The sequence below is a fragment of the Triticum aestivum genome, chromosome 5A, assembly GCF_018294505.1.
Source record: "Triticum aestivum cultivar Chinese Spring chromosome 5A, IWGSC CS RefSeq v2.1, whole genome shotgun sequence".
Lineage (NCBI taxonomy): Eukaryota > Viridiplantae > Streptophyta > Magnoliopsida > Poales > Poaceae > Triticum > Triticum aestivum.
In genome coordinates this window covers 604,582,484-604,654,572 of record NC_057806.1, presented here as the reverse complement: position 1 = coordinate 604,654,572, position 72,089 = coordinate 604,582,484, and the positions used below count along the sequence as shown (strand labels likewise).

Genomic DNA, 72,089 nt, shown 5'->3' with positions numbered 1-72,089 from the left:
GGCGGCTCTACTCGGCGACCTTTGCTGTGATGAATCACAAGGCCGACCGGTATCTGAGTAAGTAGCCTCTTGAAAAGGACTCCTTCCTTGATTGTACACCCTAAACTGATTATATATTATTCTGAGCAGACATATACAGATATGAATTCATCAGCCGGTTCATTTTACATTTTATCCTGACGCACTGTTGAAGGAAAACAGCATCCATTGCCTCAGCTTCCACTTAGAAATTAAGCATATCTGAAGTTGGATTGCACTGCCTTTCACCACAACTTCTTTGTGTTCAATTTTTTAAACTGCTACCTTGTAAATGGATATTAAACTTTGGTAGTAATTCCTTGCAATTTTATTTTCTGCCCAGCTACAAGACTGGTTGGATCTATCACTTAATCCTGCTGTTGTGCCATCTTCTCTTCTCATACTTTCAAGGTAAATTTGGCTAGTGGCTAGAACAGCTCTGTTTTGGCTTGCGTGCTTACCCATCTTTGCTAATGCTGTCAGAGCTTTTACCCTGGCTGGGAGAACGAAACCCGTGGATGCTGTTGTAGCAACAGCGTCTTCTTTGCCAGATGAAGTTGTGGATACAATTGGGACAGTATTGCCATCTGAAGATTCAGTTTCTGAGAGGAGGAGAAAACTGAAATTCCTTGAGATGCAGGAAGAACTTATCAAGGTGTGTAACACGATCGTGTTGTTTTTTCATATATAGGTTATCCATACTGAAAATTTGCATACTACTTTACATCGTTTGTCAGTGCAACCATAATACTTGGCACAAGTACGAAACCTACACAGGCAGTACGTGTGAGAAGCTAACACATGAATGCTCTCTTTGAACCCGTGCTTCATATTTTGTTTTTAGCGGGCGGGCACGGACTGGCTCCTTATTTTATTAGTTTGTTTATCTCTTGTTAATTCAGAAACTCATTTATCTGATTTACTTTTTTTTCTGACACCCCATGGTAACATATGTGCCCTGCATTGCCTCAGAATTTGGAATGTGTCTAATATCCTGTCATGCCCTTCTCATAATTAAACCTCAAGTGTCTTGCCTATTCATGTCTTCCTTGTATGCAATATATGTATTAAGAAGCTATACATGGTTTATGCTATTCCATGGTAAAGCTAGAATATGTCTAGTGGAAAGGGCATATAACTAAAATGTCACGATGGCAGTAAATTTTTATCTGAACTCTTGATATGCCTTTATTTGTTACTTAAGGCCATGTAGTGTAGTGTCAACTGTCAACATATCATATGAACAACTTCTAGATGCACACCTTATGAGAAAATGCGTGTCCAGTTCTATTGGGCTGAGACTTGTCTGAAAGCAGTTGGGGTTTGGCTCTGCTGGAAAAGCTGTTATGGAGCTGTAGGGGCATTTGGCAAACTAGCAGTAAGAGCTGTGGCTGTGTGTGAGAATGTCTAGATGAACCTAAGGTTTTGAGAGCTGTTTATATGCTGATCTAATGTTGGTTGCGTAAGATCGTGATGATTCAAGTTCTACTGATTTAAAGAGAATCACTTAATTTCTGCTGATTAGTCTATAATTATGCTGTTGCCTTGGCGCAGCCGTAAAGCTGTTACCTTGTGACCATGAGGTCACGGGTTCGAGTCCTGGAAACAGCCTCTTGCAGAAATGTAGGGAAAGGTTGCGTACTATAGACCCAAGTGGTCGGACCCTTCCCCGGACCCTGCGCAAGCGGGATTGCTGCTAACACTCAGCTATTACCTGTTTATTTTAACTTAGCGTAATGCTGCTACTGAACATGTAATCAGTTATTTTAATGCTTTCAATGCAACTATTCAGGAGGAGAGAAGAAGAAAGAGAAAGAAGAGAAGGCAAAACAAAAGAAGGAAGAAAAGGCAATTCTCACAGAACAGGAGGCCGCTGAAGAAGATTTGGCTTTAAAGGAAATGATTGGGCCTACTGCTAGGGAAGAAGAAGAAATGATAGAAGCAAAACAACATGACCAACAGCAGCTCTGTAATGTCAGTCGGGCATTGGCTGTGCTGGCATCTGCATCGGTATGATCCTGGTCCATCTGTATTTTCTGTCAGTAAGTCGCGGACTCTTTAGTGATAGTGCCATTATTACTTACATTGCAGTCTGTTAGCAAGGAGCGTCAAGAGTTCCCGAGCCTTGTCAACAAGGAGGTACGATGTGAATTTTTTAAGTGGGGTCAGAGGGACAATTACCATACATCATTTTTTTGTTTGTTGCATGTATGAACTGTTTTACCGTGGAGTCTGAGTAGTACTTAATTGTTGAGGAATGCAGAAAAAACTATATAACTCCATGCTTGAAAGAGAAGACACAGAGGGGGCAGAAGAAGCTAAGAAGGCATATATGGCTGCTACAGAGGAGTCAGACGACCTCACCGAGGTTGCTTCAGAGGAAAAAGTCTTGTCAGCGCTGATTGACAAGGTATGCATTTCTTCCATGCATGAACACTCTCCTGGTTCTATTGGTACGCTATATATTTGCTCTGGTTCGCTGTTTAAGGGAATCATTTTTTTCCCTGACTTCGTCGGCTACTGATGACTAGCTTGAGAAGCTGAAACGGTTAAATTACTGGGGCACAATTTTGTCAGATAATGATTTACTTCTTTTTCTTCGTTTTTGGTCTAGTAGTTTACTAGACCTAGTTTCGTATCATTCCGTTGTTAGTTGGAGATACTACAACAACAACAACAACAAAGCCTTTAGTCCCAAACAAGTTGGGGTAGGCTAGAGGTGAAACCCATAAGATCTCGCAGCCAACTCATGGCTCTGGCACATGGATAGCAAGCTTCCACGCACCCCTGTCCATAGCTAGCTCTTTGGTGATACTCCAATCCTTCAGGTCTCTCTTAACGGACTCCTCCCATGTCAAATTCGGTCTACCCCGCCCTCTCTTGACATTCTCCGCACGCTTTAGCCGTCCGCTATGCACTGGAGCTTCTGGAGGCCTGCGCTGAATATGCCCAAACCATCTCAGACGATGTTGGACAAGCTTCTCCTCAATTGGTGCTACCCCAACTCTATCTCGTATATCATCATTCCGGACTCGATCCTTCCTCGTGTGGCCACACATCCATCTCAACATACGCATCTCTGCCACACCTAACTGTTGAACATGTCGCCTTTTAGTCGGCCAACACTCCGCGCCATACAACATTGCGGGTCGAACCGCCGTCCTGTAGAACTTGCCTTTTAGCTTTTGTGGCACTCTCTTGTCACAGAGAATGCCAGAAGCTTGGCGCCACTTCATCCATCCGGCTTTGATTCGATGGTTCACATCTTCATCAATACCCCCATCCTCCTGCAACATTGACCCCAAATACCGAAAGGTGTCCTTCCGAGGTACCACCTGGCCATCAAGGCTAACCTCCTCCTCCTCACACCTAGTAGTACTGAAACCACACATCATGTACTCGGTTTTAGTTCTACTAAGCCTAAACCCTTTCGATTCCAAGGTTTGTCTCCATAACTCTAACTTCCTATTTACCCCCGTCCGACTATCGTCAACTAGCACCACATCATCCGCAAAGAGCATACACCATGGGATATCTCCTTGTATATCCCTTGTGACCTCATCCATCACCAATGCAAAAAGATAAGGGCTCAAAGCTGACCCCTGATGCAGTCCTATCTTAATCGGGAAGTCATCGGTGTCGACATCACTTGTTCGAACACTTGTCACAACATTATCGTACATGTCCTTGATGAGGGTAATGTACTTTGCTGGGACTTTGTGTTTCTCCAAGGCCCACCACATGACATTCCGCGGTATCTTATCATAGGCCTTCTCCAAGTCAATGAACACCATATGCAAGTCCTTCTTTTGCTCCCTATATCTCTCCATAAGTTGTCGTACCAAGAAAATGGCTTCCATGGTCGACCTCCCAGGCATGAAACCAAACTGATTTTTGGTCACGCTTGTCATTCTTCTTAAGCGGTGCTCAATGACTCTCTCCCATAGCTTCATTGTATGGCTCATCAGCTTAATTCCACGGTAATTAGTACAACTCTGAACATCCCCCTTGTTCTTGAAGATTGGTACTAATATACTCCGTCTCCATTCTTTTGACATCTTGTTTGCCCGAAAAATGAGGTTGAAAAGCTTGGTTAGCCATACTATTGCTATGTCCCCTAGACCTTTCCACACCTCAATGGGGATACAATCAGGGCCCATTGCCTTGCCTCCTTTCATCCTTTTTAAAGCCTCCTTCACCTCAGACTCCTGGATTCGCCGCACAAAACGCATGCTGGTCTCATCAAAGGAGTCGTCTAGTTCAATGGTAGAACTCTCATTCTCCCCATTGAACAGCTTGTCGAAGTACTCCCGCCATCTATGCTTAATCTCCTCGTCCTTCACCAAGAGTTGGCCTGCTCCGTCCTTGATGCATTTGACTTGGCCAATGTCCCTCGTCTTCCTCTCTCGGATCTTGGCCATCTTATAGATGTCCATTTCACCTTCCTTCGTGCCTAACCGTTGGTAGAGGTCCTCATATGCCCGACCCCTTGCTTCACCAACAGCTCGCTTTGCGGCCTTCTTCGCCATCTTGTACTTCTCTATGTTGAGATACTAAACAGATGGAGATACTAAACAGAACAAATGGATTTCTTCATCATAAACCGTATCCTAAATTAGACTGTATGAATGGATCTCTTCATCATAAACTGCATCCTGAATTAGTCAACTTTCACTCGGTCCTGGCCTGCATATACTGTTGACACCTGCTTGATTGCATTTCCACCTTTATGTTACGTGTTCATTTGGAACAAAATGCTGAACTAGCATCAACAGAGTTATACTACAAGGGTTCTGTGTTAGTTTACATTGAAGTATACGTTTGAGAGTTGCTCACAAGTTAGCTCTAGGCACTTATGCTTGGTCGCTGGCACAAGCTCCTCCTTGCGTTATTTATGTCAAAATGATTGTGACAATTCTTTCTTAATGCAGCAAAGTCTTTCCCTAGCCTAAAAAATAGAACGATTGATGTATATCATGTCAGCATTAGAAGTATAAGGGTCTTGGTTGCTCTTGTTAACAAAGCTGCACCGTGTGGCTTTACCACTGATCTCTATGCCTACATTCGCCATCCCCCAATTCTGTTAGTTGGAGAGATTTCTTTGGTGGAGCTACTATTGATGTTGGTCATCTATACATACTATTGAATAATTTAACATACTATTGAATAATTTATGGGTTAGTTGTTGACATATATTTTTGCTCTGTTTTAGGTTGATGCTATGCTTGAATGCTTCAGGAATTAGAAAAGGAGATTGATGATGTGGATGCACAAATTGGAAACCGCTGGCAACTGCTTGATAGGTGCGTCAATTGCATGTGTATCAAAGTCGTTTCATATTGCATGCCAGTCAGCTATTGCATTGTGCTGCCGGTGAATTTCCTCTAGGAGTTGGACCTTCATTAGGGTTTGTTTAGGTAGGGAGGGCTAAGACCCAATCCGATCAAACCGGAAGCGATTGTTTCGGTAGTACTGAGTTTCCTGTCAATCTGTAGGAATTGAGTCGTATCAGTGATCACCACGTACCAACCTACCCCTAAGTGGTAGTTTACTTGTGCATCGCCATTCTTCGATATTGGTTCTTGTAATTTATGTGCTGCTCTGGTGCAGATATGTTTACTGATTCAGGGATTTACCTTTTCTCAGAAAAATGCTGATTTGGCAATATACAACTAACTACTTTTAAGCAATAACTAACAGAGGCAGATGTAGAATAATGGATGCTACTTCTCTCAGTAACTACTCCGTTAGTGTGACTGATAACAGAGACAAGTAGAAAACTGTCTCTACTCCCCACTGACGCTAATAGGTGGCTGTTCCTGAGGGTGTGAGAGGGGTGCGGCAGGAGAGGGCCTGCGCGGGGAAGGTTAACTTGCCCTTAAGTATCATTGCAACATTATTGTATTTTATTTTTGCGGAAGTATCGGTGCAACATTTATCTACCATGTTCGCACCAATGATTTTAACTCAGATATATTATTGCTGATACAGACATTTATAGTCTGTGTGGTAAGTCAGAGTTGTAGCATTGGTGAGCTAATTAATATGGCTCAACTTCTGGAAGATGTGTGAGAAATATTCCTATCTCAGATTCATTCTACAATTTTATTAATCGGATACCCCATGAGTTCCCTCAGGCTTGCTTATGTGACATGATAAAGGAAGATCGATATCCAATGCAGTATATAGTATTCTTTTATAGACCAAAATGTTTGGCTGTACTTGGAGCATGTTTCGTCAACATGCTGATATCGTTTGTACAATGTCTTTTGATCTTTTGTTGCATCATCCTTTATTGCTTGAATTGTAAACCATGTACTTCACTGGGTTTCACGGGTAGCATGAGTATGACTAGTTTCCATACATTTTTGTATGCTTGCTGTGATGAATCACAAGGACGGTATCTGAGTATGGTTGCTCTTGAAAAGGCCTCCTTCCTTGATTAACATCCTAAACTGATCATATATTCTGAGCAAGCATGCAAAAATCTGAATTGAACATGGATCCACAATGACCTTTCACGTGCATCCTTTCCTGCTTGAAGTGTAAACCATGTAACTTTGCTTTGTTCATGGGTTGCATAATATGACTACTTTTCTTACCTTTGTCGGTATCTGAGTAAGGTTAGCTCTTGAAAAAAGGCCCCCTTCTGTGATCATATATTCTGAGCAAATCCTTCCATGGTATCTGAGCAAGTTGGGTCTTGGAAAAGGCCACTTCCTTGATCATTAATCCTAAACTGATCGTACACTCCGAGCAAACATATTCAAATCTGAATCCAGTGAGTGGTAGGAAGTTTTGATTTTTGTCCTAGCAACACAATATATAGTAGTAACTCAAGATTGACTTTGGCAGGTTGGTGTACTAGTGTTTATCATTTTGTCGAAAGTTGTGGCCTGTTATTAAATGTTAGTGGTTTCCTTGATGGTCTTCCTATATTTATTTTTCACTTGTGGTGCAATGGAGCTGCTGCAAGTGTAGTAGCTATAGAGGGACAGAGTTTCTTTTAATTATATATACCCTTGTTTCAAGTGGTGCAACTGAGCTGCTAAAGCCGAAAAGTATTAGCAATGAGTTTGATCTTTCTTCAATCCTTGCTGTTGTGATCCTGAAGTCCGTGCTGCTTCATGTTGCAGGAGAACATACCCCTGGAGGAGGCATTCGAGAACCTGAGATGCAGCCACCGAACAGATGCACCAGCACCTCTAATCTTGGGCCCAAGCAAGCTCGAAGAGATGGTGGTAATGCTCCTAGTCTACATTTTATATCCTCTCTCTGCTGCTTCCTGTTAACTGCATTGGGGTTTCTCTTTCTTTGTTTTTCATGTGTGGGTTGCAGGAGAGCAACCAAACTAGCTAGGGTGGCCTGATGAGGTCCTTTATGAGGCTTTGCTTCTGATTCATATCATATTAGGTTTTGTATGATGCGTGTGTGGTTGATGCTCATGTACTAGCTAAGGTGGTTGTTTCAGTTTGTACCTCATTTAGCTCACTGTTATTACTTATTAGTAGCTAAAACTGCTACTGGATAGGCATTCATTGCTTGCTTAGTGTTCCGTTCTTGGTGGAATTAACTGGATGCACAAAATATTTCAACAACATATGCCAAAAGGTGCTGCTGCTGCCTTGCTGCTATGCAATTGTAGGTAGCAGACATATCCACAATTGTACAGAGGCTACAGCTGCTGAACATAGTTTAGTTCTTGCATGTTTATCTTAACTCCACCAAGCTCATATTTGCTTAAAGGACTAACTGTAAGTAATTTTTTTCAGGTCAGCGTACTCTGATGAGAACATGCCTCCTGAAGGATTGCTTGAGTTGTGGTTGCACTTGTCGAATTTATGGCCTAGTGTCGAACATGGTCTGCACTGACGAAGTGACGATGGTGAATCAGTTGCTGAAGCTGAGGTGTGGTAAATTACTGTGTCCCCCCATGTCCCAGTATCTTGTTGTAGTATGATAGTTGCAGGTTCTGATGAGTATTATATGTTTCAGGAAGATGGATCATTTCCAGATATGCATCTGCACGCCAAGGAGCTGGAGCTGGAGCTGTAGCTGTAGGTGCATCTGCACGCCAAGCAGCTGGTGAGTAGTGCTCGCCAAGGAGCTGTAGCTGTAGCTGCAGCTGCATCTGCACGCCAAGCAGCTGGTGAGTAGTGCTTGTTCTGCTAGCAATAGCATGGAGTATTATTGTTTCAGTTTTTGCTTCAGTTGATGGAGTGCATTTGTTAGGGTTTCAGTAATTCAGCACTCTTACTGTCATTCTGTGTTTGTTGCCTGACTAGTAACCAACATTTCTTGTTTAAATGGCTTTGATTGATCAGCGACGGCCTTGCACAAGAAGGTGCAGTCAGCGAGCAAATCTGTCAAGTTGAGAAGATTGCATTGCATGACCGGGTGATATGGTACGATACTCTACTCAATTTGATCCGGGCTGCAGGAGCCTACCCTACGCGTGTGTAGGCTTTTCAGGAACTCTGCTCGCGCGTGCCCTCTCCTCTCCTCTCCTCTCTGTGTACAGAGGGATGGGGCTCCGCGTGAAGACCACGCGGACCCCTCGGTATCCGTTGGATAATTAAATTTACCACGGGGCCGCGCGCGGTCAAAAATGAAGCCTCCCCTTTCATTTATTTACCCAACTTTCTTTACTGCTGCATGCAGGTGAAACGACGGCTACTCCCTCAGCCCCGAGGCGTCTCGCTCTCTCTCTCTCTCTCTCAGGGCATCCATGAATGGGCACAGGTATGTATGCGTGCACCCACCCACCCACCCCTCCTCTCAATGGCCATTATTGTTTTGCTCACTGCCTCACTCCCCTCCTCTTTCTTTCTTCTTCCTTACGCAGAGCCTTCCACACACAGCAACAGCCAAGCCAAGCCAAGGCTTGGACCGACGATGAACCAACCGAAACGGCCCAGCAAGATGCACCAGCAAAGGAAGGGCGCGGCGCCCCCAGGCCAAGGAGGGGGCGGCCCCACATCGCTCGAGCCCTCGCTCGATGACGCGTGGGCCCGCCTCCTCCAACTCCAACGGCCCCCATCGCGCCTCCTCCCGCCCGCCGCGGTACGAGGCAGGCTGACAGGTGGGGGCCGCCACGCCGCCGGTATATATACCGGTGTCGGTGTGCCCCCTCTGTCCATCCTCCTCCCACCGCCACATCTCCCCCATCTGCCACGGATCGCTCGCCGGAGACGCCCGCCGCCACAGATCGCCCGCAGGAGACGCCCACCGCCCCTGATCGCTCGCCGGAGGTGCCCACCGCCCCAGATCGCTCGCAGGAGACGCCCACCACCACCGGTTGGACCTCCTGGTTCGACTCTAATCCTGTTTCCCCTCCTTTTCTTCTAGGGTTTCCAGCATCTCTGCTCGCCAAGCTTACCTCATCCCCGCAGGTTATCCATGGCCGCCGTTCTCCGCGGTGCTCGCGCTGGCCGTGGCGGCCCTGGCCGCGCTCAGGGGAGGCAGAGGGGCGCCGCCGTGCAGCAGGCCCCGGCCCAGGCAGCAGCCCCCGTCCTCAACCCCAACCCCAACCCCAACAGGTGCTTCTCTCTGCTCGTGACGAACCCTACCTCGGTACATCTGGAGATGTGACATTCCCCTGGCTCATGTACTAGATGTTCAACCATCTCGTTAGATCTGCCCTATTCTCTCATATTGTTTGACCTGTCCTGTTCTGTCATCATTTAGATCTGTTAAAAATCTGCTCGAAACTGTGATACGTGTCCATGCGTGCTGTGATTTATGCTTGTCATGGTTCTGAAATGTACGTTGTCCTGCTCTGTTATCATTTAGATCTGTTATTAAAAATCTGCTCGAAACTGTGATACGTGCCCATGCGTGCTGTGATTTATGCTTGTCATGGTTCTGAAATGTACGTTGTCCTGCTCTGTTATCATTTAGATCTGTTTGGGTGCATGCAATGTTCATGTTTGGGTGCATGCAATGTTCCATGTTTCATGATATTTTTGGTCATTGTTTCATCATTAAATGGGTTATGCTTCAGCACATTCATGTGCTCTTTTGATTTAGATATGTTTAACCTGTCCTGTTCTGTACCAAAATAAGTAATCTCCTTCTGTTCATGTTCATGTGTTCATGTTCTCAATAAGTAATCACTGTTAAAAAGGACTTTTGCCAAATGGCGATTAATCTCCTTCTGGTTGTATCTAGTTGGTTGATACACTGTAAATCTATGCCCATCTAGTTACAACTGCCATGTTTCTGCTATCGTTTGTGCCAAAAGTGATTGTTATTCTGGATGCACATGTTTATATCAGTGCATAAGTTGTGATAGATCTATGCTCCTTTGAATTAAAGAGTGGCTATGAATGCTCCTGGTTCTATTGTGATGTTGAGGGTGATGAGTAGGTCTGCCTCTAGACTGAGGGCGATCCGCTGTAGTACTCATCGCCTCAGTCTATTGTGGCTATGAATGCACTAGTAAGGCAAATTTTTGTTGTACTTGATATATCAAGCGATCCGCTGTTCATTTTTTAAAGACGTTGAATTATTCAATCCTCTCATATATATCCATCGATGTTGTATTGATAACTGGTGTGTTTGTCTTTGTAATGCAGGTAGATCAGCATTTAGCACTTTTTTGGACAACGGTGATGGAGAACCTGAAAGATCAGGATCGGGAAGGCATCAAATTTTATGAATTCCTTCAAAAGTCCGCGTTAGTTGATCCCATGGTTTGTGCAAATAACTTGCCTGTTTCAGTTTTATCTGTGTTGAGAGTATTTAGGTGTTACTGGTTGTCACTAACGTATCTTTCATACAGGAGTTGATGAAGTTCGGTATTTCGGATGGTCTCGCTGCCCAGCGACCAGAGGAGGTTATCAAGCTCAGAAGCGTGACTGATGTGTTCAATAACATGATGCCAATCAGGCAAAGGTAGATACAAATTCCCCTCATTTTTGCTGAAATGTGAATAAATCTTTTAGACATTGTAAATAAACCTCTCATTACACCATAACCTTAGTCAGAAAGATTAATCTCATGATAGGTAATCCCTCCGTCCCATAATATAACAACGTTTTTCAAGCTATGTTAGCCTGAAAGACGTTCTTATATTATGGGACGGAGGGGGTATTTGTTAGTCATAAATCACAGTGCTAATCAACATGTAGCTCTTGTCTGGACCATTTGCTAGTCATTTTTGATTGTCATGTTATCAAGGTGACAGTTTCTCCACCGTGACTTTCGAACATTTCTGACCCCCTTTATTGTTTTTGAAGAATTCTCCTAGAGGTTCACCACTTATACTGTTCCTTTTGTGCTTTCTTATAAACTCAAATTGTGTGTGTGTGCTTCAAAATTGTTTTGTTAGCATTTGTTTAATGAATATTTTGATGGTTCAGGTACCTGTATAAATACATACATGGTGAGCGGGGTAGTGGAGAGATTACTAAGATGGAGAAACGTTTGAGGAAGGGAGTAGAACTATCTGATCAGAAAATACAGGATATCAGGGATGGGAACGCATTCTGCCCTCAACGGCCCAAGCTCTTCGACAACTACCCGAGGCCCCTTAAGAACTAATAAATGTAAGAAACTCCATGACATTGTGCTCGCTCAAAAAAACATAATTTTAGTTTTACCATAAATGTTATACAGAGTAACTGTTAATTGTCTTATGCTTAAGATGGTCTCTTATTTTGCACTCTTGCCGTGCTCCTACTGCATATTCCATACTACACCTAGCTCCTGATTCATACTAAATTCTTCTTGGTATCACCACTAGTGGTCCAGAGGTGAATTCATTTTCCTTGTTGTAACTATGAAACATGTCAACGGTATAATTATTTCAAATCTGACGTAATTGCCATGTTATTCATCCAAAGTATTAATTTGGATACATGTGAAACTGAACCAGTATGCGTCATAGCAAAGATAAACTTTGAATGATTCAATTTTGCTTGGGTTTTAGTGTGTTGTGTGCTGGTCAGTATCTCTTTCTAAATCATGTCTTCTGTTCATTTCATGCAGCTATAAATTTTATTCTTCACTGTAGCGTCCAGCAAGAGATGATGTCACTAGTTTGAATTGTGAGATATGTGTAGTCATGCTCCTGTCATTATAAATAATGTATTTCCCCCGTTTAACTCGATTTAATATTCTCACCTGGGAACATATCAATTATTCTGGCTTTTGTTCCTTGCAATTAAGAAGTTCAGGGATTAATGTATTTATCTAATGAATGAATAGAATTTGCCAACATAGTAGCATCTCTCTATCCTTAGCCTGTTGCCGGGATGGTGTGGACTTAATTATGCTGACTTTCTTCTTTTTACACTTCTTTCTTTTCAGCTTTGGGAGTCCACTGTTTCTTAAGTTGTCATTTGGTTTATATGCAGAACATGCCATTTGTTTTCATTCGGCCATCTCATCTTAACCCATGACACCATGTTTGATTTGTACTGGAGGGACAAGTTTTTGCATTCCTTATATTCTAAAAAATAACAGTGAAGGGTTACTTGACCATTGATTTTCCTGTTGGACAAAGTAGTTCTCCCCCTTTTGGGGTTTAAGAAGATAATGTGTCGATACATGTTCTTGAATGTGTCCTTCAGGCTTAGCGATAACATACTGTGGTGTCCTTCCTTGCAGGTGTCCTGCAAGACTGTAAAAACCATGGCGTCTTCCAGGAGTCCGCAATTGCCCTTGCCTGCGAGTTGAAACTGTCTACAGAAGGACCCAAGATTCAGCAATTGCCCTTGCCTGTGACTTGAAACTGTCTACACAAGGACACGAAAGATTCTGGATCATTACACTTGAATGTGCTTATTGCTTTGCGTGCAAAACTTCTTGATAGATGATAGTCTTATTGTAAAACTTTGGCTAGTATAGCGTCAGCATGGCGTCAGTATTCAGCAAATATGGCGTCAGTATAGCCAGTGAATTTTGCATGGAAATAACAGTGTAGTCCATATAGATGCACAGTGCAAATAGAAATGTGTGATATGTCTGTGGCTTGGATTTTGGTCGCATCGGCAAAAATATAAAAGTTTTGAGATCGTGCTGCTACATTTGATTTGTTTGCAAGGGGGTGGTTGTGTTTGTGAAGCGAGCTGGGATGGCTGTTACCACAGCACTGTGATGTGGTCGCGCTCCATGACCGGCGGCGTTGCAGACGTGCTGGTGTTCCGCTGCAGATGCAGCGAGCGCTGCTGCAGGCAGAGCGATGGGTGTGTAGCAGGAGGAGCACGCGCTGCTGCAAACAGAGCGATGGGTTTGTAGCAGCATCTCGCCGGCACTTGGCCAGCCCCACAACACTAATGGGTATGTGTTGGTCGTGTGACAGTCGCGTCTGTACAAGTCGAAGGGATAATAATGTTCACGTGTTTGTTTTACACAAAGCTCACTTGAGAACCATGCGACTAGAATCGGACGGATGGCGAACTGACTGATTTTCTCCATTGGATGATGGCTAGCAGCACCGTTGGCCAAAAGCCGCATGGAGAAATTCCCATTCCATGATGATAGATATGCTTCAAGAGATTTGGCACAGTCCCCAGTCTAACGTGATGGACGCATCCCCATATGAGCTGGGTTTAGGGGTAATGGACAGCCCATACATGTAGGGCCGGTTGAGGGGTCCGTTTCGTAAAAAATAGAGTTAAAATTGGTGACTGGGATCTCCTCGTTGCTTCGCAGCGTTTCAAAAAGAGGCCGGTTCTTACACTGGTTCATTTCTTTTCCTTTTATTTTTTCAATTTTTTTCGGTTTCCTATGTTTTTTTTTCCGTTTTCCCCTTCTCTTTTGTTTGGTTTTCTTATTTCTTCTCTGTTTTTTTTTGCTTTTCACAGTTTCTTTCATTGTTTTTATCGGGTTTTCTTTTCTTGCTTACTTTCCTTCTTTTATTCTTCAGCCTTTTGTTTCTTTCTTGGGTTTCTTTTTTTTCCTTCTCTGTTTTTTTATTTTGTTTGCATTCATTTTTTTTCATTTTTTGCATTTGTTTCTTCGGTTTTTTTCATTTTTTGTTTAATGTCTTCCTTTTTCGGATTTCTTTGTTTCTTTTGGTTTTAATTCTACATTTTTTGTATGTGTCAACAACATTTTTTGAATACATGTTTAATATTCTTTTAATACAAATTTATCATTTTTAAGACATGGTCAACATTTTTTCTATACATATTTTAAACAATTTTCAAATGCTTAATTAACATTTTTCAAATACTTAATTAACATTTTTTGAATACATGATCAACATTTTATCTATACACACTTTTTAAATTTTTTCAAATACTTGATGAACATTTTTTCTATGCACATCATCATTTTTTATTACATGGTGAACATTTTTTCTATATAGATTTAACATTTTTCAAATATTTGATCAATATTTTTAGAAACTTGTTCAACATTTTTTCACATGCTTGATTAACATTTTTATATACATGATTAAAAGTTCATCATCTTTTAATGCATGGTCAACATTTTCTATGTTATTAGTAGTATTACAAGCGCCGGGAGCGCGGCGTCACGCAGCGCCCGTCAGATAGCCTGGTATAATGAACAGAAAGAATAGAACAGTAAAGCATACGCATGTGGGCACAACACATCGCTTATTCGGCCCACACAATATTTTTGATCCGTCCCTTTCCGACATCGCCTCATGGTCCTGTCGTCTACTGCAGCTACAGACAATGCTTCGCCATGGCCACCCACATTCTCTTGCCAAAAGGCGAACCACTTGGCTTTGTCATCGACCGGCGTTGCACAGCGGATGTGAGGAACGACCAAATCTGGCAGCGTTCCAGAAACAGTTCAGACTTGAGAAGTTGAAGCACCATGTAATTTCTTTTATGATATAATAACAATGAAAAGAGCTGTCTTGCTGAAATCTTAGTTGTACATTCCCAATTTAATAGCCTAGTCGGCACTGAGAAATGCTAGTGAGGGATGCTAAGTCGACAATATTGGTGATACAAAAATCAAATTTCAAAAGAAAGGAGGGAACTCTTGCAGTTTGCCACATATGTATATTCAACCACCTGTGTTAGCAAATTATAAGTTGATATGAGATGCGACTGAGTCATCAAGAGTCCGACATTCAGATTGCTAGTAGAAAACTAATTTAGATACACAGGTATTGTGTCATGTGCGAGAACCAAGCAGAACGGACTAAGAAGATGCTCGGTCATCTCTGTTGTGCATAAATTGCGCGTCAATCCTGTAATTTCCGGCTCCGTTGATTCGATGAGTACGTAGTTGTTGATGCTAGTTTTTGGCACGGATGTAAACTTAATTAAGATGGCCTCAAATGAAAGACTTCTCAATATGAAGAAGTTTCGTGTCATTGAAGTGGACACCTTTTATGTTTAGGTCATTGTCATCCGACCTCATCTCAGGGTCGAAACTAAGCTCGATATATTGAGATTCAGGGTTCTGGAGTATTGTTCAGCCGATTACCCCTTCAAGATGACCTCGAATGAAAGAGTATTCTGAATGAAATGTCTTTGTCTCGATTATGATATATACATCATCTCAATCTATGGTCATATGCGACCTGTGGAGCCAAAACAAGATCTGGCTGAAAAATTCTGTCGCGCAATCAGAGGTCCTAGGTAATCCTGAGGTCACATTCAATCCGAGGACCCAACCGAGGACGCAATCCGAGGACATATGCAATCTGAGATCATATGAAATCTAGGTCATATGCAATCCAAAGACCCAATCTGAGGACTCAATCCGATGTCCCAATCCAAGGACTCAATCTGAGGTCATATGCAATCCGATGTCCCAATCCGAAGACCCAATCTGAGGACTCAATTCGAGGACTCAAAATCCGAGGTCAGGAAAACTAGGGAGGTAACATAGAATTCTTAGCCCGACTATGTCGACTAATCTGACCAGAAGCTAAAGATGGGCATGTGAAGATATCCAGATGACCTCAGATGAAAAAGTGTTCAACACGGAGGTTGTTCGTCTCATTGAAACAGTTAAAGTTTCTTTTGGGCACGTCTCCATCCGAGATAGTATATGGCTGTAGAAATCAAAAACCGAACAATTGTCTCAGGCATACCTAGATCCAAGTTCGGTTAAGTTGGAAGATTTTGGACGAGGTTTAGAGTCCTTTTCTTGTACGGGAAGTCCAGCCGCCTCTTATATATGTTGGAGGTGATGGCAGATTGAACAACACACAATCGAAATATCAATCTACTACCTTTTCATCTATGTTTTATCTCTCCATTGTTTTCTCTATGGTTCTTCGACGTTCCTCGAGATTTAGAGCTGCGAATCCCGGGGCTCTAGGGGCAAGTGAATCGACTTAGGGCAGCCTATAGCTGCCGCACACCTTGAAGTGGTCTCTCCCGCGCGTGTGAGGTTTCGGGCCTACAAAAAGCATTCGCTATTTGTCTTGCGTATCGCAATGCCGGTCGGATCTCCTTTGACGCGAGGTGCGGTGCATCACCCCCTGCGTCGAGGGTATACATGACGTGTTCGTGTGTCAACACACTTTTTGGCGACTCCGCTGGGGACAAACGATCAATCATCAACATCATCCATCATATTTGATCTTCACAAGCCATCTGAAGTGGACGCCGATAACATCATTAAACCCAATCTTGAGGAGTTACCGACTGAGCATCGCCAGGCTCATGAGGAGTATAAGAAGGCGCGTGAAGTGAAGGAGTTGCATGGGTTCCTTGGAAAGTTCAAGAAGGATCATCAAGGCAACATCACTCCCTTGGGAGAAATAAAGTTTCCTCCTCTTCAGGCCGAGCAGGTTAAACCCTCTGTGAGTACTACCTTTTCTCCTGAGCAATGGGCTAAAACTGAAAGTCATATTGCTGATGGTAATAATATGCTCTATCAAACTTTCTTAGAGAATACTACTGCTCAGAAAAACATGCCTCAATCATCGGCACCTGTTGGGGAACATAGCAGAATTTTAAATTTTTCTACGCATCACCAAGATCAATCTATGGAGTCATCTAGCAACGAGGGAGAGGGGAGTGTATCTACATACCCTTGTAGATCGCGAGCGGAAGCGTTCAAGAGAACGGGGTTGATGGAGTCGTACTCGTCGTGATCCAAATCACCGATGACCGAGCGCCAAACGGATGACGCCTCCGCGTTCAACACACGTACGGTTGGGGAAGACGTCTCCTCCTTCTTGATCCAGCAAGGGGGAAGGAGAGGTTGAGGGAGATCCAGTAGCACGACGGCGTGATGGTGGAAGCAGCGGTGATCTTGGCAAGGCTTCGCCAAGCTCCAATGAGAGGGAGAGGTGTTACGAGGGGAGAGGGAGGCGCCAGGGACTTGGGGTGCGCAGCCCTCCCTCCCCCCTCTTTATATAGGGGCCCGGGGGGGGGGGGCGCCGGCCCCCTAGAGATTGAATCTCAAGGGGGGGGGGGGCCAAGGGGGGGACTTGCCCCCCAAGCCAAGTGGGGCGCCCCCACCCCCAGGGTTTCCCAACCCTAGGCGCAGGGGAGGCCCATGGGGGGTGCACCAGCCCACCAGGGGCTGGTTCCCTTCTCACTTCAGCCCATGTGGCCCTCCGGGATAGGTGGCCCCACCCGGTGGACCCCTGGGACCCTTCCGGTGGTCCGGTACAATACCGGTGACCCCCGAAACTTTCCCGATGGCCGAAACTGGACTTCCTATACACAAATCTTCACCTTCAGACCATTCCGGAACTCCTTGTGACGTCCGGGATCTCATCCGGGACTCCGAACAACTTTCGGGTTACCGCATACTAATATCTCTACAACCCTAGCGTCACCGAACCTTAAGTGTGTAGACCCTACGGGTTCGGGAGACACGCAGACATGACCGAGACGACTCTCCGGTCAATAACCAACAGCGGGATCTGGATACCCATGTTGGCTCCCACATGTTCCACGATGATCTCATCGGATGAACCACGATGTCGAGGATTCAATCAATCCCGTACGCAATTCCCTTTGTCTATGGGTACGATACTTGCCCGAGATTCGATCGTTGGTATCCCGATACCTCGTTCAATCTCGTTACTGGCAAGTCTCTTTACTCGTACTGTAATGCATGATCCTGTGATCAACCACTTGGTCACGTTGAGCTCATTATGATGATGCATCACCGAGTGGGCCCAGAGATACCTGTAGTGCACCTTTATAGCCACCCAGTTACGTTGTGACGTTTGGTACACCCAAAGCATTCCTACGGTATCCGGGAGTTGCACAATCTCATGGTCTAAGGAAATGATACTTGACATTGCAAAAGCTCTAGCAGACGAACTACACGATCTTGTGCTATGCTTAGGATTGGGTCTTGTCCATCACATCATTCTCCTAATGATGTGATCTCGTTATCAATGACATCTAATGTCCATAGTCAGGAAACCATGACTATCTGTTGATCAACGAGCTAGTCAACTAGAGGCTCACTAGGGACATGTTGTGGTCTATGTATTCACACATGTATTACGATTTCCGGATAACACAATTATAGTATGAACAATAGACAATTATCATGAACAAGGAAATATAATAATAACCATTTTATTATTGCCTCTAGGGCATATTTCCAACAACACCTCCCATACAACAACAACCCATACAACAACAATACAATTTGCCATTGAATATATATCATAGGCCAACTAATCAACTTATGGCTCCACCTGCGTCCCCTAGTCCTCTTATGAGTGTACCCAATTCGGCGTTGACGCCGAATCACCTCGTCACACCACCCATAAGCACAAGCATGTTTAGTCTTCCGCCAAATTATGGTTCGATGCCAGTACCACAAATTGCATCACTAGCTAATACTCATGTTGCAGCTATGTCATTGCCACAAGCATCTTCATCTACCCCAGATCCAATTTTAGCCAAACTAAGGGAAGATTTGCGTAAGATGTTTCAAGAGTCTTTCGGAACTGAGCCAAAAGTTAAGCACCTCTTCCCATTTCAAGATAAATCAATCTAGTTGGCCAAACCAAATCAATAGATCGGAGAAGAAATACGAAGTTATAACAATCATGCATAAAAGAGTTCAAAGAAAACTCAAATAATATTCATGGATAATCAGATCATAAATACAATTCATTGGATCCCAACAAACACACCGCAAAAAAATAATTACAACGGATAGAACTCCAGGAACATCAAGGAGAACATTGTATTGAAGAACATTTAGACAGAAGAAGCCATTTAGCTACTAACTATGGATCCATAGGTCTGTGGTAGACTACTCACGCATCATCGGAATGGCAATAAGGTTGATGTAGAGCCCCTCCGTGATTAATCCCCCCCGGGTGGAGTGTCGGCGGAGGCCTCCAGATGGGATCTCACGAGAACATAAACTTGCGGTGGTGGAAAAAGTATTTCATGGCGCTATCTGATTTGAGAGGAATTTTTGGGTATTTATAGAGGAAAAATTAGGTCAAGATGATCTATGAGGGGCCCATAAGCCCATGCCCCCCCGGGAGCGCCCCACAAGCTTGTCGCTCCCTCGTGGGCCATCTGGTCTCCCCCGAACCTTCCAGGGTCTCTTCTGGTCTAGAAAAAAATAATCCAAAGATTTTTTCTTCGTTTGGACTCCCTTTGATATTGATTTTCTGAAAAGTCAAAAACAACAACTGACACTAGGCACTAAGTTAATAGGTTAGTCCAAAAAATGATATAAAGTTTTTTGTAAATGAAAATAAAGCATCCAAGATTGATACTATAATAGTATGAAACAATAAAAATTTGTATATACATCGGAGACGTATCAAGTAGTAATTAGATGATGGGTTGCTAGAGTGACAGAAGCTCAAATCCTAGTTTATGCGCTATTCGTAATGGGCTGATTTGGATCCATATGATTCATACTATGGTTAGATTTATCTTAATTCTTCTTTCGTAGTTGCGGATGATTATGAGAGGGGTAATCCTAAGTGGGAGGCTTGTTCAAGTAAGAACAACACCCAAGCATCGGTCCTCCCACATATCAAATTATCAAAATAGCGAACGCGAATCAAATAAATATGATGAAAGTGACTAGATGAATTCCCATGTGTCCTCAAGAACGCTTTGCTTGCTATAAGAGAAAGTTCCGGCCTGTCCTTTGCTATACAAAGGATTGGTTACTTTGCTGCACCTTTGTTAATATTGTTACTTGTCATTTGTTATGAATTATCTTGCTATCAAACTATCTGTTACCGATAATTTCAGTGCCTGCAGAAAATACCTTGCTGAAAACCGCTTGTCATTTCCTTCTGCTCCTTGTTGGGTTCGACACTCTTACTTATCAAAAGGACTACGATTGATCCCCTATATTACGGGTCATTAAGACTCTTTTCTAGCCCCGTTGCCAGGGAGTGAAGCACCTTTGGTAAGGAAATATTTATATTACGTGCTGAAATTTACTATCACTTGTTACTATGAAAAACAATCCTTTGGGCTTATTTGGGGTATCTTCACCTTGACCAAAAGCAATAAGAGCTGCTCCTAAACCTACTGAACGTACTAAAAATATTGACTATGAGATCCCTTAGGGTATGTTAGAGAAACCGCTAGCCAATCCTTATGCAGGAGATGGAACTGTACATCCTGATATACACTTCATATATATAAATGAAATTTGTGAATTGTTTAAGCTTGCAGGTTTATCCAATGATGGAGTTAAGAAGAAGGTATTCCCTTTATCTTTGGAGGGAAAGGCCTCGACATGGTATAGGCTATTGGATGATACCAGAATATGGGATTAGAACTGGCTGAAATTGGAACCTACATGTGTTCAATCCCCTCCCAAACTCTCCAATCGCGTGCTCAAATCAAATCTAGCCCGAGTCAAAAGCAGTAAATCTACAGACATGGCAAAGACTTACCGCCATGGCCGATGCGCTCCGGTGGAGTTCTGCGGTCGCTCCGGTGGTAGCCACCATCTTGGATCGTCCTGCTATCGCTCCCGTGGCCGCCTGCCGATGTGAGTGGGGAAGAGGGGAGAGAGCAGTGAGGGTTTAGGGTACGATATATATATACCCTTGTAAACTATTAGGGCGTGTCCTACTAAGGTTAAAAGAGTCGGTTTTACATTGTTTTTTTGTATTTTTTTCTTCTCGGTTTTTTTTGTTTTTTTTCTTCTCCATTTTTTTGTTTTTTCTTATGTTTGTTTTTTGTTTCAACTCTACATTTTCGTATATGTCAAAAACAATTTTTAACAAGTGATCAACATTATTTGTATACACGTTCAACATTGACCGCTTATGCAACATTTTCAAATACTTGTTCAACATTTTAATACTTACTCAACATATTTTAAATACATGTTCAAAAATTTTCAAATACTCGTTTAATATTTTTTAATTCTTATTCAACATTTTTCAAATACTTGTTCAGCATTTTTAATACTTATCTAATATTTTTCAAATACTCGTTCAACATTTTTAATATTTGTTCAACATTTTTTAAATACTTGTTCAACATTTTTCAAATGTGTTTCTGAAGAGTTGTTTTTGTATATATATGTAGAATATTTTAAAGTATACAGAAAAGTGCAAAAATAAAGAAAATAACGAGAACAGAAAACATATTTTTTTAGAAAAAAAGGCCGTGCTTCCCGCGCGGCTGGGCCGGCCCATCCGGGGCTCCCACGACGCGAGGCTTCGCCCTGTGCTCGCTTAAAGTGAGAAATAGGTGTGCCCCGATATTTGAGCGTGTGATGGGGAGGAATATAAATGAGACTTATAAAACAGAAAAACAAAATTTTTGAGATAAGCCATGTAAATTGGAAAGGAGGTAGTATTAGTTGTAGCCGTGTGATGGGGAGTAGTAGTTTTCATCAAGGTTGCCGTGTGGACGTGTGGTTCTTAGCATGGCCAAGATTCGTCGAGTTCAAGGAAAAGTAGGAATAGGAGTCCTAGGATAGATCGGATGCGATCCGACTAGTAAAAGTCGAGCCTGGTGTGCGTGTGTGTATATATATATATATATATATATATATATATATATATATATATATATATATATATATATATATGTATATATATATGTATATATGCCGTGGCAGACATTGAAAAGAGAAGAAAATAGAAGGTACGAGATATATATACCCTTTGCTTTGTTAAAAGTGTGTTCGTGGTGTGTTTCCTGTGACCGATCCGTGGGCGAGATCAAACATCACCTGCGCAACATCCAACTTGGCTGATCGGTGATGGCCGGCGAGGACGAGGAGTGGAGCGAGGACGAGTTGACCGAGGAGGAGAAGAAGGATGCGGCGGCCTGGGATGAGATGGTGGATCGGGCTCGGGCTCGGCAGAGGGCCAGGCTTGGCGGCGGTAGACCCATGAAACGGCTGCAACACGAGGACGTCATCTACATCCTGTCGCTGAAGAAGGACGGCATTGACTACGTCACCGACGACGGCCGCCGGCACACGCCGGAGAAGATGAAGAGTATCGTGGACATCGACATCAAGGGCGACGACGAGATCAATGAGCGGCAGGCCAGGGTGATGCGGCAGCTGAGTGAGAAGGGCTACGTCCAGGACGACGACTACTACCTGGGCAACGACGACGAGTACCTAGAGGAGGCCGATGCGTTGAGCAGGGAAAGAGAACGCCGTCTTGCTCGCATGGGAGTCACCGTCCAAAACGACGACGACGACGAGAACTACTACTCGGAGGAGGATTACTACTCGGAGCTGGGAGAGGAGGAGGGCGAGAATCCAGATGACCAACGGATAGTACTAGCCGCAGAACAGGGTTGATTCAGTTTGTTCGTCTAGTACCCACCCATGCATGTAATTCTCGTAGTCGTACATACGTACAAAACTTTGTTAAGTTGCATCCGTGTTTAATTTTGTGCTTTTTTCCAAACGTTTGTATTTTAGCAATAGATCCAAACGATGCTACTCTATATCTATATTTATATCTATACCTACCTACTATTAAAGGGAATATGTATTCTTGATTTGGTTTAGTCATTTTCGTTTGGCTTGTACAGAGACTAAGCAACCTAGGCCAGGTACTTGTATGTTGATGGGCCTTTTATAGGCTTTCATAGAGACTGCAAAAAACTATTAAAGGAAATAGGTATTCTTGGTTTGGTTTAATTCTTTTCGTTTGGCTCGTACAGAGGCTAAGCGACCAAGGCCAGGTACTTGTATGTTGATAGGCCTTTTATAGGCTTTGATAGAGATTTTTGTTTGGCTCGTACAGAGGCTAAGCGACCTAGGCCAGGTACTTGTATGTTGGTGGGCCTTTTATTGGCTTTCATAGAGACCGCGAAAAACTATTAAAAGAAATATGTATTCTTGGTTTGGTTTAGTCCTTTTCGTTTGGCTCGTACAGAGGCTAAGCGACCTAGGCCAGATACTTGTATGTTGATAGGCCTTTTATAGGCTTTGATAGAGACAGCGAAAAACTATTAAAGGGAATAGGTATTCTTGGTCTGGTTTAGTCCTTTTCGTTTGGCTCGTACAGATGCTAAGCGACCTAGGCCAGGTACTTGTATGTTGATGGTCCTTTTATAGGTTTTGATAGAGACCGCGAAAAACTATTAAAGGGAATATGTATTCTTGCTTTGGTTTAGTCCTTTTCGTTTGACTCGTACACAGGTTAAGCGATTTGGGCCAGGTACTTGTATGTTGATGGGTCTTTTATGGGCTTTCATAAAGACCGCGAAAAGTAATTGGGTCAAAATAAATCAACATTGTTGGAATTGAACACAGGACCTCCTGTGTGGATCTTTGATTTAACACCAACGACGTATGCGCCATTCACATTTACTAATCCCAACTCGCTCTAAATATACAAGTGACAGTCCTCATGTTTAGGGCGAGCTAATTAAGCGAATGAGCTAATTAAGGGAAGGACTGTGGGCTTGAATAAAATATTTAAACAGATGTGGCTAATTAAAGAAAAGATTATGGGTAAATCGGTGGAATACTTAAAAGAAAGATTGTGGTCTTAATAAATAGAATATTTAAATAGATGAGGCTAATTAAAGGAAGGACTTGAGGTAAAAAAGGGTAGGATAACTAAAAGGAATGATTTGTAGGCTTCAATGTGTTGGGGCTGCTAAATTAGAACAGGAAGGATTTGATGCCCGACTAAAACGGGTGAGGGCATCATGGTAACTAAAGAAAGGATTATACTTAAATGAAATCAGTAGGAGATTATGCCCGGCAAAGAAAATATGAACAGGGCTAAATTGCATCGTATTTTTTTATGTTCATATTGTAGAAGCATGTTGCGTTGCAGCATGTTCTTCATAGTGAATCCGGTGTTGTGGGACATTATGCTTGCACAAAACATTAATTTTTCCCCATGCAACATATGGGCATATGTGCTAGTACTAATCTATGCAAATACGTCATCTTCTTATTTCTCTCCCTTAATTACGTGCATGAGTTTGTCTCAGTGCCGTAACTGAAAAAATGGAGGCCCAATGCGAAATAGAAAAAATAGGCCATCGATATGACCATCGGTGGTGTCATTCACATGAACCTCGTTAGTACTAGTATTTGCACTTCCATTTTTAGAAGTAATGTTGGTTCTTTTCCTAAAACTTACCAAAAGCACCTTTTATGATTGGGCTAGTCCCTTAATCCCTTTTTCCATATATTTCTCATATCATGAGTTCATGAATGTGCTATAAAAATATTGAAGAAAGAAACTACGAAACAAATATCATGCAGTAAAAACATACCATAGAAACAAAAAGGTACAAAACACCTGGTGAGACCGATTCAGTTCAAAATGTAAACGTTAGGAATCTCGGTGGGACCGGCTGGAACAACTCGGTGGGACCGACTGGAATAACTCGGTGGGACCAATGTGCTAGGGCTTAGGGAAAACATCAACTCGATGGCGCCGATTGCATCAACTCGGTTAGACCGAAGTGAAGCAATAAGCAACAGAGAGAATGTCAAGCCAACTCGGTGTGACCGATTGCATAACTCTTTGAGACCAAAATGAATGCAACAAGTCACAGAGCGCTGGCAGTGCCATCTCGGTGAGACCGAGATCTATATCGGTGTGGCCGAACTGTTAGGGTTTCTGGCAGTGGCTATGTCATATGAACTCGGTGGCTCCGGATAGGAAGAATCGGTGGGACCGAGTTTGACTTTGGGTTTTTGACATATTTGGAATGAGAAAGTGGTTGAGGGCTTTGGAGCAATATCACTAAGCACTTGAGCAAGTAGGCCATTAAGCAACACCTCATCCCCTTTTAATAGTACTAGATGACCCGTTCTACCAATGGCGCAAAGGCCAGCAGCAAGCCATGTACTATAAGAGTGGTGATAGGAAAACTCAGTCACACATTGAAATAATGAGTACTTACTGCTGGTTACTGTCTTTGTTCATTGTTACTGTTCCCCTGGAAGAGTCTGTGCTAAATGATAGTGTTATATCCCTTGAGTGAAAGGTGGATGCTGCCACGTAGTACATGCCTCTTCCTTGCTTAGCATATTTGTTGTTGCTAGTGAGTACTCGATGTATGAAACAGAGAAAGTAGTAAAAACGGATAATTATATATAAGGGTGGTATTATGCATATTAATAAATCGATGAGGAACAACAATCAATGAGGGAAACAGGTGCGGTGCGTTAGGTTGTTTGCAGAGTCTTGGTATTGTGATCCCTGAACAAAACCCCACATCTACTTGTGTCTCTCGTGGTGTTGGTCTTTTTGCCTGCTAGCTAGGTCATGCCCTCTCCTAGGTGGCAATTGTTTTCTCATCTTCTGTAACCTTGTTACTTGTATGGTTTTCTGCCCGGTTTCCCTCATAAACAGGGTCAACTTGTTTAGGTTTTTGATCCTGTTTCCCTTATAAACTGGATCAGCTAAAGCTTAAGGGGTGACTCTTGGCTTTGGCAGCTTTTTGAGCAATATATTCAAAAACAAAGGAAGGTTTCACCCTATTACAAAGGAAGGTGTCCTTAGAATGCTAAATGATATTTAGACACGACTTCTGTTGCTGTCAATGATTCATCTAAAGGCAATGCACGATGAGAATTTATGGTGACCTTGAAACGAAAGGCACAGATGTCTCCTTCATGAATTTTTGCAAGGCGGCGGAACACAGACGAGTTAGTTGTTAAGGTGGCTCTTGTCGGTTCCTAGCATGATGCGACAATTGGTGTGTAGATCACTGTTTGCAAGCCTGACCTTGAGCATATCATAATCTGGGTCAAGATGACCCGTTGCACCGGTGGCGCGAAGAGCGGGAGCAAACCAAGCTTTCAAACCATGGAAGTTGGAATATTTAGAGACCGGTATTCTTTAAGTATAAGAAATTGATCATATGTAGCACTATATATTACATTGCTGGTAGGTTCATAGGCTAAAGAAAGTAGTGAGATCAGTTTATGCTAAGCAAACCTACTTAGGCGGAGATGCATCATGTAAACTGCTTTGATCACCCAACTTCTGGTATGCAAAGCTACATACGCAGAGATGCATCATGTAGGTTGCTTTGATCACCAAACTTGTGGTAACTAAGATATGTAGTCTTTCGCCATCCCCAAAATTAAACTTTTTTCTTTTCTTGTCTGCCATGTTGTTTCTGCAGAATAAAACTGTAGAATAAATGAATAGAAAAACCGATCATAAGTTGCACACACAAAAACATTTGGTGGAAGAACTTTGCAAGGTGACTACCGTTCCATCTAATAAGTAATTTTCTAAGAAAGAGCATCATCTTTCTCCCAGCAAAAAGAAAAGGTTAAAAAAACTGTGCAACAGCATTAGCTTTTAAGAAATACAAACAAACAAAACAAAAGAAAAATGAATACTAACTGGCATACAGAAGGCAACCTAACAGAACATGCAAAATTAAAATGGGTGCCACGACCCACCATTTCATAATTGAAAAGGATAATTAAGTACACTATAAGCATTTGGCCCAGCTCAAATATATCCAAGCCCAATACACCGACTACCTGCTGTCACGCACGCTCGTCTCTCCTCCTCCTTTCCCCCAAATCTACCAAACCTTATCTGCTCTTCTTTCCCTAAATCGACCAGTCCTCTGTTCTCCTCCTTTCCCCAAGTCAACCAGGTCTTTCACTCGCTTCTCACTACTGCCAACCATTGGCCGCCTGCCTTGCCAACTCTCGCCGCCCCTCCAGGCCGCCACAACGGGTGCGGGGTGTCTGCTAGTTTCTGCTGCTTCTTCTCCTTCTCTCACTACCTTCTCCGCTCGTGCTGCCTGCTGCCGTGCTGAAGACCACTGCTGCCGCCGCCGACTGATAAACTAATCGGTGAACTGCTGTTGAAGGGCCGAATGAGCAAGACTGCTGCAAGAGGAAGGTATGTTTCGAAATTAATTAAAGAAAAATGATACAATGATTTTCTTCATAGACTTGCATAAAGTTTTGGTTGTCATGTAATTTTTGAAGTTACCATTTCCGTCAGCCATGTATTGCCATCCATATTTTTTGTGCTATGCACATCACTAATGAAGTACATGTTCAGATCCATCATTCATTCATGCTTTTTGGGCTATGCTTTTTTCTAGTAGTATATCAGAGAGTCAGCCATCTTCCGATTCAGAAAAGAGGTGACAGTGGTTTTTGAATTTTTGGTCAGGTAACAGTGGTTAAACAACAAACCATGGTCCAGGAGAGCATATCTGTAGTTATTGGTCATATGTAGGCATCTTTTGGTCGGTCCAGTGTGTTCTATAGTTGTGGCTATGGACAACTTTTGGCCAGTCCGGTGTATTCTACAGTTGAGGCAGTGGAGCACTTTTGGCCAGTCTGGTGTATTCTACAGTTGTGGCAATGGAGTAGTCATTGTCCATAATACCAGGTATGTTGTTGTTACCATGTATCTATGTGAACATAAATCATGAGCACTGGATAATAGTAGTAATTATATATATACAATGTGTATTTTGTTCCAGTCTATACTATGACAGTGTGAGGCGCATCTATTTTGTGCACATTTTGCTTTGTATTTGAAATACCCCCCCCCCCCTCTTTGCTGCTTGTCACGCTTAGACACTGGCAGATAGGACAAATAAACCATACACAATGCATGTACATATGAACTGAAATACACTGGGCATCCTAATGATAACATGGAAAAATAATGAAACAACTTGAAAGAAAGAATGCAGCAAATGCAAAAGTATATAATAATGAAGGTCTATAAAAACCTAGCTATTTTCTGGCGAAAATAATCAGTTATTTCTAGTTCCCTAATTCTGGAGCTACATATTTCCGGTTCTTGCAATTTATCTGCGATAATCTGGTAAAGTACCGACACAAGGACCATCCGATTTTCCAAGGCTGTTAGTCACTATGTGTGAACAAGGCCAGAGGACTAAAATATCAAAAGCTATCTAGGAATTCACCAGCAGATTTTTCTTGTGCTTGCTATATGTCTCAAATAAACAATAGTCAAAGAGTGTACTTATGAACAGATGTAAACAGACACCATATCAATAGCTAACAACATCACACAGCGACCTGATCACACATCAAGATGGATTGATGGAAATGGAAAGATAAAGTATGCTCTGGCAATAGAACCAAAATTTCCTAACTTGTAACCATGAAAAATATCCGAATACAACAAATTATGTCTCATCCATGCCATTTGAAGATTCTGAACCATCCAAACAAATTTTAAACCGAAATTATGGATGCATTCCTACAAAAGAATAAGATACAGAAAATGCAATAAAAAACCTCAAGTGTAGATCTGTTCCAGATTCAGATATTTTGCACATGCCTTCTTTATGAATCTCCAAGGAATTGAATATAAATGATGATAAGGATATCAGGATTGTCCTAGCAGAGATGGAATCCGAATAGAAGTAAGCCGTGACTCCTTACTTCCATTGCCACATTTTTCACTCGTAACAGAGGCTTTGAAACAAATATCCTTCGCTTATTCGTGCAACTCTTGGATCTAGGAGGCTAGGAAGACAGACCTTTTCATTACGCATTTAGCCATATTAGGTACCTAAAAATTGAAAAAAAATCCAACATTGATATGAGCACATGAAGCTACAAGAAGATACCAACTCCTAGGTACTTTGCACTTTGAATATTTTAAGTGAATCTGTAAGACATGCAGATTATGAATATCAAATATCTTCCCTATGGTCTTAAATGTGGGTCTGGATGAATAAACCTATTAGTCATTTCCGTTAGGATTGGTAAGATTCTAATCACCCTAGACTATATATGAAGTGCATTTGTTTGACTTGTTCTATATCCAATTTCAATTGCTTTGTTCTATGAAATAAGGAAGAGAAAGTGTCGTCTGATAAGGATGCAAGTCAATTTTTAGGTTTTCAAGCAAGGGCTGAGATAGATATACAAATCAGAAGAATTGTCCCTTTTGAATTACTTTACATGTTCACTGCCAGTTTCAAATGACAAAAGGAGCAAGCAAATGTAAAAGAAAAGGTACACGCTTGAACAGATCTGTAAAGCTTAATACTTGTATCATTCGCTTATTCACACAACTATTTGATCTAGGATGCTTTGTTGGAAAAAAACCATGATACACAAGATCATTTGATTTGGTTGCCTAAAAAGGGCACTGGCTTTGTAATAAGCATTACTGCATTTGTATACAAATAGAAACATCATGATACATAAAGATAGGCCAGGGACATATGTGTTACCTTGCAAAGCACCACAACTTTGGCCATCAGTTTGCACCATCTCTCCTAGTTTTCCTGTGTTAAGAGGAACATAAAATTAAAATATATCGTGTTTTTTCGCTACCACCACCGAACCCCAAACAACATTTAAGAAAACCCAACAACATTTAAGAAAGCCCAACAGTACTAATGCATTTATCATTCCTATCCTTGTAATACTAAACTGAAATCTGATTCTCTTGGAGGTTTGAAAATATTCGAAAAGCTCCATCTTTGTAATGCCATTCACGATTCATGAGTACAAAAATCACCAAATAGACCAAAACATTGCTAGAAGTACCTTAGTTCAAGTGCTACAACAGGAACTTGCGTATATAAGTATAACCATAGTTCGAAGAGGTGGGCGCTCACATCTTTCTCCACTGTCGGCTGTCACCCCAGGGCACCACTCCAACCCCTTTGTTATGAGCATATACCTAAATATTGGTACAGCCAAATTTACAGAATATATATTGTACATGAGGAGGGTTTGTGAGGAAGAGAGGACCCGTCGAAGAAAAAAAATAGAGGATCCGTGGAAGAGAGAAAAAGAGAGAAGGAGCGTGAACAGCCTTCATTTTAGTGATATGCAGGTTGTTTTGTGATTATATAGTATCTTTTGTTCAGTTGGAAACGTGAAACCAAGTGCAGAGATCCTTTTTGATGTCCATAATTTTATATAATGAAAACAAAGAGAAGTCTAACATAACACACCCACCTTTCAAATAATTAAGGAGAACTTTACTGCTCGAATTTACTGTAGACTGCATCAAGGGTCCAATTACCAATGATGGGCAAATAGTTACAATGTCCAACCCAGTTTTTGCTGCATAAGCAAAAGCCTCGCGCTCCGCTAGTGTTTTGGAAAGGTAATACCAATCCTGCCAAATAACAACACATTTTTGTTTTGTTATTTGAATGGGTGATCCAGAAAAAACAATTATCTTCTATAAGAATAACAAGACAGGAGCAATATCTTGTGTGGTTAGCGGAAGAATTTTGCATTAACTGAAAGCTGAAATCAAACTGTTGATGATGCTTCCCTTTTGGAAAATCCTCTCTTGTGTGGTCTAGAGACATGGACAAGCTGAACCATGGTTTAGCAAATTCTATCTCTTCGAAAACAGAGCGAAAAATAGTAACAGAGTGCATTAATAAAAAGTGACTTTGAGTCAAAACCAATTTTTTGCCTGTTTTGAGTAAGAGCCAACCTATGAGTCAAAACTAAAATTTCAGTCAATGCCAACTACCAGTGGGGTTTTGCTCTGTTTTGCTTTTTTTGTTTTGGCATTCTTCCTACTTGGTTAGTTTATAGGTCTTGGCTAGCCTAGACCTTGTAAAAAAAAATTCTAATTGGTTTTGGCTGGTTTGCTTTGCAACTTTTGCGCCTTCTTGGCCATAAGTTTTGTTAATAAGAAGTAATTTCAAGGGTCTAGTTCAAATCGTGAACTGCCGATGAGACATGTATGCATGGCTCAGATCAATAGTATCCCACCGACACAAAGAATAGGGTGGGCTCAAGACATAAAAAGGAGTTCCATCAATTATGCAGAACCAAGCCATGAGTAACAAAGATGACAAGTTGGAACAGTACATGAGCATCTGAATATTTCAGAACTAAGTCCTAGGGGTTCAGGGATGTGAAACTGCGCACACGCGCGCGCACAAACAGAGTGAGCGAGTGAGTGCCTGGTTGAGTCTCGGAGAGAGAGAGAGAGAGAGAGAGAGAGAGAGAGAGAGAGAGAGAGAGAGATGGGGATCGTACCGAATCCAAAGCAACAACCCGACCAGCCCCTCGAACGGAATGCATCACGGGCCCTGCCTCTTGGTCCACAGCCCGCGCCTCCGCGGACGTCCCGAGCCCTGCCTCTCGGTCCACAGCCCGCGCCGCCGCGGACGTCCTGAGCCCTGCCTCTCAGTCCACAGCCCGCGCCGCCGCGGACGTCCCGAGCCCCGTGGAGTGCGCCGCCGGCCACGAGCGCCGCGACGGCGGTGGCCCCGCTCATGGAGTCGTCCATGGCCGCCCGGAACGCGAAGAGGAGGGAGGGGCTCGCGGCGCACGGGGTGGGGGGGGGGGGGGGGGGGGACGGGGGAAGGAAGGGGCGGCGTCACCAGGTCAGGAGGCTAGGGTTCGTGGGAGGGGGTCGGGGAAGAGAGCAGCGTGGGTGGGTGGGGGCGCGAGTGCGGGCGGAGGCAATGGCTAGGTTTCTCCACGGGCGGGCTGCCTTTTACATGCCTGCGCGTGAAATGACTAAATGCCCTTGGCGGGGCACGGAATTTACAGGCAGTGGCATAGCGATTTAAAGGCGACGTGGAGGCAACGGTCGTGAGTATGAGTCTAGGAGGGTTTATATGTTCAATTGGCTTTCCTATGGACTCAATGTGATCTTGGATCACTAAAATAGAAATGAAGAGTCTTGAGCTTTTGCCAATTTGTGTCCTTAGCATTTTGAGGGGTCCACATTCCTAGTCCATGCCATGCCATTCGTTGAACTTTCTGAAATATGAAACTTGAGTGGATATTAGTTCAATGAGCTATATGTTGTTATGAATTACCAAAACCACCCGGGGATTAGTTGAACTCCCCCCTTTTGGAAATTAATGACAACATATAGATCAAAGCTTTGACAAATGATAATATGAATGAAATACATCGAATGCTTTGAGAAGTATGTGATAAGCAAGAGCTCCCCCCTAAATTTGTGCATTATTTAAAATTTACGTTTGAATGCAAATGCACAATCGATTAGGATCATGGATCACTCTTTCATGTCACATACATCTTGATGGAGCGCACAAAATGATAAGAATAGGATCACATGCACTCATCACCAAGGATACAAGTGATTGATCATACACAAATAATCATAGAGATAGACATGCAAGCACACATTAAGCATAGTATGCTCAAACACATGATCACACAAGTATCTCACGAGCATAACACAAGTAGTAGCATAAGTAGCAACAACCAAAAAAACCAAAGTAGCAAGGCAAATAAAACCAACAAAAGGCAAAAGGCACTCTCTCTCGAAGCCTATGATCTATACATTTTCTCCCCCTTTGGCAACAAGTTACCAAAAAGTTTGAAAACATATAGTGCTATGCGACACTCTAGGCACGATCTGCGGGAGCTCCTGAAGGGTTCCTCTGGCTTGTAGCTCTGGTGTGCGTAGACAGCGTGGAGAGGAGTCCATCTGCAAATGCCTCTGCTGAAGTCTATGGAGATGGTGGAGTGGATACTGGAGGGGCAACTGTGGTTGTGGTGGCAGGAGCAGAATGAGCAGGTATCACGTCTGCAACTGGCTCAGCAGAAGACCTCTGTGCCCTTGGCACTGACTGAAATCTGTCTATAGTTGGTCTATCATCGTTGTCCTCAGCATCATCTTGAAGCTTCTCCATAATGGTCTGAATCTCAGTGACCTTCACATCTAGGTCATACATTTTAGTCTCAATGATCCTTTCAAGACTCTCCTGATTCTGAGTCAAGGTGGCCAGGCTCTTCTCAATCCTCACGGTCCTCAAGCAGATAACTGAGCTGATCTTGCTTGGTCTTGAGATTCACTATAGAAGCATCTGGGGCACTTGCTGCCTTTGCTGCTTTTGCAGCCTTTGCTTTCTCGATCTTCTCCTGGGCCTCTGCACATGTAGGATGTGATGCATCCATAACAACATCATTGTCCTCAAAATCAGGCCTAAGAGGAAGATGCTCTTTGTCAAGCAGATACGTCCCAGTCCCAACCTTGGAGTTGATCAACATCTGAATGTGTGGGGCATATCCACAAGACCTCTTCTGGTCAGCTGCTATCCTCTTCATAATTTCAACAATCAAGCTCATGACTTTGAATTTCTGAGGCACATCAAACAAATGAAGCAAGTTGATGGAGTGACCACGTATCATCCGGTGATCTCCAGACTTGGGCAACATAGTATGCCTCAAGATAGTGTTCATAGTGGTCAGTCCAGCAAGCAGATAATATATCGATCCTAGCTTGTGTGTCTCCAGAGCTGCATCAGGTATAGACATGTACATGTTATGCATTGAGTTGTGATCCTTCCTGGGCTTGCTATACACATCAAGATCATTTTCTTCTTCTTTTGGGGCATTGATAAGCTTGGCCCATTTAGAAATTGTTCACTAGTATCTGGTTCCCTCAGTCATCCAGACAATCTTCCCATCTGTGTAGAAGTGGGGAGTGGAATAGAATTGCATAATCATCTCATCGTTCCACTTTATCAGTTTCTGTCCAACAAACTTATCAACTTCATTCATCCTGAAGCTTTCATGCACATAAGGAAAATAATCTTCATTCTCATCAATATAATCCCAATCAACCCATTTCATATCACAAACTATGGGCTTCTTGTCAAGTAGCACAGTCTCATAGAAATCCAGCTGTTCTTTGGTATGGAAACGATAGTCCACAACAGTCCTCCTCCTTGTGGCATATGGATCTGTCTGTCTCCATAGTCTTAGACCATGATCCTTCCTCAAATTCATGTTTTCAGCCACTGGATGATCATCATTATGATCTGGGATCTTGGGCTTCAATTTCCTGAGCACTAGTGGCTCATCATCTTCTTGGACCTCAGGCACTGGGGCCTTGTTTTTCTCTCCAGCTGGAAAGTTCCTAGTAGATCTCTTTGGAGCTATTGACTTGGATATTTGAGCTGGAGCTTTAGGCTTGGGTGCAACAGGTTTGGGAGCTGACTTGGGCTTGGAAGGAGCAACACCTGTCTTGATAGCATGTGCCATCAACTTTTGTGACTTGGCAGGAGGTGCAACAAGCTCTTCCTCCTCCTCCTCTTCTTCTTCATATCTCCTCATAGATGGTCTCCCAAGCACTTTTGTAGTGGTTGTTCTAGCCCTTTTCTTCTTTCCTTCAATAGCTTCATCATCTTCAGATTGTTCCAATGTGAACTTGATGGTTTCTTGAGTTGAGGCTCTAACTTTGGACACTGGAGCTCTTCTAGGTGGAGCTTTCTTCTGTAGTCCAGGCTTGGTAGCAGCAACAGCACCAACATATTCTTTCTTCACAACTTTCTTCTTGGAGGTCACTTCCTCCTCAATCACAAAGTCATTATCTTCATTGTCTGAATTCCTCTTCTTTCTATGCCTAGTAGCTGCCTTAGGCAAGTTGCTGGGAGTGCTTCTGCTTCCCTCATCATAGCTACCAGAGGGACTAGTGCCCTTACTGAGGTTGACTTGCTCTTCTGGCTGTCACTGGCTTCTGACATCTCCGCAGCTGACCCTGTGAATAGATGGGTTTGGGTAGAGTGGATGAGCATCACAAAAGACAGCTGCTTTTTGCAAAAAATGATCCAAAATCTTAATTTTAGTTTTCTGCAGAAAGCATTTCAGAGCTACCGATTTGAATCTCGGTGAGACACTGGTACGCGTCGGTGCTATACAAACGGTTTTAACCCCTTTCCACGACGGCATTTGGAACCGTCGCCAAGTGAGTGTGGGCGATAGGGGGGTCCTTCCCACATGACCCAGAAATCGTCAGGGATAGGCCCTCCTGGGACATAGGCTGGGGCCAAATAAGCTCGTGTGCGATCGGGCGAGGCATCGAAACCCAATCATTTCTGTTCGTATGTACATCCCACACGGTGAATCCCAGAAAAACATCGTATGTATATCACACACAGTCAATCCAAGGAATACATTTTCGTTCTTATGTACATCCCACACAGTCAATCCAGGGAAAACGTTTCCGTTCGTATGTACATCCCACACAGTTTTATGTATACGCTTGTGTGTGAAAGGTGTAACTATCACACACGCTCTACCTTGGTTAATTGTTTGCTTTTATCAACTACATCACACACAATTTGATGTAGAAAACTGTGTGGCATTGAGCTATCCATCACAAGCGCTTTTATTGCCAGAACCGTTTGCAAAGTTCCATGACCGTCTGTTCTCTTTTTACATCACACAAGCTGTATTTTTTCTAACCGTGTGCACATTATTTTATTAGCTCCTGTATATTTTTATTTTTGCCTGTAATTTATTATTTGAATTGGAAATTTTTAAATATGAAATGTGCAATTCAAATTCTCAGCACAATGGTTCAACAACGAATCCATAAATAAAATTGCCACTACAATATGTTCAATAATTACAGGATTAGGCAGGCATTAACTATGATGAACCAAAATATTTAAAGGCGGTAAAGGTGAAGAGACAAGTGTAAATCATTTTGAGTGCTGACGGTGTTAAAGAAGTGGAATGCCCATAATGTACCTTCCTGCATGCCATAGGCACGGACCACTTTTGTCCAACCCCTTGTGATGATCGCCCGCCCATCCTTCACCGCCTTCAGGAAGACTTCTAGAGCATTATCATGGTAGCATGAATTATATACTTTAACTTTAGTTGCCTCCACTCCGGTCATGTAGCTTGCAAGGTAATCATCAGTGAATAGCTTCGGAAACCACTGAAAAGAGAAAAATATCAGATATTGAGGTCTAATAAAGTAACTTGTTGTGGGCAAGGGAAAAGGCAACACATCATTTGCCATCCTAAAGTTCACTGTTGTCTTGGACAAAGTGTAAATAAAGAGCTTAATTCCAATCACCTGTTTCTTTTCGCCTAACAATCTTTTTTAGTTTCCTCACTTGACGCTTGTTCATGAATATCTCACTGCCCCATACGCAAAAGGGATCGAAGCGTGGATCAGTACCGCTCATATATGTACCTACAAGCAGCCAGTAAATGTTAGAAGCTAAACTGAGATTGCACAAATGATGTAAAATACAACTACCTATGTTCCTAAGTACAAGTATTTTTTTTGAGATTTCAATATGAACTACATACGGATGTATATAGAACTATAGATATAGTTTAGATTAGAATTTAGATTCACTCATTTTGCTCCTTATGTAGTCTATATTGGAATCTCTAAAAATACTTATATTTAGGAATAGATGGTGTATAAGACATGGGATGCGGCTAACCTCGATGGCAAACAACAACATCGCCCATTCTAGCCCTATGTAAGTACATGGAATGCCAATGTTAACTACAATAGGGTTAACATCCACCAAAAATAGCAAATGGTAATAAAACGGAGCATCTGTAGTGATATCTTCATTGCGAAAGAGTAGCATGGTAGCAAAGGGACGAATTAAAAAATGGATACGACTGTTAATTGCAACAGGCTTAACAACATCGTAATTCATGTTTTGTAAGTTTGTAGCCACATTGAAATACAACTCTTTAGAAATGGATACAATTGTTAATTGCAATAGGCTTAATGGCCATTGAACCTGGTACTGATAAAAATGCAATTGGCAGAGCTAAACATCATAGGGCAGGTGCTGCCAGAGCAGATAATGACCCAATTGTTTATAAAAAGGTAGAGAAAATAGCTAAAACATTTTAGGCATGTTTACTACAACATGCATAATACATCGACCGTACAAAACATAGCTATTAATTGCAACTGGTATTGGTAATATTGAACTGGTGAGTACATACTTGGTAAGTCCTGAGAGGTAGTTGATGGGGAACTCCATCTTGGCGAGAGCCCGCCCAAACTTAGAGGCGACGGAGGCGAGCTGTTCCTCTGGGTCGAAGCATGGATCAGTGCCACTGATATGTGTACCTACAGGCAACCAGTAAATGGTAGAAGTTAAACTAGAATTGCACAAATGATGACGTGAAATACTGTAAGACATGGGATGCAGCTAACCTCGACGGCAAACAATAGCATTGGCCGTTATGACCCTGCGTAAGTACATGGACATGCATGTTAAGTACAACAGGGTTAGCATCCACCAAAAATAGCAAATGTGCAGCATCTCTAGTATATCTTCATTGCGGAGAGTAGGATGGTAGCAAATGGACAGATTAAAAAATGGATATAACTGCTAATTGCAACAGGCTTAACAACATCCTAAGTCATGTTTCGTAAGTTTGTACCCATTGAAATACAATTGTTTAAAAATGGATTCAACTGTTAATTGCAACAGACTTAATAGACATTGAAACCGGTACTGATAAAAATGCAATTGAGATAGTTAAACATCACAAGGCAGGTGCTGCTAGAGCAGAGAATGGCCCATATGTCTATAAAAAGGTAGGGAAAGTAGCTAAAATGTGTTAGGCATGTTTACTACAACATGCTTAATACATCGACCGTACAGAACATAGTCATTCATTGCAACTGGTATTAGTAAGATTGAACTGGTGAGTACATACTTGGTAAGTCCTGAGAGGTATTTGCTGGGGAACTTCATATTGGCCAGAGCCCGCCCAAAGTCAGCGACGGTGGAAGCGAGCTGTTCCTCAGGGTCGAAGCGTTGATCAGTGCCACTGACATTTGTACCTACAGGCAACCAGTAAATGGTAAAAGTTAAACTGCAATTGCACAAATGATGTGAAATACTGTAAGACATGGGATGCAGCTAACCTTGACGGCAAACAACATCATCGGCCGTTATGACCCTGCGTAAGTACATGGACATGCATGTCAAGCACAACAGGGTTAGCATCCACTAAAAATAGCAAATGGGCAGCATCTCTAGTGATATCATGAGCCATGTATTGTAAATTTATTGCTGGTATTGGTGAAATTGAGCTGGACATGGTAATATGTGAACATCACACAATGTTAACTACTGAAATAAACAAGGCACGAACATGCTTAATACATCATCCGTACAAATCATAGCCGTTGTAAGTGGTATTGGTAAGATTTAGCTGGTCAGATCTTACCTCTTAAGTCCTGGGGGGGTAGTCGCTGGAGCACTTCATCTAGGCTAGAGCCTGCACCATGTCGGCGGCCGCGGCGGAGGCAACGTGTTCCTCCGGGCCAACATGCACAACGGCCATCGCGCCATGGACCGCCATCAGCTCCTGGAGGTGGGGATTTGGAGGCATGAGGATGTTTCGCAGGCGCCATTTAAGCAATTAGGCCGGGCTCATGATAGAGATTGGTGGGTTACCTGACTGGATCCGAGCAGAATGTAGATGTGGTTGAAGCTCTGGTTGTGGCGGCGGTGGTTTGAGATGCCGGTAGGGGGAGGCGCGCGGGGGGGGGGGATACTGAGGGTGGGGATGTGGTCAGGGGAATAAATTCTGACATCGCGCGCCTAATGAAAATTTTGCTACGAAACTTGAAACTTGGGTGGGGGAAACACACAACGTAGACGAAGCGCGTAAAATACTCGTGTGCGAGAAAAAAAGAAAGTTGGCAGATCTCGTCTCCAAAAAAATGTACACGTGTAGTTGATTTTTTTGGTCAATGGTACGCCTGGTTTATTAGGAAACATCGCACAGGTAACTGACTTATGGATCATTAACGCAAAAAACGTAGACGGGTACGACATAGAAACCATGTGTTTTGTGATCTTCTAATGATTAACACAAAAAAAACACACACAGGCACACATGCTAATTGATGCTCAAAGCCCTCATAGGATGCTCTTACCGACATTGTATGTTAATACTGCAAACTTAAAGTACTACTGGTAACTAAGCTCGATATATTGAGATTCAGGGTTCTGGAGTATTGTTCAGCCGATTACCCCTTCAAGATGACCGCGAATGAAAGAGTATTCTGAATGAAAGAGGACTCAATCCGATGTCCCAATCCAAGGACTCAATCTGAGGTCATATGCAATCCGATGTCCCAATCCGAAGACCCAATCTGAGGACTCAATCCGAGGACTCAAAATCCGAGGTCAGGAAAACTAGGGAGGTAACATAGAATTCTTAGCCCGACTATGTCGACTAATCTGACCAGAAGCTAAAGATGGGCATGTGAAGATATCCAGATGACCTCAGATGAAAAAGTGTTCAACACGGAGGTTGTTCGTCTCATTGAAATAGTTAAAGTTTCTTTTGGGCACGTCTCCATCCGAGATAGTATATGGCTGTAGAAATCAAAAACCGAACAATTGTCTCAGGCATACCTAGATCCGAGTTCAGTTAAGTTGGAAGATTTTGGACGAGGTTTAGAGTCCTTTTCTTGTACGGGAAGTCCAGCCGCCTCTTATATATGTTGGAGGTGATGGCAGATTGAACAACACACAATCGAAATACCAATCTACTACCTTTTCATCTATGTTTTATCTCTCCATTGTTTTCTCTATGGTTCTTCGATGTTCCTCGAGATTTAGAGCTGCGAATCCCGGGGCTCTAGGGGCAAGTGAATCGACTTAGGGCAGCCTATAGCTGCCGCACACCTTGAAGTGGTCTCTCCCGCGCGTGTGAGGTTTCGGGCCTACAAAAAGCATTCGCTGTTTGTCTTGCGTATCGCAATGCCGGTCGGATCGCCTTCGACGCGAGGTGCGGTGCATCACCCCCTGCGTCGAGGGTATACATGACGTGTTCGTGTGTCAACACACTTTTTGGCGACTCCGCTGGGGACAAACGATCAATCATCAACATCATCCATCATATTTGATCTTCACAAGCCATCTGAAGTGGACGCCGATAACATCATTAAACCCAATCTTGAGGAGTTACCGACTGAGCATCGCCAGGCTCATGAGGAGTATAAGAAGGCGCGTGAAGTGAAGGAGTTGCATGAGTTCCTTGGAAAGTTCAAGAAGGATCATCAAGGCAACATTACTCCCTTGGGAGAAATAAAGTTTCCTCCTCTTCAGGCCGAGCAGGTTAAACCCTCTGTGAGTACTACCTTTTCTCCTGAGCAATGGGCTAAAACTGAAAGTCATATTGCTGATGGTAATAATATGCTCTATCAAACTTTCTTAGAGAATACTACTGCTCAGAAAAACATGCCTCAATCATCGGCACCTGTTGGGGAACATAGCAGAATTTTAAAATTTTCTACGCATCATCAAGATCAATCTATGGAGTCATCTAGCAACGAGGGAGAGGGGAGTGTATCTACATACCCTTGTAGATCGCGAGCGGAAGCGTTCAAGAGAACGGGGTTGATGGAGTCGTACTCGTCGTGATCCAAATCACCGATGACCGAGCGCCGAACGGATGGCACCTCCGCGTTCAACACACGTACGGTTGGGGAAGACGTCTCCTCCTTCTTGATCCAACACGGGGGAAGGAGAGGTTGAGGGAGATCCAGTAGCACGACGGCGTGATGGTGGAAGCAGCGGTGATCTCGGCAAGGCTTCGCCAAGCTCCAACGAGAGGGAGAGGTGTTACGAGGGGAGAGGGAGGCGCCAGGGACTTGGGGTGTGCAGCCCTCCCTCCCCCCTCTTTATATAGGGGCCCTGGGGGGGGGGGGGCGCCGCCCCCCTAGAGATTGAATCTCAAGGTGGGGGGGGGGTGGCCAAGGGGGGGACTTGCCCCCCAAGCCAAGTGGGGCGCCCCCACCCCCAGGGTTTCCCAACCCTAGGCGCAGGGGAGGCCCATGGGGGGTGCACCAGCCCACCAGGGGATGGTTCCCTTCTCACTTCAGCCCATGTGGCCCTCCGGGATAGGTGGCCCCACCCGGTGGACCCCTGGGACCCTTTCGGTGGTCCGGTACAATACCGGTGACCCCCGAAACTTTCCCGATGGCCGAAACTGGACTTCCTATACACAAATCTTCACCTTCGGACCATTCCGGAACTCCTTGTGACGTCCGGGATCTCATCCGGGACTCCGAACAACTTTCGGGTTACCGCATACTAATATCTCTACAACCCTAGCGTCACCGAACCTTAAGTGTGTAGACCCTACGGGTTCGGGAGACACGCAGACATGACCGAGACGACTCTCCGGTCAATAACCAAGAGCGGGACCTGGATACCCATGTTGGCTCCCACATGTTCCACGATGATCTCATCGGATGAACCATGATGTCGAGGATTCAATCAATCCCGTACGCAATTCCCTTTGTCTATGGGTACGATACTTGCCCGAGATTCGATCGTTGGTATCCCGATACCTCATTCAATCTCGTTACTGGCAAGTCTCTTTACTCGTACTGTAATGCATGATCCTGTGATCAACCACTTGGTCACGTTGAGCTCATTATGATGATGCATCACCGAGTGGGCCCAGAGATACCTCTCCGTCATACGGAGTGACAAATCCCAGTCTTAATTCGTGCCAACCCAACAGACACTTTCGGAGATACCTGTAGTGCACCTTTATAGCCACCCAGTTATGTTGTGACGTTTGGTACACCCAAAGCATTCCTACGGTATCCGGGAGTTGCACAATCTCATGGTCTAAGGAAATGATACTTGACATTGCAAAAGCTCTAGCAGACGAACTACACGATCTTGTGCTATGCTTAGGATTGGGTCTTGTCCATCACATCATTCTCCTAATGATGTGATCTCGTTATCAATGACATCTAATGTCCATAGTCAGGAAACCATGACTATCTGTTGATCAACGAGCTAGTCAACTAGAGGCTCACTAGGGACATGTTGTGGTCTATGTATTCACACATGTATTACGATTTCCGGATAACACAATTATAGTATGAACAATAGACAATTATCATGAACAAGGAAATATAATAATAACCATTTTATTATTGCCTCTAGGGCATATTTCCAACAACACCTCCCATACAACAACAACCCATACAACAACAATACAATTTGCCATTGAATATATATCATAGGCCAACTAATCAACTTATGGCTCCACCTGCGTCCCCTAGTCCTCTTATGAGTGTACCCAATTCGGCGTTGACGCCGAATCACCTCGTCACACCACCCATAAGCACAAGCATGTTTAGTCTTCCGCCAAATTATGGTTCGACGCCAGTACCACAAATTGCATCACTAGCTAATACTCATGTTGCAGCTATGTCATTGCCACAAGCATCTTCATCTACCCTAGATCCAATTTTAGCCAAACTAAGGGAAGATTTGCGTAAGATGTTTCAAGAGTCTTTCGGAACTGAGCCAAAAGTTAAGCACCTCTTCCCATTTCAAGATAAATCAATCTAGTTGGCCAAACCAAATCAATAGATCGGAGAAGAAATACGAAGTTATAACAATCATGCATAAAAGAGTTCAAAGAAAACTCAAATAATATTCATGGATAATCAAATCATAAATACAGTTCATTGGATCCCAACAAACACACCGCAAAAAAAGAATTACAATGGATAGAACTCCAGGAACATCAAGGAGAACATTGTATTGAAGAACATTTAGACAGAAGAAGCCATTTAGCTACTAACTATGGATCCATAGGTCTGTGGTAGACTACTCACGCATCATCGGAATGGCAATAAGGTTGATGTAGAGCCCCTCCGTGATTAATCCCCCCGGGTGGAGTGTCGGCGGAGGCCTCCAGATGGGATCTCACGAGAACATAAACTTGCGGCGGTGGAAAAAGTATTTCATGGCGCTCTCTGATTTGAGAGGAATTTTTGGGTATTTATAGAGGAAAAATTAGGTCAAGATGATCTATGAGGGGCCCATAAGCCCATGCCCCCCCGGGAGCGCCCCACAAGCTTGTCGCTCCCTCGTGGGCCATCTGGTCTCCCCCTAACCTTCCAGGGTCTCTTCTGGTCTAGAAAAAAATAATCCAAAGATTTTTTCTTCGTTTGGACTCCCTTTGATATTGATTTTCTGAAAAGTCAAAAACAACAACTGACACTAGGCACTAAGTTAATAGGTTAGTCCAAAAAATGATATAAAGTTTTTTGTAAATGAAAATAAAGCATCCAAGATTGATACTATAATAGTATGAAACAATAAAAATTTGTATATACATCGGAGACGTATCAAGTAGTAATTAGATGATGGGTTGCTAGAGTGACAGAAGCTCAAATCCTAGTTTATGCGCTATTCGTAATGGGCTGATTTGGATCCATATGATTCATACTATGGTTAGATTTATCTTAATTCTTCTTTCGTAGTTGCGGATGATTACGAGAGGGGTAATCCTAAGTGGGAGGCTTGTTCAAGTAAGAACAACACCCAAGCATCGGTCCTCCCACATATCAAATTATCAAAATAGGGAACGCGAATCAAATAAATATGATGGAAGTGACTAGATGAATTCCCATGTGTCCTCAAGAACGCTTTGCTTGCTATAAGAGAAAGTTCCGGCCTGTCCTTTGCTATACAAAGGATTGGTTACTTTGCTGCACCTTTGTTAATATTGTTACTTGTCATTTGTTATGAATTATCTTGCTATCAAACTATCTGTTACCGATAATTTCAGTGCCTGCAGAAAATACCTTGCTGAAAACCGCTTGTCATTTCCTTCTGCTCCTTGTTGGGTTCGACACTCTTACTTATCAAAAGGACTACGATTGATCCCCTATATTACGGGTCATTAAGACTCTTTTCTAGCGCCGTTGCCAGGGAGTGAAGCACCTTTGGTAAGGAAATATTTATATTACGTGCTGAAATTTACTATCACTTGTCACTATGAAAAACAATCCTTTGGGCTTGTTTGGGGTATCTTCACCTTGACCAAAAGCAATAAGAACTACTCCTAAACCTACTGAACGTACTAAAAACATTGACTATGAGATCCCTTAGGGTATGTTAGAGAAACCGCTAGCCAATCCTTATGCAGGAGATGGAACTGTACATCCTGATATACACTTCATATATATAAATGAAATTTGTGAATTGTTTAAGCTTGCAGGTTTATCCAATGATGGAGTTAAGAAGAAGGTATTCCCTTTATCTTTGGAGGGAAAGGCCTCGACATGGTATAGGCTATTGGATGATACCAGAATATGGGATTAGAACTGGCTGAAATTGGAACCTACATGTGTTCAATCCCCTCCCAAACTCTCCAATCGCGTGCTCAAATCAAATCTAGCCCGAGTCAAAAGCATTAAATCTACAGACATGGCAAAGACTTACCGCCATGGCCGATGCGCTCCGGTGGAGTTCTGCGGTCGCTCCGATGGTAGCCACCATCTTGGATCGTCCTGCTATCGCTCCCGTGGCCGCCTGCCGATGTGAGTGGGGAAGAGGGGAGAGAGCAGTGAGGGTTTAGGGTACGATATATATATACCCTTGTAAACTATTAGGGCGTGTCCTACTTAGGTTAAAAGAGTCAGTTTTACATTGTTTTTTTGTATTTTTTTCTTCTCGGATTTTTTTGGTTTTCTTTTTTCTTCTCCATTTTTTGTTTTTTCTTATGTTTGTTTTTTGTTTCAACTCTACATTTTCGTATATGTCAAAAACAATTTTTAACAAGTGATCAACATTATTTGTATACACGTTCAACATTGACCGCTTATGCAACATTTTCAAATACTTGTTCAACATTTTAATACTTACTCAACATATTTTAAATACATGTTCAAAAATTTTCAAATACTCGTTTAATATTTTTTAATTCTTATTCAACATTTTTCAAATACTTGTTCAGCATTTTTAATACTTATCTAATATTTTTCAAATACTCGTTCAACATTTTTAATATTTGTTCAACATTTTTTAAATACTTGTTCAACATTTTTCAAATGTGTTTCTGAAGAGTTGTTTTTGTATATATATGTAGAATATTTTAAAGTATACAGAAAAATGCAAAAATAAAGAAAATAATGAGAACAGAAAACATATTTTTTTTTAGAAAAAAAGGCCGTGCTTCCCGCGCGGCTGGGCCGGCCCATCCGGGGCTCCCACGACGCGAGGCTTCGCCCTGTGCTCGCTTAAAGCGAGAAATAGGTGTGCCCCGATATTTGAGCGTGTGATGGGGAGGAATATAAATGAGACTTATAAAACAGAAAAACAAAATTTTTGAGATAAGCCATGTAAATTGGAAAGGAGGTAGTATTAGTTGTAGCCGTGTGATGGGGAGTAGTAGTTTTCATCAAGGTTGCCGTGTGGACGTGTGGTTCTTAGCATGGCCAAGATTCGTCGAGTTCAAGGAAAAGTAGGAATAGGAGTCCTAGGATAGATCGGATGCGATCCGACTAGTAAAAGTCTAGCCTGGTGTGCGTGTATATATATATATATGCCGTGGCAGACATTGAAAAGAGAAGAAAATAGAAGGTACGAGATATATATACCCTTTGTTAAAAGTGTGTTCGTGGTGTGTTTCCTGTGACCGATCCGTGGGCGAGATCAAACATCACCTGCGCAACATCCAACTTGGCTGATCGGTGATGGCCGGCGAGGACGAGGAGTGGAGCGAGGACGAGTTGACCGAGGAGGAGAAGAAGGATGCGGCGGCCTGGGATGAGATGGTGGATCGGGCTCGGGCTCGGCAGAGGGCCAGGCTTGGCGGCGGTAGACCCATGAAACGGCTGCAACACGAGGACGTCATCTACATCCTGTCGCTGAAGAAGGACGGCATTGACTACGTCACCGACGACGGCCGCCGGCACACGCCGGAGAAGATGAAGAGTATCGTGGACATCGACATCAAGGGCGACGACGAGATCGATGAGCGGCAGGCCAGGGTGATGCGGCAGCTGAGTGAGAAGGGCTACGTCCAGGACGACGACTACTACCTGGGCAACGACGACGAGTACCTAGAGGAGGACGATGCGTTGAGCAGGGAAAGAGAACGCCGTCTTGCTCGCATGGGAGTCACCGTCCAAAACGACGACGACGACGAGAACTACTACTCGGAGGAGGATTACTACTCGGAGCTGGGAGAGGAGGAGGGCGAGAATCCAGATGACCAACGGATAGTACTAGCCGCAGAACAGGGTTGATTCAGTTTGTTCGTCTAGTACCCACCCATGCATGTAATTCTCGTAGTCGTACATACGTACAAAACTTTGTTAAGTTGCATCCGTGTTTAATTTTGTGCTTTTTTCCAAACGTTTGTATTTTAGCAATAGATCCAAACGATGCTACTCTATATCTATATTTATATCTATACCTACCTACTATTAAAGGGAATATGTATTCTTGATTTGGTTTAGTCATTTTCGTTTGGCTTGTACAGAGACTAAGCAACCTAGGCCAGGTACTTGTATGTTGATGGGCCTTTTATAGGCTTTCATAGAGACTGCAAAAAACTATTAAAGGGAATAGGTATTCTTGGTTTGGTTTAATCCTTTTCGTTTGGCTCGTACAGAGGCTAAGCGACCAAGGCCAGGTACTTGTATGTTGATAGGCCTTTTATAGGCTTTGATAGAGATTTTTGTTTGGCTCGTACAGAGGCTAAGCGACCTAGGCCAGGTACTTGTATGTTGGTGGGCCTTTTATTGGCTTTCATAGAGACCGCGAAAAACTATTAAAAGGAATATGTATTCTTGGTTTGGTTTAGTCCTTTTCGTTTGGCTCGTACAGAGGCTAAGCGACCTAGGCCAGGTACTTGTATGTTGATAGGCCTTTTATAGGCTTTGATAGAGACAGCGAAAAACTATTAAAGGGAATAGATATTCTTGGTCTGGTTTAGTCCTTTTCGTTTGGCTCGTACAGATGCTAAGCGACCTAGGCCAGGTACTTGTATGTTGATGGTCCTTTTATAGGTTTTGATAGAGACCGCAAAAAACTATTAAAGGTAATATGTATTCTTGCTTTGGTTTAGTCCTTTTCGTTTGACTCGTACACAGGTTAAGCGATTTGGGCCAGGTACTTGTATGTTGATGGGTCTTTTATGGGCTTTCATAAAGACCGCGAAAAGTAATTGGGTCAAAATAAATCAACATTGTTGGAATTGAACACAGGACCTCCTGTGTGGATCTTTGATTTAACACCAACGACCTATGCGCCATTCACATTTACTAATCCCAACTCGCTCTAAATATACAAGTGACAGTCCTCATGTTTAGGGCGAGCTAATTAAGCGAATGAGCTAATTAAGGGAAGGATTGTGGGCTTGAATAAAATATTTAAACAGATGTGGCTAATTAAAGAAAAGATTATGGGTAAATCGGTGGAATACTTAAAAGAAAGATTGTGGTCTTAATAAATAGAATATTTAAATAGATGAGGCTAATTAAAGGAAGGACTTGAGGTAAAAAAGGGTAGGATAACTAAAAGGAATGATTTGTAGGCTTCAATGTGTTGGGGCTGCTAAATTAGAACAGGAAGGATTTGATGCCCGACTAAAACGGGTGAGGGCATCATGGTAACTAAAGAAAGGATTATACTTAAATGAAATCAGTAGGAGATTATGCCCGGCAAAGAAAATATGAACATGGCTAAATTGCATCGTATTTTTTTATGTTCATATTGTAGAAGCATGTTGCGTTGCAGCATGTTCTTCATAGTGAATCCGGTGTTGTGGGACATTATGCTTGCACAAAACATTAATTTTTCCCCATGCAACATATGGGCATATGTGCTAGTACTAATCTATGCAAATACGTCATTTTCTTATTTCTCTCCCTTAATTACGTGCATGAGTTGGTCTCAGTGCCGTAACTGAAAAAATGGAGGCCCAGTGCGAAATAGAAAAAATAGGCCATCGATATGACCATCGGTGGTGTCATTCACATGAACCTCGTTAGTACTAGTATTTGCACTTCCGTTTTGAGAAGTAATGTTGGTTCTTTTCCTAAAACTTACAAAAAGCACCTTTTATGATTGGGCTAGTCCCTCAATCCCTTTTTCCATATATTTCTCATATCACGAGTTCATGAATGTGCTATAAAAATATTGAAGAAAGAAACTACGAAACAAATATCATGCAGTAAAAACATACCATAGAAACAAAAAGGTACAAAACACCTGGTGAGTTTCTGTTGAACATTGTGGTAGGATTGGAATATCTTGATCTTAACACATGAGTAGGTGGTTCTCTCTCAGAAAATATATGCTGGAAGTGTAGACACATTCTGATGGCTCTATCATATATGAAGAAGGGGGTAGAAAGGTATATATAGCCTCCACACAATATCCAACCGTTACACATATTTGACCCAACTCGGTCAGACCGAATAGAAGAACTCGGTGAGACCGATTCAGTTCAAAATGTAAACGTTAGGAATCTCGGTGGGACCGGCTGGAACAACTCGGTGGGACCGACTGGAATAACTCGGTGGGACCAATGTGCTAGGGCTTAGGGAAAACATCAACTCGATGGCGCCGATTGCATCAACTCGGTTAGACCGAAGTGAAGCAATAAGCAACAGAGAGAATGTCAAGCCAACTCGGTGTGACCGATTGCATAACTCTGTGAGACCAAAATGAATGCAACAAGTCACAGAACGCTGGCAGTGCCATCTCAGTGAGACCAAGATCTGTATCGGTGTGGCCGAACTGTTAGGGTTTCTGGCAGTGGCTATGTCATATGAACTCGGTGGCTCCGGATAGGAAGAATCGGTGGGACCGAGTTTGACTTTGGGTTTTTGACATATTTGGAATGAGAAAGTGGTTGAGGGCTTTGGAGCAATATCACTAAGCACTTGAGCAAGTAGGCCATTAAGCAACACCTCATCCCCTTTTAATAGTACTAGATGACCCGTTCTGCCAATGGCGCAAAGGCCAGCAGCAAGCCATGTACTATAAGAGTGGTGATAGGAAAACTCAGTCACACATTGAAATAATGAGTACTTACTGCTGGTTACTGTCTTTGTTCATTGTTACTGTTCCCCTGGAAGAGTCTGTGCTAAATGATAGTGTTATATCCCTTGACTGGAAGGTGGATGCTGCCACGTAGTACATGCCTCTTCCTTGCTTAGCATATTTGTTGTTGCTAGTGAGTACTCGATGTATGAAACAGAGAAAGTAGTAAAAACGGATAATTATATATAAGGGTGGTATTATGCATATTAATAAATCGATGAGGAACAACAATCAATGAGGGAAACAGGTGCGGTGCGTTAGGTTGTTTGCAGAGTCTTGGTATTGTGATCCCTGAACAAAACCCCACATCTACTTGTGTCTCTCGTGGTGTTGGTCTTTTTGCCTGCTAGCTAGGTCATGCCCTCTCCTAGGTGGCAATTGTTTTCTCATCTTCTGTAACCTTGTTACTTGTATGGTTTTCTGCCCGGTTTCCCTCATAAACAGGGTCAACTTGTTTAGGTTTTTGATCCGGTTTCCCTTATAAACTGGATCAGCTAAAGCTTAAGGGGTGACTCTTGGCTTTGGCAGCTTTTTGAGCAATATATTCAAAAACAAAGGAAGGTTTCACCCTATTACAAAGGAAGGTGTCCTTAGAATGCTAAATGATATTTAGACACGACTTCTGTTGCTGTCAATGATTCATCTAAAGGCAATGCACGATGAGAATTTATGGTGACCTTGAAACGAAAGGCACAGATGTCTCCTTCATGAATTTTTGCAAGGCGGCGGAACACAGATGAGTTAGTTGTTAAGGTGGCTCTTGTCGGTTCCTAGCATGATGCGACAATTGGTGTGTAGATCACTGTTTGCAAGCCTGACCTTGAGCATATCATAATCTGGGTCAAGATGACCCGTTGCACCGATGGCGCGAAGAGCGGGAGCAAACCAAGCTTTCAAACCATGGAAGTTGGAATATTTAGAGACCGGTATTCTTTAAGTATAAGAAATTGATCATATGTAGCACTATATATTACATTGCTGGTAGGTTCATAGGCTAAAGAAAGTAGTGAGATCAGTTTATGCTAAGCAAACCTACTTAGGCGGAGATGCATCATGTAAACTGCTTTGATCACCCAACTTCTGGTATGCAAAGCTACATACGCAGAGATGCATCATGTAGGTTGCTTTGATCACCAAACTTGTGGTAACTAAGATATGTAGTCTTTCGCCATCCCCAAAATTAAACTTTTTTCTTTTCTTGTCTGCCATGTTGTTTCTGCAGAATAAAACTGTAGAATAAATGAATAGAAAAACCGATCATAAGTTGCACACACAAAAACATTTGGTGGAAGAACTTTGCAAGGTGACTACCGTTCCATCTAATAAGTAATTTTCTAAGAAAGAGCATCATCTTTCTCCCAGCAAAAAGAAAAGGTTAAAAAAACTGTGCAACAACATTAGCTTTTAAGAAATACAAACAAACAAAAGAAAAGAAAACTGAATACTAACTGGCATACAGAAGGCAACCTAACAGAACATGCAAAATTAAAATGGGTGCCACGACCCACCATTTCATAATTGAAAAGGATAATTAAGTACACTATAAGCATTTGGCCCAGCTCAAATATATCCAAGCCCAATACACCGACTACCTGCTGTCACGCACGCTCGTCTCTCCTCCTCCTTTCCCCCAAATCTACCAAACCTTATCTGCTCTTCTTTCCCTAAATCGACCAGTCCTCTGTTCTCCTCCTTTCCCCAAGTCAACCAGGTCTTTCACTCGCTTCTCACTACTGCCAACCATTGGCCGCCTGCCTTGCCAACTCTCGCCGCCCCTCCAGGCCGCCACAACGGGTGCGGGGTGTCTGCTAGTTTCTGCTGCTTCTTCTCCTTCTCTCACTACCTTCTCCGCTCGTGCTGCCTGCTGCCGTGCTGAAGACCACTGCTGCCGCCGCCGACTGATAAACTAATCGGTGAACTGCTGTTGAAGGGCCGAATGAGCAAGACTGCTGCAAGAGGAAGGTATGTTTCGAAATTAATTAAAGAAAAATGATACAATGATTTTCTTCATAGACTTGCATAAAGTTTTGGTTGTCATGTAATTTTTGAAGTTACCATTTCCGTCAGCCATGTATTGCCATCCATATTTTTTGTGCTATGCACATCACTAATGAAGTACATGTTCAGATCCATCATTCATTCATGCTTTTTGGGCTATGCTTTTTTCTAGTAGTATATCAGAGAGTCAGCCATCTTCTGATTCAGAAAAGAGGTGACAGTGGTTTTTGAATTTTTGGTCAGGTAACAGTGGTTAAACAACAAACCATGGTCCAGGAGAGCATATCTGTAGTTATTGGTCATATGTAGGCATCTTTTGGTCGGTCCAGTGTGTTCTATAGTTGTGGCTATGGACAACTTTTGGCCAGTCCGGTGTATTCTACAGTTGAGGCAGTGGAGCACTTTTGGCCAGTCTGGTGTATTCTACAGTTGTGGCAATGGAGTAGTCATTGTCCATAATACCAGGTATGTTGTTGTTACCATGTATCTATGTGAACATAAATCATGAGCACTGGATAATAGTAGTAATTATATATATACAATGTGTATTTTGTTCCAGTCTATACTATGACAGTGTGAGGCGCATCTATTTTGTGCACATTTTGCTTTGTATTTGAAATACCCCCTCCCTCTTTGCTGCTTGTCACGCTTAGACACTGGCAGATAGGACAAATAAACCATACACAATGCATGTACATATGAACAGAAATACACTGGGCATCCTAATGATAACATGGAAAAATAATGAAACAACTTGAAAGAAAGAATGCAGCAAATGCAAAAGTATATAATAATGAAGGTCTATAAAAACCTAGCTATTTTCTGGCGAAAATAATCAGTTATTTCTAGTTCCCTAATTCTGGAGCTACATATTTCCGGTTCTTGCAATTTATCTGCGATAATCTGGTAAAGTACCGACACAAGGACCATCCAATTTTCCAAGGCTGTTAGTCACTATGTGTGAACAAGGCCAGAGGACCAAAATATCAAAAGCTATCTAGGAATTCACACGCAGATTTTTCTTGTGCTTGCTATATGTCTCAAATAAACAATAGTCAAAGAGTGTACTTATGAACAGATGTAAACAGACACCATATCAATAGCTAACAACATCACACAGCGACCCGATCACACATCAAGATGGATTGATGGAAATGAAAAGATAAAGTATGCTCTGGCAATAGAACCAAAATTTCCTAACTTGTAACCATGAAAAATATCCGAATACAACAAATTATGTCTCATCCATGCCATCTGAAGATTCTGAACCATCCAAACAAATTTTAAACCGAAATTATGGATGCATTCCTACAAAAGAATAAGATACAGAAAATGCAATAAAAAACCTCAAGTGTAGATCTGTTCCAGATTCAGATATTTTGCACATGCCTTCTTTATGAATCTCCAAGGAATTGAATATAAATGATGATAAGGATATCAGGATTGTCCTAGTAGAGATGGAATCCGAATAGAAGTAAGCTGTGACTCCTTACTTCCATTGCCACATTTTTCACTCGTAACAGAGGCTTTGAAACAAATATCCTTCGCTTATTCGTGCAAATCTTGGATCTAGGAGGCTAGGAAGACAGACCTTTTCATTACGCATTTAGCCATATTAGGTACCTAAAAATTGAAAAAAAATCCAACATTGATATGAGCACATGAAGCTACAAGAAGATACCAACTCCTAGGTACTTTGCACTTTGAATATTTTAAGTGAATCTGTAAGACATGCAGATTATGAATATCAAATATCTTCCCTATGGTCTTAAATGTGGGTCTGGATGAATAAACCTATTAGTCATTTCCGTTAGGATTGGTAAGATTCTAATCACCCTAGACTATATATGAAGTGCATTTGTTTGACTTGTTCTATATCCAATTTCAATTGCTTTGTTCTATGAAATAAGGAAGAGAAAGTGTCGTCTGATAAGGATGCAAGTCAATTTTTAGGTTTTCAAGCAAGGGCTGAGATAGATATACAAATCAGAAGAATTGTCCCTTTTGAATTACTTTACATGTTCACTGCCAGTTTCAAATGACAAAAGGAGCAAGCAAATGTAAAAGAAAAGGTACACGCTTGAACAGATCTGTAAAGCTTAATACTTGTATCATTCGCTTATTCACACAACTATTTGATCTAGGATGCTTTGTTGGAAAAAAACCATGATACACAAGATCATTTGATTTGGTTGCCTAAAAAGGGCACTGGCTTTGTAATAAGCATTACTGCATTTGTATACAAATAGAAACATCATGATACATAAAGATAGGCCAGGGACATATGTGTTACCTTGCAAAGCACCACAACTTTGGCCATCAGTTTGCACCATCTCTCCTAGTTTTCCTGTGTTAAGAGGAACATAAAATTAAAATATATCGTGTTTTTTCGCTACCACCACCGAACCCCAAACAACATTTAAGAAAACCCAACAACATTTAAGAAAGCCCAACAGTACTAATGCATTTATCATTCCTATCCTTGTAATACTAAACTGAAATCTGATTCTCTTGGAGGTTTGAAAATATTCGAAAAGCTCCATCTTTGTAATGCCATTCACGATTCATGAGTACAAAAATCACCAAATAGACCAAAACATTGCTAGAAGTACCTTAGTTCAAGTGCTACAACAGGAACTTGCGTATATAAGTATAACCATAGTTCGAAGAGGTGGGCGCTCACATCTTTCTCCACTGTCGGCTGTCACCCCAGGGCACCACTCCAACCCCTTTGTTATGAGCATATACCTAAATATTGGTACAGCCAAATTTACAGAATATATATTGTACATGAGGAGGGTTTGTGAGGAAGAGAGGACCCGTCGAAGAAAAAAAATAGAGGATCCGTGGAAGAGAGAAAAAGAGAGAAGGAGCGTGAACAGCCTTCATTTTAGTGATATGCAGGTTGTTTTGTGATTATATAGTATCTTTTGTTCAGTTGGAAACGTGAAACCAAGTGCAGAGATCCTTTTTGATGTCCATAATTTTATATAATGAAAACAAAGAGAAGTCTAACATAACACACCCACCTTTCAAATAATTAAGGAGAACTTTACTGCTCGAATTTACTGTAGACTGCATCAAGGGTCCAATTACCAATGATGGGCAAATAGTTACAATGTCCAACCCAGTTTTTGCTGCATAAGCAAAAGCCTCGCGCTCCGCTAGTGTTTTGGAAAGGTAATACCAATCCTGCCAAATAACAACACATTTTTGTTTTGTTATTTGAATGGGTGATCCAGAAAAAACAATTATCTTCTATAAGAATAACAAGACAGGAGCAATATCTTGTGTGGTTAGCGGAAGAATTTTGCATTAACTGAAAGCTGAAATCAAACTGTTGATGATGCTTCCCTTTTGGAAAATCCTCTCTTGTGTGGTCTAGAGACATGGACAAGCTGAACCATGGTTTAGCAAATTCTATCTCTTCGAAAACAGAGCGAAAAATAGTAACAGAGTGCATTAATAAAAAGTGACTTTGAGTCAAAACCAATTTTTTGCCTGTTTTGAGTAAGAGCCAACCTATGAGTCAAAACTAAAATTTCAGTCAATGCCAACTACCAGTGGGGTTTTGCTCTGTTTTGCTTTTTTTTGTTTTGGCATTCTTCCTACTTGGTTAGTTTATAGGTCTTGGCTAGCCTAGACCTTGTAAAAAAAAATTCTAATTGGTTTTGGCTGGTTTGCTTTGCAACTTTTGCGCCTTCTTGGCCATAAGTTTTGTTAATAAGAAGTAATTTCAAGGGTCTAGTTCAAATCGTGAACTGCCGATGAGACATGTATGCATGGCTCAGATCAATAGTATCCCACCGACACAAAGAATAGGGTGGGCTCAAGACATAAAAAGGAGTTCCATCAATGAAATATTTAACCGGAAAAGACAGTCAGTGTTCAAATGGACTTTAGACTCTGATGATCAGCACAAGGTGTACCAAACCTCGCTAAATGATGCAGATCTAGGGTGATCAAGGCGAGCAAGCAAGTCAATGACCAGATAAGATTCTTTTTGGACATGTGTTCTCATGCTGGGATTTGGTGTTGTAATAGGCATGTGAGCTTAACGGGATTTTTGCAGTGTTTTTGCAGCTATACACTTGTGTCCTACATTGAGCTTGCTGGTTTCTCTCGAATAAAAAAGTTTGATCTAAAACAGCGGCAAATGTCGTCCTTAAAATCAACTCTAAATCCTATACATTCCAAGTGAAACATTGAGTAGGAGCCTGTGTAATGTAATAGACCACGTAGGCTAAAGTGCTAAGCAGTCATACAGCCGTACAGGTGTTGGGTTACTTACCCCATTCTTTCTGCAGTAGCCCTCGTCTGACCAGCTCTCTTCGTCACAGGCTTTGCCCTTGGGCCAGTTAGGATTAGCGACCACTGCAGCACCTGAAGACACCATGACTACTCGCTTAACTTTCGCCTCATGGCAGGCCTTCAGCATGTTCAGTGTGCCTGTTACAGCAGGAGCTATGATCTCTGCCTACAAAGCAGCAAGAATACATCATCAAAAAAGATACTTATTTCTAGAAATTAACTCTGTGAGACAGTTCTTGACAATTCACCTCGTGGTCGGTTGATCGGCCGGAGGGGACAGGGCAGGCGACATGGAAGACGCCGTCACAGCCGGCAATCGCCGACGCTACGCTGTGATAGTCCAGCAGGTCAGCCTTGACGAGCTGCAACCTTTCTTCGGCACCTTCTAGCACCTTGAGATGGGCATTCTTACTGCTGCACCCGTGGCCATGAGGAGGAGGAGCGCCATCGCTGTGGCGCAGAAGGGACAAAGCCAACACACAATTAAAAGTCTGAAGGCTTCATCTAAGATCATAGATCTTCATGGGTCTAGAAATCAACCTGGCTTTACTACCCGAAGAAAGGAAAATAGGCATGTACTTTGTCCAAAATCTAGAACGATATGAACTATACGAAAACACTCTGCATTTAGCTATTCATATATGAAACAAAATCATAACAATTTTACCTAATCAAGCTAATGAGCTTACATGAGCACATTTGCTGCTCCTACCAATTATGCAGAACCAAGCCATGAGTAACAAAGATGACAAGTTAGAACAGTACATGAGCATCTGAATATTTCAGAACTAAGTCCTAGGGGTTCAGGGATGTGAAACTGCGCACACGCGCGCGCACAAACAGAGTGAGCGAGTGAGTGCCTGGTTGAGTCTCGGAGAGAGAGAGAGAGAGAGAGAGAGAGAGAGAGAGAGAGAGAGAGAGAGAGAGAGAGAGAGAGAGAGAGAGAGAGAGAGAGAGAGAGAGAGAGAGAGAGAGAGAGAGAGAGAGAGAGAGAGAGAGAGAGAGAGAGAGAGAGAGAGAGAGAGAGAGAGAGAGAGAGAGAGAGAGAGAGAGAGAGAGAGAGAGAGAGAGAGAGAGAGAGAGAGAGAGAGAGAGAGAGAGAGAGAGAGAGAGAGAGAGAGAGAGAGAGAGAGAGAGAGAGAGAGAGAGAGAGAGAGAGAGAGAGAGAGAGAGAGAGAGAGAGAGAGAGAGAGAGAGAGAGAGAGAGAGAGAGAGAGAGAGAGAGAGAGAGAGAGAGAGAGAGAGAGAGAGAGAGAGAGAGAGAGAGAGAGAGAGAGATGGGGATCGTACCGAATCCAAAGCAACAACCCGACCAGCCCCTCGAACGGAATGCATCACGGGCCCTGCCTCTTGGTCCACAGCCCGCGCCTCCGCGGACGTCCCGAGCCCTGCCTCTCGGTCCACAGCCTGCGCCGCCGCGGACGTCCTGAGCCCTGCCTCTCAGTCCACAGCCCGCGCCGCCGCGGACGTCCCGAGCCCCGTGGAGTGCGCCGCTGGCCACGAGCGCCGCGACGGCGGTGGCCCCGCTCATGGAGTCGTCCATGGCCGCCCGGAACGCGAAGAGGAGGGAGGGGCTCGCGGCGCACGGGGTGGGGGGGGGGAGGGGGACGGGGGAAGGAAGGGGCGGCGTCACCAGGTCAGGAGGCTAGGGTTCGTGGGAGGGGGTCGGGGAAGAGAGCAGCGTGGGTGGGTGGGGGCGCGAGTGCGGGCGGAGGCAGCGGCTAGGTTTCTCCACGGGCGGGCTGCCTTTTACATGCCTGCGCGTGAAATGACTAAATGCCCTTGGCGGGGCACGGAATTTACAGGCAGTGGCATAGCGATTTAAAGGCGACGTGGAGGCAACGGTCGTGAGTATGAGTCTAGGAGGGTTTATATGTTCAATTGGCTTTCCTATGGACTCAATGTGATCTTGGATCACTAAAATAGAAATGAAGAGTCTTGAGCTTTTGCCAATTTGTGTCCTTAGCATTTTGAGGGGTCCATATTCCTAGTCCATGCCATGCCATTCGTTGAACTTTCTGAAATATGAAACTTGAGTGGATATTAGTTCAATGAGCTATATGTTGTTATGAATTACCAAAACCACCCGGGGATTAGTTGAACTCCCCCCTTTTGGAAATTAATGACAACATATAGATCAAAGCTTTGACAAATGATAATATGAATGAAATACATCGAATGCTTTGAGAAGTATGTGATAAGCAAGAGCTCCCCCTAAATTTGTGCATTATTTAAAATTTACGTTTGAATGCAAATGCACAATCGATTAGGATCATGGATCACTCTTTCATGTCACATACATCTTGATGGAGCGCACAAAATGATAAGAATAGGATCACATGCACTCATCACCAAGGATACAAGTGATTGATCATACACAAATAATCATAGAGATAGACATGCAAGCACACATTAAGCATAGTATGCTCAAACACATGATCACACAAGTATCTCACGAGCATAACACAAGTAGTAGCATAAGTAGCAACAACCAAAAAAACCAAAGTAGCAAGGCAAATAAAACCAACAAAAGGCAAAAGGCACTCTCTCTCGAAGCCTATGATCTATACACTTTCTCCCCCTTTGGCAACAAGTTACCAAAAAGTTTGAAAACATATAGTGCTATGCGACACTCTAGGCACGATCTGCGGGAGCTCCTGAAGGGTTCCTCTGGCTTGTAGCTCTGGTGTGCGTAGACAGCGTGGAGAGGAGTCCATCTGCAAATGCCTCTGCTGAAGTCTATGGAGATGGTGGAGTGGATACTGGAGGGGCAACTGTGGTTGTGGTGGCAGGAGCAGAATGAGCAGGTATCACGTCTGCAACTGGCTCAGCAGAAGACCTCTGTGCCCTTGGCACTGACTGAAATCTGTCTATAGTTGGTCTATCATCGTTGTCCTCAGCATCATCTTGAAGCTTCTCCATAATGGTCTGAATCTCAGTGACCTTCACATCTAGGTCATACATTTTAGTCTCAATGATCCTTTCAAGACTCTCCTGATTCTGAGTCAAGGTGGCCAGGCTCTTCTCAATCCTCACGGTCCTCAAGCAGATAACTGAGCTGATCTTGCTTGGTCTTGAGATTCACTATAGAAGCATCTGGGGCACTTGCTGCCTTTGCTGCTTTTGCAGCCTTTGCTTTCTCGATCTTCTCCTGCGCCTCTACACATGTAGGATGTGATGCATCCATAACAACATCATTGTCCTCAAAATCAGGCCTAAGAGGAAGATGCTCTTTGTCAAGTAGATACGTCCCAGTCCCAACCTTGGAGTTGATCAACATCTGAATGTGTGGGGCATATCCACAAGACCTCTTCTGGTCAGCTGCTATCCTCTTCATAATTTCAACAATCAAGCTCATGACTTTGAATTTCTGAGGCACATCAAACAAATGAAGCAAGTTGATGGAGTGACCACGTATCATCCGGTGATCTCCAGACTTGGGCAACATAGTATGCCTCAAGATAGTGTTCATAGTGGTCAGTCCAGCAAGCAGATAATATATTGATCCTAGCTTGTGTGTCTCCAGAGCTGCATCAGGTATAGACATGTACATGTTATGCATTGAGTTGTGATCCTTCCTGGGCTTGCTATACACATCAAGATCATTTTCTTATTCCTTTGGGGCATTGATAAGCTTGGCCCATTCAGAAATTGTTGACTGGTATCTGGTTCCCTCAGTCATCCAGACAATCTTCCCATCTGGGTAGAAGTGGGGAGTGGAATAGAATTGCATAATCATCTCATCGTTCCACTTTATCAGTTTCTGTCCAACAAACTTATCAACTTCATTCATCCTGAAGCTTTCATGCACATAAGGAAAATAATCTTCATTCTCATCAATATAATCCCAATCAACCCATTTCATATCACAAACTATGGGCTTCTTGTCAAGTAGCACAGTCTCATAGAAATCCAGCTGTTCTTTGGTATGGAAATGATAGTCCACAACAGTCCTCCTCCTTGTGGCATATGGATCTGTCTGTCTCCATAGTCTCAGACCATGATCCTTCCTCAAATTCATGTTTTCAGCCACTGGATGATCATCATTATGATCTGGGATCTTGGGCTTCAATTTCCTGAGCACTAGTGGCTCATCATCTTCTTGGACCTCAGGCACTGGGGCCTTGTTTTTCTCTGCAGCTGGAAAGTTCCTAGTAGATCTCTTTGGAGCTATTGACTTGGATATTTGAGCTGGAGCTTTAGACTTGGGTGCAACAGGTTTGGGAGCTGACTTGGGCTTGGAAGGAGCAACACCTGTCTTGATAGCATGTGCCATCAACTTTTGTGACTTGGCAGGAGGTACAACAAGCTCTTCCTCCTCCTCCTCTTCTTCTTCATATCTCCTCATAGATGGTCTCCCAAGCACTTTTGTAGTGGTTGTTCTAGCCCTTTTCTTCTTTCCTTCAATAGCTTCATCATCTTCAGATTGTTCCAATGTGAACTTGATGGTTTCTTGAGTTGAGGCTCTAACTTTGGACACTGGAGCTCTTCTAGGTGGAGCTTTCTTCTGTAGTCCAGGCTTGGTAGCAGCAGCAGCACCAACATATTCTTTCTTCACAACTTTCTTCTTGGAGGTCACTTCCTCCTCAATCACAAAGTCATTATCTTCATTGTCTGAATTCCTCTTCTTTCTATGCCTAGTAGCTGCCTTAGGCAAGTTGCTGGGAGTGCTTCTGCTTCCCTCATCATAGCTACCAGAGGGACTAGTGACCTTACTGAGGTTGACTTGCTCTCCGGACATGTTCTGGCTGTCACTGGCTTCTGACATCTCCGCAGCTGACCCTGTGAATAGATGGGTTTGGGTAGAGTGGATGAGCATCACAAAAGACAGCTGCTTTTTGCAAAAAATGATCCAAAATCTTAATTTTAGTTTTCTGCAGAAAGCATTTCAGAGCTACCGATTTGAATCTCGGTGAGACACTGGTACGCGTCGGTGCTATACAAACGGTTTTAACCCCTTTCCACGACGGCATTTGGAACCGTCGCCAAGTGAGTGTGGGCGATAGGGGGGTCCTTCCCACATGACCCAGAAATCGTCAGGGATAGGCCCTCCTGGGACATAGGTTGGGGCCAAATAAGCTCGTGTGCGATCGGGCGAGGCATCGAAACCCAATCATTTCTGTTCGTATGTACATCCCACATGGTGAATCCCAGAAAAACATCGTATGTATATCACACACAGTCAATCCAAGGAATACATTTTCGTTCTTATGTACATCCCACACAGTCAATCCAGGGAAAACGTTTCCGTTCGTATGTACATCCCACACAGTTTTATGTATACGCTTGTGTGTGAAAGGTGTAACTATCACACACGCTCTACCTTGGTTAATTGTTTGCTTTTATCAACTACATCACACACAATTTGATGTAGAAAACTGTGTGGCATTGAGCTATCCATCACAAGCGCTTTTATTGCCAGAACCGTTTGCAAAGTTCCATGACCGTCTGTTCTCTTTTTACATCACACAAGCTGTATTTTTTCTAACCGTGTGCACATTATTTTATTAGCTCCTGTATATTTTTATTTTTGCCTTTAATTTATTATTTGAATTGGAAATTTTTAAATATGAAATGTGCAATTCAAATTCTCAGCACAATGGTTCAACAACGAATCCATAAATAAAATTGCCACTACAATATGTTCAATAATTACAGGATTAGGCAGACATTAACTATGATGAACCAAAATATTTAAAGGCGGTAAAGGTGAAGAGACAAGTGTAAATCATTTTGAGTGCTGACGGTGTTAAAGAAGTGGAATGCCCATAATGTACCTTCCTGCATGCCATAGGCACGGGCCACTTTTGTCCAACCCCTTGTGATGATCGCCCGCCCATCCTTCACCGCCTTCAGGAAGACTTCTAGAGCATTATCATGGTAGCATGAATTATGTACTTTAACTTTAGTTGCCTCCACTCCGGTCATGTAGCTTGCAAGGTAATCATCAGTGAATAGCTTCGGAAACGACTGAAAAGAGAAAAATATCAGATATTGAGGTCTAATAAAGTAACTTGTTGTGGGCAAGGGAAAAGGTAACACATCACTTGCCATCCTAAAGTTCACTGTTGTCTTGGACAAAGTGTAAATAAAGAGCTTAACTCCAATCACCTGTTTCTTTCGCCTAACAATCTTTTTTAGTTTCCTCACTTGACGCTTGTTCATGAATATCTCACTGCCCCATACGCAAAAGGGATCGAAGCGTGGATCAGTACCGCTCATATATGTACCTACAAGCAACCAGTAAATGTTAGAAGCTAAACAGAGATTGCACAAATGATGTAAAATACAACTACCTATGTTCCTAAGTACAAGTATTTTTTTTGAGATTTCAATATGAACTACATACGGATGTATATAGAACTATAGATATAGTTTAGATTAGAATCTAGATTCACTCATTTTGCTCCTTATGTAGTCTATATTGGAATCTCTAAAAATACTTATATTTAGGAATAGATGGTGTATAAGACATGGGATGCGGCTAACCTCGATGGCAAACAACAACATCGCCCATTCTAGCCCTATGTAAGTACATGGAATGCCAATGTTAACTACAACAGGGTTAACATCCACCAAAAATAGCAAATGGTAATAAAACGGAGCATCTGTAGTGATATCTTCATTGCGAAAGAGTAGCATGGTAGCAAAGGGACGAATTAAAAAATGGATACGACTGTTAATTGCAACAGGCTTAACAACATCTTAATTCATGTTTTGTAAGTTTGTAGCCACATTGAAATACAACTCTTTAGAAATGGATACAATTGTTAATTGCAATAGGCTTAATGGCCATTGAACCTGGTACTGATAAAAATGCAATTGGCAGAGCTAAACATCATAGGGCAGGTGCTGCCAGAGCAGATAATGGCCCAATTGTTTATAAAAAGGTAAAGAAAATAGCTAAAACATTTTAGGCATGTTTACTACAACATGCATAATACATCGACCGTACAAAACATAGCTATTAATTGCAACTGGTATTGGTAATATTGAACTGGTGAGTACATACTTAGTAAGTCCTGAGAGGTAGTTGATGGGGAACTCCATCTTGGCGAGAGCCCGCCCAAACTTAGCGGCGGCGGAGGCGAGCTGTTCCTCTGGGTCGAAGCATGGATCAGTGCCACTGATATGTGTACCTACAGGCAACCAGTAAATAGTAGAAGTTAAACTAGAATTGCACAAATGATGACGTGAAATACTGTAAGACATGGGATGCAGCTAACCTCGACGGCAAACAATAGCATCAGCCGTTATGACCCTGCGTAAGTACATGGACATGCATGTTAAGTACAACAGGGTTAGCATCCACCAAAAATAGCAAATGTGCAGCATCTCTAGTATATCTTCATTGCGGAGAGTAGGATGGTAGCAAATGGACAGATTAAAAAATGGATATAACTGCTAATTGCAACAGGCTTAACAACATCCTAAGTCATGTTTCGTAAGTTTGTACCCATTGAAATACAATTGTTTAAAAATGGATTCAACTGTTAATTGCAACAGACTTAATAGACATTGAAACCGGTACTGATAAAAATGCAATTGGGATAGTTAAACATCACAAGGCAGGTGCTGCTAGAGCAGAGAATGGCCCATATGTCTATAAAAAGGTAGGGAAAGTAGCTAAAATGTGTTAGGCATGTTTACTACAACATGCTTAATACATCGACCGTACAGAACATAGTCATTCATTGCAACTGGTATTGGTAAGATTGAACTGGTGAGTACATACTTGGTAAGTCCTGAGAGGTATTTGCTGGGGAACTTCATATTGGCCAGAGCCCGCCCAAAGTCAGCGACGGTGGAAGCGAGCTGTTCCTCAGGGTCGAAGCGTTGATCAGTGCCACTGACATTTGTACCTACAGGCAACCAGTAAATGGTAAAAGTTAAACTGCAATTGCACAAATGATGTGAAATACTGTAAGACATGGGATGCAGCTAACCTCGACGGCAAATAACATCATCGGCCGTTATGACCCTGCGTAAGTACATGGACAAGCATGTCAAGCACAACAGGGTTAGCATCCACTAAAAATAGCAAATGGGTAGCATCTCTAGTGATATCATGAGCCATGTATTGTAAATTTATTGCTGGTATTGGTGAAATTGAGCTGGACATGGTAATATTTGAACATCACACAGTGTTAACTACTGAAATAAACAAGGCACGAACATGCTTAATACATCATCCGTACAAATCATAGCCGTTGTAAGTGGTATTGGTAAGATTTAGCTGGTCAGATCTTACCTCTTAAGTCCTGGGGGGTAGTCGCTGGAGCACTTCATCTAGGCCAGAGCCTGCACCATGTCGGCGGCCGCGGCGGAGGCGACGTGTTCCTCCGGGCCAACATGCACAACGGCCATCGCGCCATGGACCGCCATCAGCTCCTGGAGGTGGGGATTTGGAGGCATGAGGATGTTTCGCAGGCACCATTTAAGCAATCAGGCCGGGGTCATGATAGAGATTGGTGGGTTACCTGACTGGATCCGAGCAGAACGTAGATGTGGTTGAAGCTCTGGTTGTGGCGGCGGTGGTTTGAGATGCCGGTACGGGGAGGCGCGGGGGGGGGGGGATACTGAGGGTGGGGATATGGTCAGGGGAATAAATTCTGACATCGCGCGCCTAATGAAAATTTTGCTACGAAACTTGAAACTTGGGTGGGGGAAACACACAACATAGATGAAGCGCGTAAAATACTCGTGTGCGAGAAAAAAAGAAAGTTGGCAGATCCCGTCTCCAAAAAAATGTACACATGTAGTTGATTTTTTTGGTCAATGGTACGCCTGGTTTATTAGGAAACATCGCACAAGTAACTGACTTATGGATCATTAACGCAAAAAACGTAGACGGGTACGACATAGAAACCATGTGTTTTGTTATCTTCTAATGATTAACACAAAAAAACACACACAGGCACACATGCTAATCGATGCTCAAAGCCCTCATAGGATGCTCTTACCGACATTGTATGTTAATACTGCAAACTTAAAGTACTACTGGTAACTAAGCTCGATATATTGAGATTCAGGGTTCTGGAGTATTGTTCAGCCGATTACCCCTTCAAGATGACCTCGAATGAAAGAGTATTCTGAATGAAATGTCTTTGTCTCGATTATGATATATACATCATCTCAATCTATGGTCATATGCGACCTGTGGAGCCAAAACAAGATCTGGCTGAAAAATCCCGTCGCGCAATCAGAGGTCCTAGGTAATCCTGAGGTCACATTCAATCCGAGGACCCAACTGAGGACGCAATCCGAGGACATATGCAATCTGAGATCATATGAAATCTAGGTCATATGCAATCCAAAGACCCAATCTGAGGACTCAATCCGATGTCCCAATCCAAGGACTCAATCTGAGGTCATATGCAATCCGATGTCCCAATCCGAAGACCCAATCTGAGGACTCAATCCGAGGACTCAAAATCCGAGGTCAGGAAAACTAGGGAGGTAACATAGAATTCTTAGCCCGACTATGTCGACTAATCTGACCAGAAGCTAAAGATGGGCATGTGAAGATATCCAGATGACCTCAGATGAAAAAGTGTTCAACACGGAGGTTGTTCGTCTCATTGAAACAGTTAAAGTTTCTTTTGGGCACGTCTCCATCCAAGATAGTATATGGCTGTAGAAATCAAAAACCGAACAATTATCTCAGGCATACCTAGATCCGAGTTCGGTTAAGTTGGAAGATTTTGGACAAGGTTTAGAGTCCTTTTCTTGTACGGGAAGTCCAGCCGCCTCTTATATATGTTGGAGGTGATGGCAGATTGAACAACACACAATCGAAATACCAATCTACTACCTTTTCATCTATGTTTTATCTCTCCATTGTTTTCTCTATGGTTCTTCGATGTTCCTCGAGATTTAGAGCTGCGAATCCCGGGGCTCTAGGGGCAAGTGAATCGACTTAGGGCAGCCTATAGCTGCCGCACACCTTGAAGTGGTCTCTCCCGCGCGTGTGAGGTTTCGGGTCTACAAAAAGCATTCGCTGTTTGTCTTGCGTATCGCAATACCGGTCGGATCTCCTTCGATGCGAGGTGCGGTGCATCACCCCCTGCGTCGAGGGTATACATGACGTGTTCGTGTGTCAACACACTTTTTGGCGACTCCGCTGGGGACAAATGATCAATCATCAACATCATCCATCATATTTGATCTTCACAAGCCATCTGAAGTGGATGCCGATAACATCATTAAACCCAATCTTGAGGAGTTACCGACTGAGCATCGCCAGGCTCATGAGGAGTATAAGAAGGCGCGTGAAGTGAAGGAGTTGCATGAGTTCCTTGGAAAGTTCAAGAAGGATCATCAAGGCAACATCACTCCCTTGGGAGAAATCAAGTTTCCTCCTCTTCAGGCCGAGTAGCTTAAACCCTCTATGAGTACTACCTTTTCTCCTGAGCAATGGGCTGAAACTGAAAGTCATATTGCTGATGGTAATAATATTCTCTATCAAACTTTCTTAGAGAATACTACTAGTCAGAAAAACATGCCTCAATCATCGGCACCTGTTGGGGAACGTAGCAGAATTTTAAAATTTTCTACGCATCACCAAGATCAATCTATGGAGTCATCTAGCAATGAGGGAGAGGGGAGTGTATCTACATACCCTTGTAGATCGCGAGCGGAAGCGTTCAAGAGAATGGGGTTGATGGAGTCGTACTCGTCGTGATCCAAATCACCGATGACCGAGCGCCGAACGGACGGCACCTCCGCGTTCAACACACGTACTGTTGGGGAAGACGTCTCCTCCTTCTTGATCCAACAAGGGGGAAGGAGAGGTTGAGGGAGATCCAGCAGCACGACGGCGTGATGGTGGAAGCAGCGGTGATCTCGGCAAGGCTTCGCCAAGCTCCAACGAGAGGGAGAGGTGTTACGAGGGGAGAGGGAGGCGCCAGGGACTTGGGGTGCGCAACCCTCCCTCCCCCCTCTTTATATAGGGGCCCTGGGGGGGGGGGGCGCCGGCCCCCTAGAGATTGAATCTCAAGGGGGGGGGGTGGTGGCCAAGGGGGGACTTGCCCCCCAAGCCAAGTGGGGCGCCCCCACCCCCAGGGTTTCCCAATCCTAGGCGCAGGGGAGGCCCATGGGGGGTGCACCAGCCCACCAGGGGCTGGTTCCCTTCCCACTTCAGTGTTGGGTAACGTAGTAATTTCAAAAAAATTCCTACGCACACGCAAGATCATGGTGATGCACATCAATGAGAGGGGAGAGTGTTGTCTACGTACCCACGCAGACCGTCTGCGGAAGCGATCACACAACGTAGAGGAAGTAGTCGTACGTTTTCCTGATCCGATCGATCCAAGCACCGTTACTCCGGCACCTCCGAGTTCTTAGCACACGTACAACTCGATGACGATCCCCGGGCTCCGATCCAGCAAAGCTTCGGGGAGGAGTTCCGTCAGCACGACGGCGTGGTGACGATCTTGATGTTCTACCGACGCAGGGCTTCGCCTAAGCACTACAACGATATGATCGAGGTGGAATATGGTGGCAGGGGGCACCGCACATGGCTAAGGAACGATCTCAATGATCAACTTGTGTGTCTAGAGGTGCCCCCTGCCTCCGTATATAAAGGAGCCAAGGGGGAGGGGTGCGGCCAGCCCTATGGAGGCGCAGGAGGAGTCCTACTCCTACCGGGAGTAGGACCCCCCCCCCAATCCTAGTTGGAATAGGAATCCTCAAGTGGGGAGAGAGAGAAGGGGGGCCGGCCACCTCTCCTAGTCCTAATAGGACTAGGGGAGGGGGAAGGCGCGCAGCCACCTTGGGCTTCCCCATTCACCTTTCCACTAAGGCCCACTAAGGCCCATATGGTCCCCGGGGGGTTCCGGTAACCTCCCAGTACTCCGGTAAAATCCCGATTTCACCCGGAACACTTCCAATATCCAAACATAGGCTTCCAATATATAAATCTTTATGTCTCGACCATTTCGAGACTCCTCGTCATGTCCGTGATCACATTCGGGACTCCGAACAACCTTCGGTACATCAAAATGCATAAACTCATAACAACAGTCATCATAACGTTAAGCGTGCAGACCCTACGGTTCGAGAACAATGTAGACATGACCGAGACACATCTCCGGTCAATAACCAATAGCGGGACCTGGATGCTCATATTGGCTCCTACATATTCTACGAAGATCTTTATCGGTCAGACCGCATAACAACATACGTTGTTCCCTTTGTCATCGGTATGTTACTTGCCCGAGATTCGATCGTCGGTATCCAATACCTAGTTCAATCTCGTTACCGGCAAGTCTCTTTACTCGTTCCGTAATACATCATCTCACAACTAACATATTAGTTGTAGTGCTTGCAAGGCTTATGTGATGTGCATTACCGAGAGGGCCCAGAGATACCTCTCCGACAATCGGAGTGACAAATCCTAATCTCGAAATACGCCAACCCAACATCTACCTTTGGAGACACCTGCAGTACTCCTTTATAATCACCCAGTTACGTTGTGACGTTTGGTAGCACACAAAGTGTTCCTCTGGCAAACGGGAGTTGCATAATCTCATAGTCATAGGAACATGTATAAGTCATGAAGAAAGCAATAGCAACATACTAAACGATCGGGTGCTAAGCTAATGGAATGGGTCATGTCAATCAGATCATTCAACTAATGATGTGATCCCGTTAATCAAATAACAACTCTTTGTCCATGGTTAGGAAACATAACCATCTTTGATTAACGAGCTAGTCAAGTAGAGGCATACTAGTGACACTCTGTTTGTCTATGTATTCACACATGTATTATGTTTCCGGTTAATACAATTCTAGCATGAATAATAAACATTTATCATGATATAAGGAAATAAATAATAACTTTATTATTGCCTCTAGGGCATATTTCCTTCAGTCTCCCACTTACACTAGAGTCAATAATCTAGATCACATCGCCATGTGATTTAACATCAATAGTTCACATCTTTATGTGATTGGTTCACATCTCCATGTGACTAACACCGAAAGGGTTTACTAGATTCAATAATCTAGTTCACATCGCTATGTGATTAAGACCCAAAAAGTGATCATGTTTTGCTTGTGAGAGAAGTTTAGTCAACGGGTCTGCCACATTCAGATCCGCATGTATTTTGCAAATTTTTATGTCAACAATGCTCTGCATGGAGCTACTCTAGCTAATTGCTCCCACTTTCAATATGTATCCAGATTGAGACTTAGAGTCATCTGGATCAGTGTCAAAACTTGCATCGACGTAACTCTTTACGACGAACCTTTTGTCACCTCCGTAATCGAGAAACATATCCTTATTCCAGTAAGGATAATTCTGACCGCTGTCCAGTGATCTAATCCTAGATCACTATTGTACTCCCTTGCCAAATCAGTGCAGGGTATACAATAGATCTGGTACACAGCATGACATACTTTATAGAACCTATGGCCAAGGCATAGGGAATGACTTTCATTCTCTTTCTATCTTCTGCCGTGGTCGGGCTTTGAGTCTTACTCAACTTCACACCTTGTAATACAGGCAAGAACTCTTTCTTTGACTGCTCCATTTTGAACTACTTCAAAATCTTGTCAAGGTATGTACTCATTGAAAAAACTTATCAAGCGTCTTGATCTATCTCTATAGATTTTGAAGCTCAATATGTAAGTAGCTTCACCGAAGTCTTTCTTTGAAAAACTCCTTTCAAACACTCCTTTATGCTTTACAGAATAATTCTACATTATTTCTGATCAACAATATGTCATTCACATATACTTATCAGAAATGCTGTAGTGCTCCCACTCACTTTCTTGTAAATACAGGCTTCACTGCAAGTCTGTATAAAACTGTATGCTTTGATCAACTTATCAAAGCGTATATTCCAACTCCGAGATGCCTGCACCAGTCCATAAATGGATCGCTGGAGCTTGCACATTTTGTTAGCACCTTTCGGATTGACAAAACCTTCTAGTTGCATCATATACAACTCTTCTTTAATAAATCCATTAAGGAATGCAGTTTTGTTTATCCATTTGCCAGATTTCATAAAATGCGGCAATTACTAACATGATTCGGACAGACTCAAGCATAGATACGAGTGAGAAGCTCTCATCATAGTCAACACCTTGAACTTGTCGAAAACCTTTTGCGACAATTCTAGCTTTGTAGATAGTAACACTACTATCAGCGTCCGTCTTCCTCTTGAAGATCCATTTATTCTCAATTGCTTGCCGATCATCGGGCAAGTCAACCAAATTCCAAACTTTGTTCTCATTCATGGATCATATCTCAGATTTCATGGCCTCAAACCATTTTGCGGAATCTGGGCTCATCATCGCTTCCTCATAGTTCGCAAGTTCGTCATGGTCTAGTAACATGACTTCCAGAACAGGATTACCATACCACTCTGGTGCGGATCTTACTCTGGTTTACCTACGAGATTCGGTAGTAACTTGATCTGAAGTTACATGATCATCATCATTAGCTTCCTTACTAATTGGCGTAGTAGTCACAAGAACAGATTTCTGTGATGAACTACTTTCCAATAAGGGAGAAGGTACAATTACCTTATCAAGTTTTCTACTTTCCTCCCACTCACTTATTTCGAGAGAAACTCCTTCTCTAGAAAGCTTCTGAATTTAGCAACAAAAGTCTTGCCTTCGGATCTATGATAGAAGGTGTATCCAATAGTTTCCTTTGGATATCCTATGAAGACACATTTCTCCGATTTGAGTTTGATCTTATCGAGATGAAACTTTTTCACATAAGCATCGCAACTCCAAACTTTAAGAAACGACAGCTTAGGTTTCTTGCCAAACCATAGTTCACACGGTGTCGTCTCAACAGATTTAGATGGTGCCCTATTTAACATGAATGCAGCTGTCTCTAATGCATAACCCCAAAATGATCGTGGTAGATCGGTAAGAGACATCATAGATCGCACTATATCTCATAAAGTACGGTTATGACGTTCGGACACACCATTACACTATGGTGTTCCAGGTGGCGTGAGTAATGAAACTATTTCATATTGTTTTAATTGAAGGCCAAACTCGTAACTCAAATATTTTACCTCTGCGATCATATCGTAGAAACTTTTATTTTCTTGTCACGATGATTTTCCACTTCACTTTGAAATTCTTTGAATTTTTCAACTGTTTCAGACTTGTGTTTCATTAAGTAGATATACCCATATCTGCTCAAATCATGTGTGAAGATCAGAAAATAATGATACTTGTCGCGAGCCTCAATATTCATCGGACCACATACATCAGTATGTATGATTTCCAACAAATCTGTTGCTCGCTCCATTGTTCCGAAGAACAGAGTCTTAGTCATCTTGCCCATGAGGCATGGTTCGCAAGCATCAACTGACTCATAATCAAGTGATTCTAAAAGCCCATCAGCATGGAGTTTCTTCATGCGCTTTACACCAATATGACCTAAACGGCAGTGCCAAATAAGTTGCACTATCATTATTAACTTTGCATCTTTTTGGTTCAATATTATGATTATGTGTATCACTATGATCGAGATCCAATGAACTATTTTCATTGGGTGGGTAACCATATAAGGTTTTATTCATGTAAACAGAACAACAATTTATTCTCTTACTTAAATGAATAACCGTATTACAATAAACATGATCAAATCATATTCATGCTCAACGCAAACACCAAATAACACTTATTTAGGTTCAACACTAATCCCGAAATTATAGGGAGTGTGCGATGATGATCATATCAATCTTGGAACCACTTGCAACACACATCGTCACTTCACCCTTAACTAGTCTCTGTTTATTCTGCAACTCCCGTTTCGAGTTACTAATCTTAGCAACTGAATTAGTATCAAATACTGAGGGTTTGCTATAAACACTAGTAAAGTACACATCAATAACATGTATATCAAATATACTTATGTTCACTTTGCCATCCTTCTTATCCGCCAATAACTTGGGGTAGTTCCGCTTCCAGTGACCAGTCCCTTTGCAGTAGAAGCACTTAGTCTCAGGCTTAGGACCAAACTTGGGTTTCTTCACTTGAGCAACTTGCTTGCTGTTCTTCTTGAAGTTTCCCTTTTTCCCTTTGCCCTTTTCTTGAAACTAGTGATCTTGTCAACCATCAACACTTGATGCTCTTTCTTGATTTCTACCTTCATCGATTTCATCATCATGAAAAGCTCGGGATTTGTTTTTGTCATCCCTTGCATACTATAGTTCATCACGAAGTTCTACTAACTTGGTGATGGTGACTAGAGAATTCTGTCAACGATTAACTCCCACTTGATTCAAGCGATTGTAGTACCCAGACAATCTGAGCACATGCTCACTAGTTGAGCGATTCTCCTCCATCTTTTAGCTATAGAACTTGTTGGAGACTTCATATTTCTCAACTCGGGTATTTGCTTGAAATATTAACTTCAACTCCTGGAACATCTCATATGGTCCATGACGTTCAAAACGTCTTTGAAGTCCCGATTCTTAGCCGTTAAGCATGGTGCACTAAACTATCAAGTAGTCATCATATTGAGCTAGCCAAACATTCATAACGTCTGCATCTGCTCCTGCAATAGGTCTGTCACCTAGCGGTGCATCAAGGACATAATTCTTCTGTGCAGCAATGAGGATAAACCTCAGATCACGGATCCAATCCGCATCATTGCTACTAACATCTTTCAACACAATTTTCTCTAGGAACATATCAAAATAAACATATGAAAGCAACAACGCGAGCTATTGATCTACAACATAGATATGCTAATACTACTAGGACTAAGTTCATGATAAATTAAAGTTCAATTAATCATATTACTTAAGAACTCCCACTTAG

At 42.8% G+C, this 72,089-nt stretch overlaps 2 protein-coding genes, 3 long non-coding RNA genes, 1 other non-coding gene and 1 pseudogene across 8 annotated transcripts in view; 6 read left to right on the top strand and 1 right to left on the bottom strand.

The window, feature by feature from the left end:
- The window catches only part of LOC123105241 (uncharacterized), a 2,348-nt gene extending 500 nt beyond the window's left edge, over nt 1-1,848 (top strand). Inside the window, exons 1-4 of the long non-coding RNA XR_006450745.1 lie at nt 1-57; nt 362-429; nt 502-673; nt 756-1,848. The exon at nt 1-57 is cut by the window's left edge and continues 500 nt beyond it. This is a non-coding gene — a long non-coding RNA (uncharacterized lncRNA). The remainder of the gene's footprint in view (nt 58-361; nt 430-501; nt 674-755) is intronic.
- Nucleotides 19-132, top strand: LOC123109181 (uncharacterized; annotated as a pseudogene).
- Nucleotides 1,849-6,391: 4,543 nt separating the features above from the next.
- On the top strand, nt 6,392-6,497 carry LOC123109180 (small nucleolar RNA Z118/Z121/Z120). Its single transcript, XR_006452477.1, has one exon. It is a non-coding gene; the product is annotated as a small nucleolar RNA Z118/Z121/Z120 (small nucleolar RNA).
- A 2,416-nt stretch (nt 6,498-8,913) lies between these two features.
- On the top strand, nt 8,914-13,049 carry LOC123101621 (uncharacterized). Its single transcript, XM_044522986.1, has 6 exons — nt 8,914-9,121; nt 9,367-9,557; nt 10,596-10,712; nt 10,802-10,914; nt 11,382-11,567; nt 12,631-13,049. Exons 1-5 carry the CDS (start codon nt 8,914-8,916, stop codon nt 11,560-11,562), a joined length of 810 nt encoding a protein of 269 aa, XP_044378921.1. The 3' UTR covers nt 11,563-11,567; nt 12,631-13,049.
- A 13,863-nt stretch (nt 13,050-26,912) lies between these two features.
- LOC123105240 (uncharacterized) lies at nt 26,913-29,593 on the top strand. Of its 2 annotated transcripts, XR_006450744.1 has the most exons (4): nt 26,913-27,250; nt 27,530-27,751; nt 29,243-29,361; nt 29,434-29,593. It is a non-coding gene; the product is annotated as an uncharacterized lncRNA (long non-coding RNA). The 2 variants fall into 2 exon arrangements; XR_006450743.1 differs by having other exon boundaries at nt 26,920-27,250; nt 29,243-29,593.
- Nucleotides 29,594-50,604: 21,011 nt separating this feature from the next.
- Nucleotides 50,605-53,285, top strand: LOC123105239 (uncharacterized). Of its 2 annotated transcripts, XR_006450742.1 has the most exons (4): nt 50,605-50,945; nt 51,225-51,446; nt 52,935-53,053; nt 53,126-53,285. It is a non-coding gene; the product is annotated as an uncharacterized lncRNA (long non-coding RNA). The 2 variants fall into 2 exon arrangements; XR_006450741.1 differs by having other exon boundaries at nt 50,612-50,945; nt 52,935-53,285.
- Nucleotides 53,286-55,209: 1,924 nt separating this feature from the next.
- LOC123101620 (uncharacterized) lies at nt 55,210-56,835 on the bottom strand. The gene is made up of 3 exons (XM_044522985.1): nt 56,606-56,835; nt 55,541-55,742; nt 55,210-55,458 (listed from the first exon to the last, which is right to left on the bottom strand). The coding sequence occupies exons 1-3, from the start codon at nt 56,833-56,835 to the stop codon at nt 55,225-55,227; spliced, it is 666 nt and encodes a 221-aa protein (XP_044378920.1). The 3' UTR covers nt 55,210-55,224.
- Nucleotides 56,836-72,089: the final 15,254 nt, after the last annotated feature.

Bases quoted from the DNA above. Each gene is read 5' to 3' on its own strand.
- LOC123101621 (XM_044522986.1), top strand. From the start codon at position 8,914: ATGAACCAACCGAAACGGCCCAGCAAGATGCACCAGCAAAGGAAGGGC. The intron at 9,122-9,366 runs GTATATATACCG...CTTTTCTTCTAG, and splicing joins TGGGGGCCGCCACGCCGCCG to GGTTTCCAGCATCTCTGCTC. The intron at 9,558-10,595 runs GTGCTTCTCTCT...TTTGTAATGCAG, and splicing joins CCCAACCCCAACCCCAACAG to GTAGATCAGCATTTAGCACT.
- LOC123101620 (XM_044522985.1), bottom strand. From the start codon at position 56,835: ATGGACGACTCCATGAGCGGGGCCACCGCCGTCGCGGCGCTCGTGGCC. The intron at 55,743-56,605 runs GTCGGGTTGTTG...TCTGCGCCACAG, and splicing joins GCATTCCGTTCGAGGGGCTG to CGATGGCGCTCCTCCTCCTC. The intron at 55,459-55,540 runs GTGAATTGTCAA...GCTGCTTTGTAG, and splicing joins GCCGATCAACCGACCACGAG to GCAGAGATCATAGCTCCTGC.